The sequence below is a fragment of the Arachis ipaensis genome, chromosome B7, assembly GCF_059453495.1.
Source record: "Arachis ipaensis isolate K30076 ecotype BB chromosome B7, ASM5945349v1, whole genome shotgun sequence".
Lineage (NCBI taxonomy): Eukaryota > Viridiplantae > Streptophyta > Magnoliopsida > Fabales > Fabaceae > Arachis > Arachis ipaensis.
In genome coordinates, this window is record NC_142442.1 from 132,264,060 (window position 1) to 132,335,158 (window position 71,099).

General features: G+C 33.0%; 8 protein-coding genes and 2 non-coding genes across 12 annotated transcripts; 5 read left to right on the forward strand and 5 right to left on the reverse strand.

Annotated features, from left to right (window-relative positions):
• Positions 1–6,032: 6,032 nt before the first annotated feature.
• On the reverse strand, positions 6,033–8,831 carry UBC10 (ubiquitin-conjugating enzyme 10). Its single transcript, XM_016307903.3, has 5 exons — positions 8,584–8,831; positions 8,385–8,463; positions 7,303–7,430; positions 6,815–6,919; positions 6,033–6,391 (listed from the first exon to the last, which is right to left on the reverse strand). Exons 2-5 carry the CDS (start codon positions 8,452–8,454, stop codon positions 6,248–6,250), a joined length of 447 nt encoding a protein of 148 aa, XP_016163389.1. The 5' UTR covers positions 8,455–8,463; positions 8,584–8,831; the 3' UTR covers positions 6,033–6,247.
• A 319-nt stretch (positions 8,832–9,150) lies between these two features.
• Positions 9,151–12,456, forward strand: LOC107605949 (uncharacterized). Of its 2 annotated transcripts, XR_001612572.3 has the most exons (5): positions 10,014–10,331; positions 10,413–10,731; positions 11,624–11,682; positions 11,839–11,926; positions 12,069–12,456. XR_001612572.3 is itself a non-coding variant. In XM_016307904.3 (4 exons), the coding sequence occupies exons 1-4, from the start codon at positions 10,172–10,174 to the stop codon at positions 11,868–11,870; spliced, it is 570 nt and encodes a 189-aa protein (XP_016163390.1). In that variant the 5' UTR covers positions 9,151–10,171; the 3' UTR covers positions 11,871–12,080. The 2 variants fall into 2 exon arrangements, 1 of the variants encoding a protein (XP_016163390.1); XM_016307904.3 differs by having other exon boundaries at positions 9,151–10,331; positions 11,839–12,080.
• A 934-nt stretch (positions 12,457–13,390) lies between these two features.
• Positions 13,391–16,786, reverse strand: LOC107605950 (putative inactive receptor kinase At4g23740). 2 transcript variants are annotated; one of them, XM_016307905.3, is made up of 3 exons: positions 16,435–16,786; positions 14,721–15,995; positions 13,391–14,252 (listed from the first exon to the last, which is right to left on the reverse strand). In XM_016307905.3, exons 1-3 carry the CDS (start codon positions 16,439–16,441, stop codon positions 13,585–13,587), a joined length of 1,950 nt encoding a protein of 649 aa, XP_016163391.2. In that variant the 5' UTR covers positions 16,442–16,786; the 3' UTR covers positions 13,391–13,584. The 2 variants fall into 2 exon arrangements, with proteins under 2 accessions (XP_016163391.2, XP_016163392.2); XM_016307906.3 differs by having other exon boundaries at positions 16,551–16,731.
• A 3,425-nt stretch (positions 16,787–20,211) lies between these two features.
• Positions 20,212–24,312, forward strand: LOC107605951 (hAT transposon superfamily). Its single transcript, XM_016307907.3, has 4 exons — positions 20,212–20,595; positions 21,073–21,112; positions 21,498–23,141; positions 23,745–24,312. Coding segments are annotated over exons 2-4 (2,052 nt in total). The 5' UTR covers positions 20,212–20,595; positions 21,073–21,111; the 3' UTR covers positions 24,152–24,312.
• Positions 24,313–25,042: 730 nt separating this feature from the next.
• LOC107605954 (Ubiquitin-associated/translation elongation factor EF1B protein) lies at positions 25,043–27,437 on the forward strand. The gene is made up of 5 exons (XM_088492840.1): positions 25,043–25,436; positions 25,667–25,716; positions 26,119–26,292; positions 26,420–26,521; positions 27,056–27,437. Exons 1-5 carry the CDS (start codon positions 25,289–25,291, stop codon positions 27,188–27,190), a joined length of 609 nt encoding a protein of 202 aa, XP_088348966.1. The 5' UTR covers positions 25,043–25,288; the 3' UTR covers positions 27,191–27,437.
• Positions 27,438–27,827: 390 nt separating this feature from the next.
• On the reverse strand, positions 27,828–31,067 carry LOC107605955 (Galactosyltransferase family protein). Its single transcript, XM_016307909.3, has 12 exons — positions 30,741–31,067; positions 30,611–30,674; positions 30,477–30,526; positions 30,179–30,372; positions 29,973–30,036; positions 29,813–29,885; positions 29,539–29,662; positions 29,149–29,236; positions 29,004–29,054; positions 28,668–28,739; positions 28,468–28,580; positions 27,828–28,249 (listed from the first exon to the last, which is right to left on the reverse strand). The coding sequence occupies exons 1-12, from the start codon at positions 30,845–30,847 to the stop codon at positions 28,227–28,229; spliced, it is 1,023 nt and encodes a 340-aa protein (XP_016163395.1). The 5' UTR covers positions 30,848–31,067; the 3' UTR covers positions 27,828–28,226.
• Positions 31,060–31,140, forward strand: TRNAF-GAA (transfer RNA phenylalanine (anticodon GAA)). Its single transcript has one exon. It is a non-coding gene; the product is annotated as a tRNA-Phe (tRNA).
• Positions 31,141–40,580: 9,440 nt separating this feature from the next.
• Positions 40,581–41,744, reverse strand: LOC148554182 (uncharacterized). Its single transcript, XM_088495026.1, has one exon. It carries the CDS (start codon positions 41,742–41,744, stop codon positions 40,581–40,583), a length of 1,164 nt encoding a protein of 387 aa, XP_088351152.1.
• Positions 41,745–58,712: 16,968 nt separating this feature from the next.
• On the forward strand, positions 58,713–58,785 carry TRNAF-GAA (transfer RNA phenylalanine (anticodon GAA)). The gene has a single exon. It is a non-coding gene; the product is annotated as a tRNA-Phe (tRNA).
• A 7,214-nt stretch (positions 58,786–65,999) lies between these two features.
• On the reverse strand, positions 66,000–67,391 carry LOC107608282 (protein MKS1). The gene has a single exon (XM_016310118.3). It carries the CDS (start codon positions 67,147–67,149, stop codon positions 66,328–66,330), a length of 822 nt encoding a protein of 273 aa, XP_016165604.1. The 5' UTR covers positions 67,150–67,391; the 3' UTR covers positions 66,000–66,327.
• Between the last annotated feature and the right edge of the window lie 3,708 nt (positions 67,392–71,099).

Sequence of the window (71,099 nt, forward strand, 5' to 3'; positions counted from 1 at the left end):
TTTTAGACTAACAAAAAAAAAGTGTAAATTAAAAAAGTTTAAACTCATCTATTTCTTTTAATTTAAGTTCTCTAAAAACGTAATCTTAACTCTTTTTATTATTCATAAATCAAACTCAACTTGTTAGATTAGATATATTGCTACCGGATTAATTCAAAAGGGAAACAAAAAGAGAGAGAAGGTAGCAAAGAACCAAACAAAGAAAGAAATAAAAGACAAAGTGAAGTGAAAAAAAAAAAAACAGAATAATAAGGGGATTTGGTAGAGGAAAAAGCTGAAATCCAAAAATATGTCCTGCAAAAGCATAACCCACTCGTGCTTTCCTTCGCGGTTTATGGTTATCTGTTTAGGTAATTTATTAATTAATTAATTTCCATATATTCAGTTGCTGCTAATTACCTTTATTCCAGAAATTAATATAATGTAAGACACAAAAATATCCCCCGTTTTCTGTACGTATATACAGCAGCACATGTGATTTTTCCTTTACATGTCTCAACATCATAGTTGGTTCCCACTTCAATACTTGCTCTTAATTATAATTGTTCATTTTAGTTTTGATCACTCTTTAGTGCGCTGCATGAGAACCCAATTTCATTCATTCCTGATTTTCATTGTTTTGATCAATGATTTCAAATGATTAACTTATATAAAATCTACATTGTCTCATTTTTAATGTTAACTGTAACGGCGTCCTGATATTAATAATTTGGGATATACCAATGAAGTACAATGTATTATCCTGCTATATGTAAATATAATGAAGTATTATATTTATATCAACAACTCGATTCAATGTACAAAAGGAAAAACAAGAAGTACATTCATGTATTTATAATTTTGAGTTTTTCTTTTTATAGTGGTAGATCAACAATTAGTAGTAGAAGTCCCCACTACTTTATATAAGTACACCTAGAATAGTTATTAAAGAATAAAAAGAATTGAACCAAAGTTTAATAATATATTAAAACTTTATTTGATTTATAATCTTATTTATTATATCAAAATAATTAACTAATTCATTCAAATTAAGAACTTATATATTATACTTTTGTATTAACTATTCTTGATACTATATATTAACTAACTTAAGAATAGTAGTTTAAATTAAATGCAAGTTAAATAATAGAATGGCATAACCATGAAGGACATGCCCAGCTAAGGCATAATAGTGTATTTGACTAATTAGTGTGTCATATAATTATTTCTCCAAAAATATAAATAAATAAAAAAGATATATAAATAATTATATTTAAATTTTTTAAATAATTTTTTTTAGATTTGTGTAATTTTTGTATAATTTTTTATTTGTCTTATGCTATTTTTTTGTTCAATAAAAATTGAATTTTAAATTTTTTGAATATAAAATTTTAATATTATGTCATGATATATTTTATAAAAAAATTAAATTAATAAAAAATAATATAAATAATTATATTTTTAATAAAGTGGTGATTAATGAGTTCAAAATGACATGTAAAATTCCACTAGTTGGAGATAAATTAAACGGTGCCGTTGTAGTTTTGTCTTCAGAAGAGACAAGGGCACCACAAGTACATAGAACTGAGATTAGGTACTTGTGTTCTATAATTCAACCGCATTTTAAGGGTCCATGCTATATATTGCTCTACTCGGCTACTCCTATATATATATATATATATATATATATATATAAAGCCACTCGTGGGCACGAACCATATGCAAAGTTCATTTATAATTATTAGTGCTGTTTAAGAAGAAATTCATTTTATTACCTTTTCTTTGTTTTAAAAAAGGTAGATTATTATACAAGTGGAGGTTGGACAGGGCCGCTTGTGAGTATTAAAATGAGAGATTAAGTACCACGACAGAACTCATTAAATAAAACAGTATATATATACACAAATTATTGATTTGGTCAGCACAAATTATGTTATGTCATGCATTTAGGGTGGTCATGGAGCGAATTTTATCCTATTCGATTATGTTCTATTCTATAATAATTTATATAGAATTTGTCTTACTTTTATCTGTATATAGTAAAAAGTTGAATTATAATTTATTTTTGTGGGTATTCATTCTGTTTTTATCCGTTTTTATAATTATTAAAATCTAACAAATAAAATTAAATTTTAAAATTTATATAATTATTATTATATAAATTAAAATAAAAATTTAAATTTAATATAATATTATTAATTATTTTACTAATTATTTTACATATATCACATATATTAATTATTTTTAATATACACGTAGTATGGTTGAATCGAAAATTATGACATTATCATCATAGAGATAAAATTCTTTCTTCAAGAATTAAAAAAAATATCTAGTATACAAATTATAAAATTAAGTATTTGTTGGAAAATATTTTGGATTTAATTAATATATATTTAAAAATACATGTTAAAACTATTATTAGTAAAATATTTGAAATAATTTATTTTATGGGTAAATAACCTCTCTAAACCAAAGCAACTTTAAAATTATCTCAATTTTCCAAACTCAAAAATGTTATGTAGTTGTCTCTATTTATATTTCTATGTAAATCGAATTCAATGAATTTGAATTAGGGTTTTAGTAGTAAATTAAATCTATAAGATTCGAATTACTTGATGATCATATCTATTACTAAATCGAATGAAAACGATTTGATTTGGCTTCCTCCATAGTAAATCGAATTGGTTGAATTCGATTTACAATGGGTTGGCATATATTTGAATTTTACCCAAAATAAATCGAATTAAACGGTATTGAGTTAGAACCAATAATAAATCGAATTCAATAGTTTTGATTTACTAGCATTTATTGTCTTTAATAAATCGAATCAAATAGGATCGATTTACCTATATGTGCCTATAAATATAATTTGAATTCATTTCATTCGAATTCGAAACCAACATTCCCATCCCACCAAACTCCGCCACCCCTCCCAAATCTTGGAAAAAACTCGTAAAAAATTCAAATCTGTACATATGGAAGACAATCCGAATCGTTTGTATCGATTAGATGGAGTCGCTCATATTACAAGTACCATCCATAAAGAGGTTAGTGAACAAAATTTTTTATTTTGAACATAATTTAGTCATGCTAGTAATGTTAACATGCTTCTTGTAGTAGTTGTTTAAAGTCGTTAGTTAGGAATTAAAAAATTAATTTTTACAATATAATCGCTCGGTAGAAGTAGTAATATGTTAATTGGTTAGATTTTGAAAACTTGAAATGGTACTTAAAAAGGTTAGTTAGGATTGTACCCTAAGGAGAGTAAATCGAAACTTTTTTATTCGATAGTAGTGTGCATATAAATCGATACTCATTGATTCGATTTAGTACTCCTTAACCTTATTCGAATTCATTAATTTCGATTTACGTTTGAACCCGAAATAATGTAATTCAAATGCTTTAGATTCGATTTACTACTAATAAGTCTAATTCGAATTCAATAAATTCGATGTATATAGAATTATTGAACGAAGACATTTAAGTAACGTTTTTGTAGTAGGGAGATTCAAGTAATTTTAAAGTTACTTTGGTTTATAGAGATGAATTATCCTTATTTTAACAAGTAATAATAAATATATTAAAGAGTTAAAATTTATTTTAATAAAAATTAATTAATACTTTTTACATATATTTTTAGAACAACTATAACCAAACCTAATATATTTTGGTAGAAAAATATTTGTTGGAGAATTGGAGTTATGGAAGATGAGTTTAATGCAGCATACAACCCATATGCGTTTGATGGCAATTGCTGCTGATATGGCAGGAGTCATTTATTGTCGCCGATAAAGTTGACTTTGACCAGATTCTTGTTATTCTATTTTATAGTAAATTGCACTACACTATACTATAGATCACTTTAGGGTAGTCGTAGCCTTTGAAAGTAGCAGCATAACAGTTCCGTGATTTCATAAAAAATAGAATTTCATTCTAATTCATTGAGAATATTGCATATATATTTTATATTTTTTTTACCAAAGTTTTATTCAATTTTTAACATTTATTATATTTGAACCAATTGATTAATCAAGGAAAATCTGATGTCTTTGAAAAAAGACTACAAATTTTTGTGCATGAAGAAACTACTCCATATCTTTCTTGACTATTTAATTTCTGATACACTCAACATGAAGTAACATATATAATATTTTTATATGATATAATTAATACCCGTGTGAGGGAATTTGATGCATGATACTGATCTCAACATTAATTAAAAGAACTAAAACGAAGAAGCATTTAAGATTACACCAAACGTTCTGGGCAGAAGATGGTGCAGAATCCTTACGATAAAATTTGGCTGCTGCAATTATATTGCAGTTGCAGGGAACTCTCAGTTATCATCTTACTCATCTAAATTCTCACCTGCCACTTCCTATTCATAAATCATAAATAAAAGCATCTAATCTTCTGTTGTGTCCTTGTTTATACCCAAAATTTCTGACAAATGGATGGAGATTCTCGTTATCAATGCAATTCTAGCAAACATTTGAAGTTAGTTGGGCATTCATGATGGGCTTAAGCTTGCTTTGATTTTCTTGGGTCCCTTTTTTTTGGTCAGGGATTTTCTTGGGTCCGAATTGGGCAGTTGGTATTGTTGAGTTATTGTCTTTATCGGCCTTAGTCGGTTTAGTATACATTATATTAATGGGCTGCGAAGCCCTATTATTCGTTATTGTTGGAGTCAGATACTTTCAGACCATCAAAGCTGTTAAGCCCAAAAAAGTGACATTGGTACACTCTAAAAGGGTTCAAATTCACGTATATGAAACTCTTATTCTGAAAATTAATGTTCTTAATCGTCATTGCCAGGTTCGGATGTTACAGATATATCGAGAGGGTAACAGAATGGCAGAGGTCTTGGGATATTCTAATGCTTTGGAACTTCATGTTTTTCTTAGTGCTCCTTGTGGGATTAATTCTTTGATTAGTGGCGATTCAAGAGAAGTGTCTTTTCCCTGTCTTATAATGTTCTCTTGTTTGTGCGGACTGTCTTATTTTCGAGAACTTTTAGAGGAAGTATAGGAAGCCAATAGAATATGTGTACAATGTGTATAATGGAGGTTTAGAGATGTCCGATTCAGTATTAGAGATATCATTAATGTTACATTTTCTTATCAGTTTAAGCTTTTGGAATGAGTGGTTGTATGATTAATATAATGTATACTAAACCGACTAAGGCCGATAAAGACGAGTTTTTAATGGTGTGAACTAAAATGTTTGCTAAAGACGAGTTTTTAATCTAAAATATCGAAGGCTTAAGTAATAAAACTGAACCATAAAGCATATATTTAACATAAACCAAAAAATAAAAAATGTCGAAATAAACAATTTAATTTACTTCCCGAATCTCTGAAGTCTGAACAGCCAAATGAAGGTTCAAGCAGTTGAACCACGTATTTGGATCTTCTAAAGTTTGAATTTCACTTTAAAGAGTAAAGTGTGATCTTCTACCCTTAAATAGTTTCTCTTTCATATTTATTCTTGGTCCCACCTATGAAATTAATGATGAGAGATCACACTTTACTCTCTAAAGTGAAATTCAAACTTTAGAGGATCCAAATCCGTTAAACCACCTATACCTGAATGACGAATTATTGGTGGTATAAGTAGCCGAGCCAGGCTTGAGATTCAAAGACTATGCGGGGGACATGTAGCAGCATTTTGAACTAAGTAAAGACCATGAGACCTGAAGAGTCGAGATGAGGACATAATGGACACTTGACAGTATGCCACTGTTGCCCTGTTAATGTGTGTACTACGTTGGCATACAAAGAATGAACAAGATCTTTCCTTAAATACACAACAGCAGACAACGTTAGGATAACTTTAATTCTTCGAAAGGTATTTCATAAAGATTTTTTTTAATTTTAAATTTATGTTGTAACAAAAACTTTGAAATTTTAGTTATAAAATTATTCTAATTGTATTTTGAACTTGATGAATAATAATCTTTCAATTCTTAAAACCATCCACCAATTAACAAGTTGATTGATGAGCCGTAGAGAGAATAATTAAATATATGCGGATGCCAGTGTCAACAAATATGAAGAAGAGAGCACACATTGAATTGGGCCACGTTTCACTGTTCTAAAATTAACATTTGCGATACAAACAGCGGAATAAACGTTTTCCCCTCGTTCTTAAGTAGAGAGACCTTAATTTGGTTACGATTAAAGACAACAAATATTCATACAAAGGACGTTTAGGCCTTAAACACTGCAAGTAAAAAGGCTCTCCCTCACAACATACCATGGGGAACTTAGCCCATGGCATATTTCTGGGTCCAGCTTCTGGCGGTTGACTCGTACTTGTTCCTGTCTGTCTTGTACATGTGGGCAATTTCAGGGACCAAAGGATCATCAGGGTTTGGGTCAGTCAACAGGGAGCAAATTGAAAGCAACACCTAAGGGCATAGGTATAGAAAGTGAACAATATTTAGTAGCAGTTTAACATCTTCAATAAAGGAGCTATAGAATGGCTATACTTAAATACAATATACATGAGGCAATTGTATCAGCCATACTGTTATCTACTTCATAATCCCAAACTTCATACAAATTAGCAATTATATTTATAGCAGAAAGAAAATTAAGATTAAGATTTCAGTATTAATTCATAGCCAGTTAGAGAGTTTACATCATCTTGTCATGTTCTTGTTAGGACATTAAAAAGAAAAAACTATGATAAGTGATTGCATCTAGTAAAACACCAATTTTTTTAACAACTAAGTAACACATCATTAGTAGTAGTCCCAAAAGGCCTTAGTTTTTTCTGAAATAGAATTAAGAGGGCTGCTTTCATCATGTGAAATTATTAAGAAACATACCTTGGAAATGGTCAGTGCAGGGCTCCACTGCTCCTTCAATATGTCAAGACAAATGCTTCCGTTGCTATTAATATTTGGGTGAAATACCTTTGTCCTGAATGCAACCTGTACAATATTCGCAATCCATGAGCATGGACATCATGATTGAAATATATAATATATACTAGCTAGGAGTATTGACCTAAAAAACCTACAGAGCAAACTAAAAGATTTAATCATTAATGGTTTTTAATTTTTAAATGCCAAATTGATTTATGATATTGAACTTATCCAGCTGACTCCACCTAAAACGAAGAGGATCATGTGCTGTTCTATACCACATAGAAAATGTATAGACAAGTATTATTTTCCCCTTGCCAAAGTTATTCCTCAAGAAACTTGAGATCAACAATTAGCATTTCAGTAAATAAGTGTTTAAGAATAAATATAGAATCGAAAACATTGAAGAAATTTTACATAATTAATTAGAACTTGATTTAATTACAAACCTTTGGTGGCTTAAAGGGATAATCCGGAGGGAAATGAATAGTGACTAGGAAAACACCTCCAGCATATGGACTGTCTGGAGGACCCATGATTGTTGCTTGCCAGTGAAACATATCCTCAGCAACAGGACCTGACAAAAGAGGAAATCGTGGATAAGTACACATTAATTACAAATGCCAGAAACACAAGAACTAGATTGGCTTATCCCTAATCCTAACATTAAGAGTACAAGATTGTATCTACCGCACTATCAACTAGTAAGCTCATCTATGATAACCAACAACAAACTTTCAACAATTCACACCAACTACATACTAATAATTCAAAGATTATAATAGTTCAAATAGGTTTATCTATTGGGCAACATTGATCATGGTCACCCTTCTACCAGAAAATAAAAGACATCGACATTAGGACACAGAAAAGGCTTGATTGTAAGACACTTGAATAAAAAAAAAAAGAATCAAGGATTCAAATGAGAAAAAAAAAAACTCAAAAATACCAGCGATCATATAGTTTGTTAAATTTGATAGGTGATGAACCACACGCAGAAAAACAAGGCTGCAGAAATTGCAACATTAATCAGCCCCCAAGCGAACCAATTCCAAATTTCTTCATACATAGGGTAGTCACTAAAGCAAACACGTGAGCCAATATCGTTTCCATTTATACTACTTATCCAACGGTATATAGACAAAAAAATACACGTCAACACATGATTATATCCTATTTCGCTAAAACATAAAAGTGCTTTGACCGCAACTATGCTTTCTTCAACAATCCACGCCCACGTAGAATCCTCAATGACGAAATTACAAACACGCCCATCGTAATAACACCTAGAGACTTTTAATATATGGAAAAAATAGCTTAATCCATTCATTCGCCTTTAGCATCACAGAGTCAATCGTTTTAAAGACATCAACGGCTATAGTTTCCATAACGAATATATAAACATCATCGCATACAAACACGAATATAAAATTCAAACATAAACAAATCAAAACAAAACAAAAACGAGGTATGAAAATTAAAAAAAAAAAAACAAAAGAATAATTAAAAATGAAATAAAAAGCTAGAGTACCGGCGCTGCAAGAGGTAGGAGGATCCTTCTGCAGATCCTTGAGCTCCTTCAAGATCCGCTTGGAAGCCATGGCCAAAACCTAACAAAAAACACAGAATCAGCTCAGATCTGAACAGATCACATCAGATCGGGTCAGATTGAAAGCGCAGAACGCAGAAAAAACACAGATCGAAAGCAACAGATGGTGATATCCTCTTACCGATAAAGCAAGCACAGATCCTCCTTGCGCCTTGTTTGGATTTTTGAGGAACGAACACCAACAACAACGAGAGAGGGAAAGAAGGAGAGAGAAAGTGAAATAGGAGAAAAAAAATTGAAAGGGAAGAAAACAAAGAGGAGAAAGAAGCGTATGTGTATTTTGGAAGAAGGAAATGACTTTTTATAAATGTCTGGTGCGGCTTGGGAATCGATCCGCAACCTTTAACCCCGTCTCCGCTTTTTCTTTTTTTGATAATTATTGTTATTATTATATTATTTATTATTCGTTATCGTAAACAATATTGTTATTTGTTTAATTAATTTTAAAAAAATCTACTGCTAAATGCTATTATGTATTATTATTTATTTTATTGAAATTTTAGAGGGGTGTGTGGGACCTGGTTGGCGTTTTATGTACGAAATCCAATCCTTTTTTTCGCTGAGAGGTCAAAAAGTGGCACCCAAAATGAGCGGTCTTGAGCTTCGCCTCAGCTTCCCCTAACGCGGATTGGTTCATTGATTGGATCCCTCTGCCTCGCACGACGTCGTTTGGGTTTTCTACAACATTGTGCGTTGCGTGCGAGTGCGACCATTACATGTTAAAATTCCAAATGGTTCCTGAACTAATTTCATTAATGAAATTTCTCTGTTTTAGGTCGAGGATTCACTAATTGGTACAATTAGAATTTCAAAAACAAATTTAGTGTTCCAAGTTAATTTAGTACTTATTTTTATCTTTTTTATTTCCTACGTTCGGGCGCCTTTTTAATTTACCAGTTCCCGCCCTTGGTTTCTTCGCCTTATGACGTTGCAGCTGGTCTTTTCACCGCTTTGATTGTTCATTTGTTCCCGCTCTACGCTACTAAGCAGAACATAACGCAACCTTCTCTCTTTACTTGGCCATCTTTCATATCATGCATGTCTGTATCAACTATCAAGTTGCTTTCCTTTTTCACTAGTTGAACCACTTGAATGTTTTGCTTTTGTTTAATTGTTACTTGTTGTATTTTTAAAAAAAAAATTGTTAAGAGTTTAATTTTTTATGAATGCATATTAGTTGTTTTGCATTGTAATTAAATTAAGCTAAATATTTGTTTTTGTAAAATTCTTGAGTTAATGGTAATTGAGTAAAAAAATTATTCTTATGTGATAATATAATTAAATGTTGAAGTAAAGTTTAGCGTGCAAAGAAAATAAATTAGCCACTGGATCACAAAGTATTTTGAGTTAAATTGCATTTAAGTACATTAAATTTTAAAAGCATTGGAATGTTTATATGAATCAAATGAAGTAACTTCAAATATATTAAAGATATGATTTTTAATATATTAGCAAAATTCTAGAAGCAGTAATGATTTTAGTTTTTGGGACGTGAAAGTGAGAAAATGAGATGAAATTCAAAGCGTGCAATGATCAGCCGCCCAAAAGCGCGGGGTGGCTACGTATGAGCCAGCTGGACAACTCAGCCAGCCAGGTCACAGTTTCTTCCACGTGGGGTCCACCTCCACCTCCACCCGCATCGCATTCATCTCTGATCACTCTCCACTTTCGACGCCACCACTCCACGGACCCTCACACGCAACTTCACGATGCAGGACCTTCCCGAAAACGACGACATTCAAGATCAAGTTTCCGATTCGCTTCAACTTCAACCCGAACCGGACCCTCCAAAACCCACCAAGCTCTCAGAAGGAGACCACATCCACGTCGGTGCTCACCCTTTCATGATGGACGTCTTGCGCAAACAAGGTCCCTCTTCGTAATTTTCAATCTCACGGATTCGTTTCCCTAATCTACAAATCCTCAATGTAATTTCATATTTTTTGGCAGGGGATCAAGCGGTTCTGTTTGCCGATAAGGTTTTGAAGGTCACGGGATCGGGGAAGATGAAGAGCCGCATTCTTATAGCAACCGATTTCGCGATCTACATTTTCGATCTGGAGACCAATTCGCTGAAGCGGAGGATAGCTCTTGCGGCGGTTGATAAGATATGTATGAGTGAACTGATCGACCACTTCTTCGTCGTTGTAATCCCGACGGAGTATGATTTACTGCTTGTTAGCACTCGCAAGAGCGAAATCATCACTGCCTTTGTTGAAGCCACCATAAAAGCTTCTGATTATGAACTCGAAGTTGTTTCTTCCAATAAGTAAATTTCGAATTCGCTTTTTTGTTTTTATTATTGCATTGCGTATGGTGAATTTTATGTAACGTATTTCTAACCGTGATACTGGAAAATGTTTCCAATGTTGTGTAACGTATTGATGCCTTTCTTGTTTGGATTGCAACTTTGGGAGTGATTCTATGTTAGTCTCTGAGGACATTTAGAAGTTCAAGCAATTCTACATTTTGGAATTTTATGATCTGATAAAGATGAAAAGATCTTTTGTTTTCGCAATTTTTTTATATTTGTTTGTCTTTGTCATGGGTTACTTTGTTGAGCTGCATTGGCTTTTGATATGATGCTACTGATTGAAGTTTTACTTTACCTTACACCACGTATAACAAAGAGAAGGCCAGCAGGTCAATGTACTATTCCAACTGTTTCGTTGTTCTTCATCTTGGAATTATAAGATTTGGATGGTTATCTTGATGCTTACTGAAAAGGAAAACTCTTTCTGGTTGTAAATGAGAATGAGTTCTACTATTCTAGTAGTTTAGTTTTGCCATTTGACAGTCATCCCCGATTCATATATCCTAACTCCTCTGGCATTTCATTTTGTTTTCCATTTGGTTCATGCATTTCCCACAAATATATATCCAGAATGTCCATCCCATTATCCAAATTATGTTGCCCTAAACTCGTCCAGTTTTGCCTTAACGTGCATTCTCAGTACCTGGACTTAAGAAGTTGTTAGGGACGTATTAACTGAAACCATCTTACGAAATTTTACTAACAGCAAGTTCAAAATGGGTCTACTAATTTTCATTGAGTGTTCTGTTCTGTCTGAATTTCTGTTTTATTGTTGTAAAATCTGGTGACCATTATTATATTTAGCTTTTGTGAAACTTTCTGGTTTTAAATTGTAATTTCTTTGTAGGTTTGAGTATAATGCAGCAGCTGACTTGGTGAAGGAACTTGAATTTGAAGAAGTTGAAGGTATGTAGCAAAAGAAAATCTAATTCATTTTTTCGGTTTTTGTTTGGGGAGGGGAAGGGGGTGAACAATGATGTTGATTGCAGAGTTCTTCTATGTCTCTCCTTTTTATTTATTTATTTATTTATTTTTTCCTTCTTTTTTTCTTTGAAATTTCAGGGGGTGTGAAAACAAGAATTTTTAGGAAGTGAATTGTGGTTTGCATTTTCCTTAGGATGTCTGTAAACTTAGTAGGGCATACTTACAGGTAATTAGCTTTTCCTTTCATATGTTAATTCAACCACTCTTCTGATAGAAAAAAAATCTATATTCTGTAAGTTTTCACCTTGAAACCAGATTCAGCTGGATGTATGAAATATTGAAATGTGATTATATCAATTTTTTTACAGCTAAAAATGCAAGCATTAGCTGCTCACCCCGCTATATCTGTTCTGCTTTTTTCTTTTACATAGACGTTGGCATTTTGGTAGTCTAGTACTACCCACTATGTTGATGTTAAATTCACCTCAGTTTGTGATCTCCCCACCCCATAGCAGAGTTTTAGTTTTCATTGGCCTGATATCATCTGTGAAGTTGCAACTTGCAAACGCGGTTGATATATGCTGAAGTGAAATCTGAAGTGACTGGAAACAAAGCCTTTACAAACAGTATACACGGGGATGAAAGTAAAATTAATATTATTCGTTGTAGGATCCACTGTTGAGACATGTACCTATTCATGTTACTTTGAAAAATTCAGAATATATAACTAATAGCATAATTTTTGATACAGAATGAGCAGGCGCCTGAGTACCTTACCATTTAGTTTAAAAAATAAAAAATAAAAAATAAAACAAATAAAATAAAATAAAATTGTCAAGACTTATATTGGGTGCATCATACAGGATAATGGAGAGATTGAACAAGATGTAAATCATAGGATCCAAATAGGTTGGTCAAAATGGCGGAGTGCATCTGGTTTTATATGCGACAAAAAAGTGTCTTTAAAACTTAAAAGTAAATTATATTGCACCGTTATAAGACCGGCTATGCTTTATGGTACGGAGTGTTGGGCGGCTAAAGGGGAGCACGAACATAAGCTGAGTGTGACAGAGATAAAGATGTTGAGATGGATGAGTGGTCATACGCGATTGGATAAAATAAGGAATGAATATATAAGGGAGAGAGTTGGAGTAGCACCTATTGTAGAAAAGATGGTTGAATCGCGTCTCAGGTGGTTTGGACATGTGAGAAGAAGACCGATAGAACATCCAGTCAGGAGGGTGGATGAGATGGAAGATGGACAAAGGGCAAAAGGCAGAGGAAGACCTAAGAAGACCATCCATGAGGTGGTCAAACGAGATCTACATGTAAACGGTCTCTCTGTAGACATGATACATGACAGAGCAATGGCGAGCCGACCCCACTTAGTGGGACAAGGCTTTGTTGTTGTTATTTGTTGTAAAATTGCCAAGACTTATAATCAGTCCTTCTGGGTGATGGTCCAAATCAGAGAACAAGGTGATTCCTCAGCCCCAAGTAAAATGGGATAAATGATAAGTATTCTTTCACGTTCTCTTATTTGCGTGATTTAGAGTTTTTATCACCATATCTTCGCCACTGTAAAGCTTCCATTACGTTATTACTATTAACAATTTAACACACGAAAAGAAAAATACCCTGACTACACGATACAATATAGAATATAATAGCCACTACCAGCTAAATCCGATAGCTTAAATCAGCACTAATTAATAATTATCTTACTAAATTCATAGACCTGCTTGATCAAATTCCACTTCCCCGAGTTAAGAATCAAGTTGAAACTGAAACGTTGATTGAATTACATTGTAGAAGTAAACAATTAACTATTGACCAATACCTAAAAAAGAGAAAGGAGGGGGGGGGGGGGGTGGATGGAGAATCTCACTGTGGGACCGATGTAGAAGCCACCATCATGTCAACTGCATAAGTTGTTGGAGTAGAAACTTCTGATCTAGATCCAGTGGAAGGTGGATTTCCAGTGTTTACACGACGAATTTCCTCCATCATTCTCACCACCTCTGTCATGTTCGGTCTCTGATCCGGTATTCTTGAGGCACAAGCCATCCCTATTTGCAGCATCTCCACCATTTCTTCCTCTATATTCGGATACCTCAGAAGCTCCACATCAAACACCTCTGCAGTCCATTCTTCTCTGACCACAGAATTCACCCATCTAACCAAATGCATAACTTCCTCGCCTCCGGCAGCAGGTACTGGTGACTTCCCTGTCAGAAGCTCGAGTACTAGGACCCCGAAAGCATAGACATCAGATGCATGTGTTGATTTTCGGGTGTCAGTTACTTCTGGGGCACGGTATCCAGCAGCACGTGTTGCAGGTGCAGGCAATGGACTCATCAGGGTTGCCAAACCGGTGTCCGATACACAACCGTATCCTTGTGAGTTGAGGAAGATGTTTGAGGCTTTTATGTTTCCATGAACTAGTTTCCCTCCGTGTTGAGCATGGATGTGAGCAATGGCTCTTGCTGCGCCTATTGCGATTCTTAGACGGCTCTCCCAGTCTAAAGGGATTCTTCCTTCCCCTCTTTTTCCTGCATAATGTAGATGGAATATCATACTTGAGATTAGCCACTTCTCTAGGAAAATTACACGTTGGATCCAACTTTGCTATAGTGATAAAAAATATCATACTTGCCATTGAGTCACAGCAGTAATAAACTTACAATTAATTTGAGGATAAAATGTTCAGTTTTTCTTAATTACCTCAGACTTAGCTCAACAGAACAAAGCTCATGAAGTTGCACTAAACATCTAGTTTGTTAAGACAAAGGCATGGTTAAAAAGAAGACAATTCCTGTTAAAAGACACTCCCTCCATTTCCTATTATCTGTCACTGAAGAAACATTGAGGATGTACAAAAAATGTGACAATGACAGATAAAAAAGAATAGAGGGAATAGCTGAAAAGCAACAAACATAACCTGTTGGGAAGAATTATAGAAACTCATATCATTTAACTACAAGTTTTCAGATAAAGAGAGGAGAAAAGGTTCAGCATACCATGCAACAATGCAGAAACGCTGCCTTGTTGATAGAAATCATATACTATGAGTTTCTCCTCCTTTGAGTAGTAATATGCCCTTAATGCATCCACATTGTCATGCTTAATTCTCCCCACAATTTCCATTTGCTGTTCAAATTCTCTTTTTCCAGCTGTAACCTCTTTCAATCTCTTCACCACCACTGTGGTATTCTCATCTAGAGAAGCCTTATATGTCATGCCGAATGTCCCCTTTCCTAGAATCTCAGCAGAAGCTCTCAGTAGATCCTCTAAGTCAAATGCAAGACTGCAACCTTCAAAGAACACAATCTTGTTCTTGTCCTGAGACTCTTGGCTATCAGAAGATTGCTTCTTCAGAGGAACTTCTTTTTTCTTGGACTCAACGGGTAGCTCATTTTCGTTGCTTTTCTCATACATGCACGCAATCATGAAGGCTGCAACCACAGCAAATCCAAGCACACAAGCACCAATTATGATAGCCAACAGCGTTTGCTCGCTGATCCTGTTGTGTTTCTTCTTAGCTGGTTGATCATTGGGCGGTTGCAGGGGAATTGCAGGTGAAAGGGCATTTCCATAGGTAAGATTATTGTTACCAGCAAAGTCCCTAATTGGAAATCTAAGAAGGGATTTAGGAACAACACCACTAAGATTATTGTTTGCCAAATCAAGCTCTTTGAGACTAGGAATATTGAGATCAGGTATTTCACCAGAAAGTGAATTGTTGGCAAGGATTAATGATTCGAGATGAGTCATATTCGAAATTGAAAAAGGTATGGTACCATTGAAAAAGTTGTTAGATAAATTCAATATTGTAAGACTATTCCAAACTGAGAAATTCAATGGCAGAGGGCCAGAAATCTTGTTGGATTGGAGATAGAGGCTTGTTAAGTTCTTCAGCTCAGAGAAATCATTAGGGAAAGGACCAGTTATACCATTTGAATGAAGACTCAGAATCTGAAGCTCTGAAAGGTGACCAAGAGTGTTGTTTGGGATTTGACCACTTAATCCGGCCGCTGGCAACCGGAGTGCGATAACTCTGGACCGGCCGGCGTTGCATGTCACTCCTCTCCAGCTTGTGCATACAGAAGAATTCTCATTCCAGTTGAGATTATAAGGGTGGTTCATGTTGTGAAGGAAATCAAGCAAGGCTTGTTTATCTTCCACTGGCTCAGCTCCAACAATGAACAAAATTGATGCTGAGAAAATGAACAAGAGGCATAACTTCTTGTCCATTTTCTTGGTTTGAAGATCGTTCCTCAAAATGTTGGCAAAATCTACATGAAAAATGAAATGATAACAATAGAGTATTAGAGAATTCAAGAGTTGCAATTGATATCTATCCAAATGTGAATCACAGACAAAGAAGTATGATGCTTATTTGAGTGTAAGCTACGCATTTCAAATATATCATCTTTTTTTTGGCTATTTTATAAGTGTGTGACTTAAGAGGCTAATTAACACTATATATTATTATTAAGTTTCTTGTTAGTCAAATTAAGCTGCTCATGTTTGACATGGAATTAACATCACTAAAAAAGTTTTCTTTCTGTTCCCCTACCCTTTGGGACTCCCTAATGACTGCAGCAAAATAGATGAAAAAAAAAAAAAAAAACTTTGGAACTAAATAAATGTTTGATTAAACTGTTGACCAAGATTGTGACATAAATATGTAAGATAAAAAATATAAAAAAAAAGGGAAAAAATAATACTTACAACTCATCTCTAGATCCCAAAATTCATCAATAACAAGAAAAAGTGATGAATAAGATTTGTGGGGGTGGGGGGGTTATCAAGAAAACCATACTACATGATTATATACTGGTCCATACGGTTTCAGAAGCAGTTAAAGATTTGTGGAAATCCAAGGCAAATTGTATCATAGCAATGATGGTTGGTGTATTGGTAGTGATGGAAGATGAGCTGTATAAGCCTTGGAAGAACAGCAGCAGATCACATGCACAATTGAAGTAAGAGAAACTCAATTCAGTAATCATTAAGAAACCAGCACACAAATGATTATTATTTTATGCCGCATAAATAGGAGGGTGCATATGGAGGACCCATTACTCTAATTAAACAAATATAGAACCTTGTATATAGCTATATGTGTGTTTTTTTTTCTATAATAGAGAGAAAATAAACTTTTTTTGTCTCTGGCTATCTGTGTGAAAGACAAAATAATTCTTTATAATTTAAAAATATCTAATCAATTTATAATTATTTAAATAATTGGTCTAATTAATTTTTAATTAGTTAAATAATTGATCTAAATGATTCTTGTAAACAGTGACTTGTTGATATGTTAAGGATTACTTAGACTAATTACTTAAATGATTAGAAATCAAATATGAATTTTCAAATTGTGAATAACTATTTTATTTTTCGAATAAATGATCAGGTATCAAAAAGAGTATTTTTTCTATAATAAATATTCTATAAGTAATGTTTTTTTTATGTTTTCTAATTTCTTAAGCCTAATTTACACGTTATGTGACCATTGGGATGTTTAATTTATTAAATTCTAGGGAAAAAATTTTCAGTCAAAGAATTATCGTTCAATGAGAGGAAAAAGTTTTAATTAGTAATACTAATCAAAATGGTAGGTCAGACTGGTTAGTTTGCTATAGTATTCTTCTTCAGTTTGTTTTACCAAACTACCAGTAATTAGTGTGCTATAGTATACAAATTGAAAATATAATTGCGTTGACATTGGATGATATTGTTAATCCACCAAAAGAGAGGGATTATTTTAAATTTGTATTCTTCTTCAGTTAGGCACAGCAAGTTTCTGCCGGCTACAAAGCTTAAGTAAAGCCACTAAATCACGAAAACTGGATCATACAGCATGAAATAATAATAGGTAAAAACTCAGATGAAGTTCACTTCATGTGAAGTTGATACTTGAGAGTCGTTAGATGAAAATTTAGTCAAATTATTTAACGGCTATCAAGTATTAACTTCACGTGAAATCGACTGTACCTGAGTTTCCACCACTACAACAATAATAATAATAATCTATCTAACGAAATTAATTCTCAATAACTTCTAAAAGAAATAAAAGTTCGTTAAAGAACAAAGTGTTAATCTAAAATTTTTTAGGTCCAATTTAAATATTTTAATTAATAAAAAATTGTTTGTGCTTAATTTTGGAACTCTCGTAATAATGCATGGGATGGGACATGCAGACAAATTCTTCAACCTTAATAATTGGTTGGGAGAATTAGGAGAAAAATCGAGACATATATTCAGCGATTAATTCCCAACCAATAATAAGGGTTAATAAACATCCTCAAAATAATTGAATACAAATAGATGATACTCTAAAGCAGTTTAATACAAAAGGATTCTTATCAGTGTATGTTAAAGTCAATTTATCATGCCTAAATTGGTCAACGAGAGCTTCATTGGTTCATGAGAATGTGATTTGAGAGCAGTTGAAAGTTAAAATGGAAGGTTTACTACTAGCACGAATATATTATTATTGTTATTTTTATGACAATAATTTATATTCGACCATGCTTTTGTCCCACCAAATTGCATAAGCTCAAGTAATAAAATACAACTAATTAAAATATATTATCACTGTAACCACAAGAATGAATAGCGCTCTGATCTTTTCTATTCTTAAATAAAGGGTGTGGGCATGGGTGGATGTTAGTTCTTGGTGATAGAAAAGTGTGCTCCTTAAAAGTCAAATAACTTTGCATGAATTGTTCCCTTTGTTATCATATATTTACGAATATTAATATGTTTTAAATAATATATAATATCTAAATATAAAAAATAATAGTAATCGATAAAGGATTATTCTGGTGGAACTTTAGGCCTTGACAAATGCACGGGACTCAAAACAAGCCAAAAGAATAATGATTAGGAGTCTTTCATCTTTATATTATTTATTCTCTTAATTCTAAATGTGTAAAAATTTAAATATATATTCAATTTTTAAAAACATAAAAAATAAAAAAATTAAAACCTTTTTTTATTTAGTATTAAAAGAACAATTAAAAAGATCTAGTATCGTTTTTGTCCCCAACAGTTGGGGTAAGTCCTATTTGTGTCCCTAATGTTTAAATCGTCCTATTTGTATCCCTAACGTTTATAAAAGTGATTCAATGTTATCCTACTATCAATTATACTAACAAATCATATTATATTTTTAATTATTCTTACTTGAATGTATTCATTCTCAATTAGGTCTCACTTGGATGTGTTCGATTTTAATATAATACCCACTATTTGTTTATTCAATTATGTCCATAGAGAAGTGAATTATGTAAATGTTGTAGGAATTAGTTTCAACTTTTGATAAGCTATTTTTCGGAGTGGATCATCGATTCTATCCCAGACATTTGTATTCTAACTTTAAGAAGAGATTTTTAAAATTCAAACTAAAGCGTTCATGATGTGTAATTGACGGCAGGATAATATTGAATCACTTTTACAAATGTTAAGGATACAAATAGGACGATTTAAACGTTAAGAACACAAATAAAATTTACCCCAAACGTTAGGGACAAAAACAATACTTTACTCAATTTTCAATTGTTTTTCTAACTACTTATGAGAAGCTATCTAAAAATAATGTTGTGATGCAAGATGCAACACATGTACCTTAGGTAGTATTTGTTTTGAAGTTCTGGCTAGCAAATTGAGATACAGTATTATGTTTGTTGATTTAGAGATTGGTATTAAAATTTTTGTCTCTGTTATTCAAATTTTAGTATTTCAGTACCTCCAAAAATAGAAATACGGGGGACTAAAATTTTTAGAGACAGAAACTGAAATTTTAATAACATTTTATATCTAAAATACCTTTATTTCAATTAATTAATTCTAATTTTATTCTTTGTACAAATTAAATTATAATTTTATTTTTATTTCAATTTCTGTCTTTCACTTTACACCAAATAGAATACAAAAATTATTTCAATCTCCATCTCTTAGTTTCAATCTTAGTTTTAGTCTTTCAATTTCTACCTCTCTATCAAACGCTACTTTAATGGCAACATTGAGTTGCATGTCTCGTGCTCCCATTTGACTAAGACACCGGGAATGAGTTGGGCAAAATAGATGTCATACTAAGGGAGAAATTATGGAAGGTTTAGATTTGTCATAAGGGTTTTAATTTTTGCAACCTGTAAGAAGCATTTTCTTTTTATTTTTTGAATTTTATGTTGCATCATACTCACTTGTTCGTTTTAACTAAATCAATTTGTATTATTTTTATACATATTTAATAAATAAAAAAATAAATCAACAGACACGCCACGCCACTACCTACAGTCTTTAGTCGCTATGTTTTTTATAGCAATAATTACTATATTTTCGTATAGAAAAATCGAAAAGAATATCTATATTATATATTTACGTGTATTATCACATTAATGACACGATTAGATATACTACTAGTTGGTAATTAGAAACGACCATTTAAGATTTAAGGATGTCAACTAAATTTAAGACGACTTGTAATGAAATTCTCAGAATGTAATAACAGCCCTTCGTGGTTGGTGACATTAGAATCGTAAGTCCACGTGGATCCTTATGATTGGCTAGACCGTAAAGGCGCGCGAGATATCGGCAGAAAGAAACCCAACTGGGAGATCAGAGATGCATATCACGCAAACTAAAAATTGAAGAAATCGAAAAACGAGAAAATACAAGAGAAGATAAGAAGATGAGATACAGAAAGTCAGAGAGAGAGAAAGAGAGTAATAGAAAGCGCATTTACTTACAGGCACAGCACATCATACTTACATTACATAAACCCTAGCTCGAAAATATCGCGATAAATCGGACACAAATTATTGAAATCTGCGACCTCCGATTATCTCTCCGTCGAGAAAGACCAATCTCTTTCTCTCTCACTTCGTAAGCTCCTAATTTATCGCTAATCTCATATTCTTTTCCTGAACCATCTCATCAGCATCTCTTTTCCCTTTTAATTTGCTTTAAATGTTGAATTATTCTCTGTGTCTTTTCCACCTTAAATTTTATCTTCGCAAGTGTTAAAATTCGAGATTGGATTATTAGATTTTATAAGATTTAGTACATTTTTATAGGAAGAGTCAATGAAGATTTTTAATTAAGTTTGATTTGATTATTAATTACATTACATTGTTCCATCTGGTAACATGTTTGATTTAATGCTTTAAGATGGAAAGGAAGATTTACAATATGTTATGGAACTCTCTTGTGTATCTTTTGAGGAAGTTCACTAATGCACTGAGTTCATAATTCAATTTTGTTGTTGCTTTCCTTATTGAATGATCATGATCCATTATATGTGCTGTGTTTCTAATGAGATTCTTCTTTTGTTTTGTATTGTTTGGTCATCTTTTCATGTAGGGTTTTCATACATTGGTCCAGAAGAGCTACTGCATCCTAAGTAAGCTCAGTTTCTGATTTTCATTCTATCTATTTGTTGAAATGTAATGGATACTGATAGTATCATTAGTGAAGCTAGGATTATAGGAACAAGGTTATCAAACTCTCGAATTAATTGGTAAACTCGTAACAAGTTTACATGTTTAGATCCCCCCTATATCTACCTTATGAGTTTACATTCTGAATTCTACAATTCTGGTTAACCTTAGCTCCAATAATTTATATTTCAATTTATATTTTGTACTTTTGAAAAATTTTGACAACCCTACTCTTAGTTTCTTTGATGTTTGATGTAAATGAAGTACTTTAAGCAGAAAGGAAGAAAGAACATTTCGGCATATATAATGTATTGAATCTTTTTTTCCCCTCTTAAAATTACCTTGTAGTGGTTCGAGAAAAAGATGTATGTTGGGAATATGCAGATAAATTAGATGGAAACAAAGTAAGGTGCAAATTCTGCCAGAGAGTTCTTAATGGTGGTATTAGTAGGTTGAAGCATCATTTGTCTAGATTTCCAAGTAAAGGGGTAAATCCATGTAGCAAGGTCAGAGATGATGTTACAGATAGAGTAAGGGCTATAATAGCAACAAAGGAAGAAGTCAAAGAGACTTCAAGTGTGAAGAAGCAGAAACTAGCGCTAGCAGTAGCAGAGGTTAAGTCTCCCAGTAATATGTCCGCAAATAAAGCTCTTATATCTATGGATGCACCATCCTCTGCTGTGAAGATTTTCCCTACTAGCAATCCTTTGACGCCATCCTCTGCAAACAACCAAGAAAATGCAGAGAGAAGCATTGCCCTGTTCTTTTTTGAGAATAAGCTAGACTTCAGCGTTGCGCGATCTTCATCCTATCAATTGATGATTGATGCAATCGCGAAGTGTGGTCCTGGATTTACAGGTCCATCAGCTGAAGTCCTGAAAACAACTTGGTTGGAACGGATAAAATCAGAAGTGGGCTTACAGTCGAAAGATGTTGAGAAAGAGTGGGCGACCACAGGTTGTACCATTATTGCAGATACATGGACTGATTATAAGTCCAAGGCCATGATTAATTTCTTAGTCTCATCACCATCCAGGACATTTTTCCACAAAACTGTGGATGCCTCTGCATATTTCAAGAACACAAAATGGCTTGCCGATCTTTTTGATTCTGTAATTCAAGAGTTTGGCTCAGACAATGTTGTGCAGATTATCATGGATAGTAGTTTTAACTACACTGGCATTGCTAATCATATTGTGCAGAACTATGGAACTATATTTGTATCTCCTTGTGCTTCTCAGTGTTTGAATCTAATCTTGGAGGACTTCTCCAAGGTAGATTGGGTTACTAGATGTATTTTACAAGCACAAACCATATCAAAGTTAATATACAACAATGCCTCATTGCTTGATCTTATGAAGAAGTTCAGTGGAGGCCAGGAACTTATTAGGACTGGGATCACGAAATCTGTATCAACTTTCCTGTCTTTACAGTCTATGTTGAAGTTAAGAACAAGATTGAAGCTTATGTTCCACAGCCCTGAATATGCCTCAAACACTTCATATGCAAACAAGCCACAGACTCACTCTTGTATTGCAATTGCTGAAGATGGTGATTTCTGGAGGACAGTTGAAGAGTGTGTGGCTATCTCTGAGCCTTTTTTGAAAGTTTTGAGGGAAGTATCGGAAGGGAAACCAACTGTAGGTTCGATATATGAATTAATGACCAGGGCAAAGGAATCAATTAGAACATATTACATAATGGATGAGAACAAATGCAAGACATTCTTAGATATAGTAGACAAAAAGTGGCGTGACCAACTGCATTCTCCTCTACATGCAGCTGCAGCCTTTTTGAACCCCAGTATCCAATACAATCCTGAAATAAAGTTCCTTTCCTCGATAAAAGAAGACTTCTATAAGGTTCTGGAGAAATTACTTCCCGTGCCAGATATGAGGCGTGATATCACCAATCAAATCTACACTTTTACAAAGGCTCATGGGATGTTTGGTTGTAGCCTAGCAAAGGAGGCAAGAAGCACAGTTGCTCCATGTAAGTTTTTAAGTAGTGCCCATTGAACCATTTTGTTTCAAAGGGAGCCAATTTTGTTTCTTTTATTTTTTTTCTCCTTCTATCTGTTCTTTTTTAAGCTGCATAATTTTACCACCTGCAAATTTGATAGAGAGGAGGGTATAAGGGTTGATTAAGCATTAAACTTTGCATAAAGAAAACCATGTGTTTTAGGGGTTAAATTTGCCCCAAAATTCTTCCAATTCTAGCAGGTTTTCATCTTTTCATTTGGGAATACTAGCCTTGTTAAGTTTTGAAAAAAAAAAAACTGCAGTTTTTTGTGCTCATTGACAGTGAAAAGTTCTATGATTTGTCTAGGATTAATTGCCTGAAGTTTGTATATCTACAAAGCTACTAAGCCTAACTTGAAACAAAATATGGATTTTTCATACATGCCTAGTTTTATTCAGTGCTAGACCCTGTAATTGTTGGCTCTCAGGGTCTTAACTACTGTGATTTATATGCTGAAGCAGCATCAATGCTGAAGCAGCATCAATGCTGTGTTTCCCAGTCTGATGCTTTACCTTTTACGATGGATAAATCATAATTTCTTTTATCTGCAAATTCTTTGCTTATTCATTGTAGGGCTTTGGTGGGAACAATATGGCGACTCTGCCCCCGGGTTGCAACGGGTTGCCATTAGAATACTAAGCCAAGTCTGTAGTACCTTCTCTTTTCAGAGGCAGTGGAGCACGTTCCGGAAGATTCACTCGGAGAAGAGGAACAAGATTGATAGAGAAACATTGAATGACCTTGTTTACATAAACTACAATCTCAAGTTGGCAAGGCAGATGAAAGCAAAGTCTTCAGAAGTTGATCTGCTTCAAGTTGATGATATTGACATGACTTCTGAGTGGGTGGAGGAGAATGAAACTGCAAGTCCAACTCAGTGGTTGGATCGTTTCGGTTCAGCCTTGGATGGCAGTGATCTTAATACAAGACAGTTTGGTTCTTCCATATTTGGAGCAAATGACCCCATATTTGGGCTGTAGCATATTTTGTGGCCATGTAGGAATTGCAATGTATATGTATATTTCAAGTGATATGAATGTGAAGACATGGCTAATAGCTCGCCATTTCTCGCCATGTAGGATAAGTAATTAATGTATTGTTATTGTTATATTAAGATATAGAAGTCAAACTTGCTTCACCTGTGTTTTGTGAGTTGCAAAATGTAGAAATTATCAAGCCTTAGGCTGACAGGGTCAACTCTTAGCAAAAATAGAATTTTAGTTTTGATGCCACTTTCATTTTAATTTATTTATACAGCCTCGTTGGCCAGTGCTTAATTATACCTAGTGATTAGAAATTGTGTAAGCAATCTAAAAAGTTAGGAGATAACGAGAATAGTTTAAATTTAACGCGTATAATCGGTTAAATTGTGTTATTTTTTATTAAAATTAGATAGGATAAATTAATTTTTATCGAAAAACTAATAAATTAATTTTAAATCAGTCTAAATTAATATTTTTATAAAAAATGATTACAATATTTTTATTATAAAAAAATAAAATATCTCTATTATATATATATATAAATTTTAAGAATTCTAAATCTTAACTCTATGACGGCAGAGAAAAAAAGGAGTGAAAATTTAAAATTTTTAAAATTAATATATATAATAGAAATATTTTAATTATTTTCTATAATAGAGATATTGTAGTCATTTTTTATAAAAAATAATATTAATTTAGACTAATTCAAAATTTGATTCACTATTTATTTTGTCAAATTAATTTATCTGATTTAATTTTGATAAAAATTAATACAATTTAATTGATTATATGTATTAAATTTTAATTATTAAAAGATATCTTTAAAAAAATTTTTTTTGACATCTTAAATGGATTCCTTAAAAATTTGTGTATGCAATCTAAAAAGTTAGGAGATATCGAGTTAGATTATTCCTTATAGCTATTTTGAAATTACTGTTAATAACTTAAAGCAGAAGGCAAGGTTTGGTGCATACGTGGCACTGGAAGGCACACGCTTCTCCTAATATCGTTGCATATTCGCTATTTCTCTCCCCTTCTTCCATGAAATTGTTCATAAACACGCCAAATTCTGCTTCCTAGAATTGATTGCTGTACATATTGATATTGTTATTGTTTCATTCGGCACAAGTCCCGATGTACCGTCCGCCACCGTCGTCTTCGTCGACCTCCATGTACGGCCCGCAACCTCTGTACCCGAAGATCGGTCCCCACCCTCACGCCGCCGCCGGCCGCCCCTCGCCCTATCAGCAGAGTCCTGCTCCTCCTCCGTCCTCTTCTTCTGGTACGCCAATTCTTTCATCTGATGGGGAGTTTTATTTATTTGCTTTCAGAGGTTGTGTTGGAACTGATAAGCTAGATTTAGGGATTGGATTAGATTAGATTGAATTAGTAATTGATATTGTTTGTTTCTCACTGCTGTTGTTAATTTCTGAAAAACTAAAATTCGATTTGGCATCCTGAAATTGACGGAGTTGTGGCGTTTTTTTTTTTTTTTTTTTGAATTTGTGGCAGGATTGGGCATCAAGGTTACTATCAAGCCAGAATATAGGATCACACCGCCGGTAAGATTTCATTCTTTCTTTTTCCTCCCCCTGAATTTTGCATTAGTTGGGGTTCTATATATTCTTACCGTAATATTTCATTTGTTACTCCTTGTTATTATTCTGAAATTTGTAATGATGTGTATGCTTTTGTTGCATTGCTGAGGCTTAGAATGCTACTTTCATTTGCTTCAATTTGCCTTGTTGAACTATCTCTGTAGAGCCACTTGATTCTACCATAGCTTTTGCTGTATATCTTGATCACTTGTTATTATTCAGTTGTTGAGTGTTTCTTTGTGAGGTTGTTCTTCTCTATTTACCCTGTCTGTGAAAGTACTCAAGGTTTGCCTATTTGACATGGGTGAGTTGCGTCTTTTATGCTAGTCGAATACGATTCTGAGTGGTTTCTGAAAATTTTTGCAGCCTCATTTATCACCACATGTTGGAGATATTCCGCGTAGCAACTTCCAGTTTGACTTTGGATTGGAGAGAAAAATTATGGCTGAAGCACAGAAGGAAAACCCAAATTGGAGCAAATTTGGGACAGAAAATCTGCCTAAGGTTTCTGAATCAATATCGTCATCATCGTCACCAAGGGTATGTCATTGATTTAAGATATAGAAGTTTCAAAATATGCTATTTATTTAACCTGTGTGAGTTTCTTGTCTAGGATTCGTTACTGCCTTCAATTCACAGGGTGTGTAATGCAACATTTGTTTTACAGGTTTCTGTTGCAGATCCTGTTGTGAGCAAATATATTGCCATGGGTCTCAACCGAGAGGCCGTTCCCATAGCTGTTGCAAATTATGGGGATAATCCAACTAAGGTATATTCTCGATCCTGTTACCTTGTGCCCATAAATGTGTATGGTTCTCAGTTAGACAACATCTTTGTAATAGTTCTGTATGATTAAGTTTTGTTTCTGGATAATATTATATATCAAAAAACTCTCTCGTTGTGCTGACTCTACAGGATGAATAATTTTTTGAATTCTTGATTATGGACATAACGTGACTCACATGGTTCTTTTCTTCATACTAGGGTTTCTCCTCCAAATAATAACTGTTGAATTTGTTAGTCATCAAATTAAAACTTCACATATCACTTTTTCTATCTGATTGTTTTGTTGCCTGCGTTATTGTATGTTTATGGTTTTCAAATAGCAATTTCATTGTATTTTATGTTGGTTCCATGTTCCTTTTCCAGGCATTTTACTGTATTTCTTCTTCAAAATGGTGATCGAAATCTTTCTTATTTATAACTATTGCACTTTGTCAGCAGCCAGAAAATGCGCCAATCTTGATGCATACATTGTTTTGTTGACCTAATGTATTATTCATCATTCATTTGGGTTTTTTAGGTTCAGGGATTTGTCAATGCTTACACCCTTCTGCGTGAAATGGGATTTTCGTCCAACAGCGTTACTGAAGCTCTGATTATGCATGACAATGACACAGACAAGGCACTAGCACATTTCCTTAGTGGCTCATCATGAGACTGTGAAGTAGCTTTATCATCCCTTTTGTATAATGATAAAACGGCGGTCAAATATATATAGCAATGACATGGGTGGGCAATCTGTTATTCTCGATATGCTGCTCCTAAAGAGTTAGAGTTTAGGATATGTGAATTTATCAGTTTGAAGGGATTTGTGTTTTTCTTTTTTACTTAGGGATGATAAATTAGAGCCGATTATTTCTTATTTCCTATTCAGTTATTTTGATCCACCCGGAAAGATTAAACCTCGCAGGCGATAATCTCTGATTTCTTTTGGAAAGATTTTATTTTGGCTAAGACCAATGTTTTGGAATTTGGATTATTAAATCACTTCAAAACTTGGCGTTGATTATAGAACAATCGAGGTTCCCGTCTTATCGCCAAATCCCCAGAGATACGGACGGATTAGTCGAAATTTTCTGTACTATAAGATACTACATTACTACTATTAGTATGTTACAACTTTGGAGCTTACAGCTTCACAGATTCCACGGAATTAAAGTTAACACCTAACCTTATGGTCATTGGAAATCTTAAAGCATACCTTACCAAGTTTTTTGTTTTATTTTATTTTCATTTTCGGGTTAATAACGTAAATTATCCGAAGCTAAAAAAAGAGTAAGTTTTTGGACTTGGTTACAAGAAGCCTATATCTCATAAAGGAAAAACTGGAGTCAAATACCCTGCCATTGTCATTTACAACACAAGAAAAAATGATCGGCTATCATGCTGTCACTCCTATAGAATACAGTAGTTAAATACTTTCGGAAGTAAACTATCTTTCTCTGTCCATAATGAATTCAGAACCACAGAAACCGATAGGTGGGAATGTGCATATTTTAGGCCACCGTTGCCACTAGTTAATGAATGTTTTTCTCAATAAACTCCAAATCTAGAAGCAACCTCGCAACAAACATGTCTACCATAATCACTCAACTCACGGTAGAGATAAAATATCTCTGAAAATCGAACCTTTAAACAATTGGTGGCTCTGTATTACATTGGTAATCTTCACACAATGCACTGGAATCTCCTCAAACACCCGCACAGATAGCACCTGCATATAAAAAATCCACATCACTTTGAGGCAGAAATGACATTCGATACATATCAAAAACTTTTATATCAAGTAAATTCCATAATAATCACATAGATAACTGAAGTTGTCAAGTTGGGATATAAATCGCTTGGTCCATAGTATGGTGAAGACGTGAACTTGTATTTTAATGAGCACATTCACAAGCTAAACAAAAACACAGGAATTGTGACAGAAACCTGTTGACCAAGATGAGCAACAAAACTTTGATTCATCAACATGCTTCACATCAAGACCAATAAACCAGGATCCAGCACTAACATCGTCGTGGGCATAGGTGCGGAGAACAAATCTGTCAAGTCATAACAGAACAACATTTAGTTGCATACACAGTTGGAGAGGGTAGCTAAGAATAAACACAGTAAAAACTGGTACCAACCTGTTTATTGATACAAATTTAGCCAAGGCTCGTGATATGACATACATCTCTCCTGATGCATGACGAAAATATCTGTTTTAACAGTAGATAAATCATCAACTGAAGTGGAGAAAACAGAAAGCATGAGGAAAAACATTTGTGAAACACCATACAAATGCACCGAGATTTGTGCACCAAATACTAGAAAGTTAAATATTTGACTATCTTGGCTGTCCTTGTTGAAAATAACCAATTGATGTCAGGCAAAAAATAACCAATTGATATAAGTTTGCATTGGAGAAAAATTCAATCTATCCACTCATACAGTCATACAAATTAACCGGTTGTTTGACTTACGATTTCTTGTCGCCAAATTTCCACCATTCTGGTTCATACCATCTATGTTTCCTGACATAATTCATAGAGACTTGTATGAGAACCATGATCATATTTTTTTTATAAGCATGTGAAGTTTCAAATGTCATCCCCATTAGGGACTCACGGTTCAGAGAAAACTTCTCCTGATTTCATGCATCCCATGTAAACACGAGGTTTGTCCAAATGAGTTGCCAGTGTAGAACCCAAGGCATCTGTGAAAGAAAACAAATCATTGGCAAGGCATATAAATACATGTCCAATCACAAAATAGCATAGGAATAGAAAAGTTGATTGCATTCTGCAAAAAGGCACACAAGAAATATTATCATATAATTGGGGGATTAGTTAGGATACCTTTTGTACAAGGGTCCCGATACTCCTATAACTAACTTTGAGATTTGATCACAATTTGGAATTAATTTTGAAAGCTAATAACTCTTTTGCTGATAAGACACGTGAAAAATTCTCAAATTAGAAAAGAAGAGTCTTATAATCTAGTAAAGGAGAAACTAACCAATATTTACATAAACATCATCATTTACTTTAGCAAAAAACTCAGCATCCCATTTATCTGCAGCATAAGCAAAAAACAATTTAGCCTTATTTGGGAGCCCCTCGTTTGATTCCACGTGATCATCCTGTCAACATAAGAGTTGAAGGCAGTGAGCTAAACCAGCTTCTGCTTTGAAACCTCATTTTCCACTCACAGTAAGCCACAAAATACTTGCCAAATTCCAGTAAAGCAGAATGCTTAAAGAGAATAAAATCCTTAGACTAGTTAAACTTACAAGAATTAGGAAGTCATTAGTCAGCCTATTCTCACGATCAATATCCTTATCCTGATTGTTCCCACGATTTTCACTGCAAAATTGTTTATAAGCCATAAGAATCACAATTGGATCCAACATGCCCCCTCATTCCAGAAAAATTAAAAGTAAGAATTTAAACCTTCTCCCAATAACAAATCGTGCAACAATGCCCTTTCCATCCTCCAGTTTCTTCAAAGCTGCACCTGCAAAGAAAGAACTCTTAATGTTAAAACCACCTCTAATCCACAATCTCAGTGAGCAAACCGTGCAATATTAATCATGGCAGAGTAGTTTACAATGTCAGTGACTTCTGATTAAGTAAGAGAAAGAACAAAACATAATTACCACTTCCCATCCAGGCATTGCGAATGGCGTCCCTATTCTTCTGGCGGCCAAATGTTGTGAGTATACCTATCATGACCAAAGGCCTTCCCTCAGAGTAAGTCCCATTGGTCTCAAGCAATCGCTTCGAAACAAAACCCTCTTGCCTAGCCGCAGCAAGTTCCATCTCAAGGGAATCGAGCTTCTTGTGCTGTTCCCTAAACAATAATACGATGAAACAAGTACTGAACAAGTTCCAAGCACGAAATGATCCTCACTAACAAATATCCAAACAAGAATTAAGAGATCAAGTTGAGTGAACCTGCAGGTTATGATCTTCAAGGTATCTTCTACTGATATCGCAGATTGTCCCTATAACAGTTAGCAGAACGAAACCCTAAGCATGATTAGACTAAAATGAACAAAAATCAGATTGTTAGGAACTTGAAGAATTACCTGGCCAGTGATCCTGTCGAGCTGTTTGATGAGATAAACCCTGTTCTGCGAGTCCTGCCATAACCTGAAGAGGAATGGTTGAGAAATGCAAAGAGGAAGAGGAAGAGGAAAGAGAAGAGAGAAGAAGTACCTTCCGGCGACGTAGAAGGAAGCGAACGTGGCGAACATGGAGATGAGAAGTGCAGGGATGCGGAACGATGGATAAGCCATCGATGATCCCCTGCTGCTGCTCTGCATTCAATTCAATCTCAGATCCAATCTCTTTCTCTCTCTGCAGTTAGTTGCAGAGAAGGGAGACGAAGTAAATGACACTAAACGCAAGTCAAGCAACCAACCCAAAAACGCAGCTTTCGTCACCACAGTCTCTTCTCTTCTCATTCCTCGCCCAGCTCTACCAATTTCATTCGCCTAATAATTGTATACTATTTTAATATTATATAAAATATATTGCGGGGATAGCTCAGTTGGGAGAGCGTCAGACTGAAGATCTGAAGGTCGCGTGTTCGATCCACACAAATATTTTTCTGTCAATTTTTAATAGTTCATGAATATTTTTTAATAAATTTTTTAAATTATACTACAAAAAATATTTTATCCTATCCAAAACAATTTTAAAAAATGTTAGGAGTATTATAAAAATTTGTAATGTTCTAATAACTTAGGTAAATACATGCATATACTCAAATTTTAAATAAAATATTCTACATAGTCAATAATAATTTAGAAATGAAAGAAAATATTTTATTTCATACAAAATAATTAAAAAATATATTTTATTCTATATAAAATAATTTTAAAAAATAGCTTAAAAGATGTTATAAGTACTATAAAAGTTTGTAATATTCTAGTGATTTAGGTAAATAATGATAAAAATAAATTTTTTTAATTTCTAAATTATTAGTGACTATATAGAGTATTTCTTTAATGTCCTAAGTCATTAGGACATTACAAATTTTTATAGTACTTCTAAAATTTTTTAAGCCATTTTTTAAATTATTTTGCATTGAATAAAATATTTTTTTGTGGTATAATTTAAATAAATTTATTAAAAAATATTCATGAGCTATCAAGAATGGGCAGAAGAGTATTGTATAGAATTCAAATTGTTCACCATATAATTTGAATCCGAGTAATTCGAACTTCTCCATGCTTAATTCGAATCATGTAATATCTCACCATATAATTGTATGGAATTCGAATTGATAGCTCATTAATATTTTAAAGAAGTCTCGTAATTAAATTTTTTGTTAGCTTTTTTTTTAACGTATGAAATAAAATATATATTTTTTTTAATTTTTAAATTATTAATTTTTTAGTAAATTTTTAATAAATTTTTTTAATAAATTATTAATTTTTTAACAGCATAATTCGAATTATACCATGAATTATTGTGTGTGTAATTCGAACAAAGCTGGTTCGAATTAGTGTGTGCGTGTGTTTGTGTATAATTCGAACCCAACTGGTTCGAATTATGTAGAAATGGAGTTCGAATTTAGCTAGTTCGAACTACATATAAGCGTGTATTGGTAGATTCATGAAGCAGTTTTCGTTTTGGCTGATTCACGTAAATTATTTTCTCTCTTAACTTATTTCTATTTTTTGCCCTATATTATATTATTAATTATATATTTTGTTTAAAACATCTTTTTGTATCTAATAAAACTATTTAATTTACTGTCCAAATTTAACACGAACATATTTTATATATATAAAAATATATTTTATATTTTGATCCTACAAATTTATGTTTTATGAAGGAAATCTAAATTTATTTTATGAACGTATTTTAAAATAATAATATTAGATGTATATTAAAATCAGCTATTAATATATAATACATATTGTAATATAAAATACGCATAAAAAATAAGTTAAATAATACATGTAATTATACATAAATATATAGTAGTTAATTTAATTTTAGTGATTATTTTAGTATATACATAATATTTTTTTTTTCAAATTAGACAAACAAAGTACTAATAAAATCCAAAAATATAATATTTTTATATATAGAAACATTAAATACTCCAATTAATTTCTTTTCTTTTTTTGAAATTTTAGTGATTATTTTAGTATATACATAATATTTTTTTTTTCAAATTAGACAAACAAAGTACTAATAAAATTCAAAAATATAATATTTTTATATATAGAAACATTAAATACTCCAATTAATTTCTTTTCTTTTTTTGACAATGTGATTGTTGATCGAAAATATTTAATTTCGATGACATCATAGTCGAAGTATAATGAATCTTTTATTTCGAGAAATGGAGGTTGAATCGAGAAGGGTTTTGTCGTAAAATAAAGGATAGAAGCCAGTCGATGTATTTAGTCTAGGAATAAGATCATTTTTGGAGTCGATTGTTGACCGTTACCTACGTTGTACAAAAAGAGCGGAAACGGTTATGCAAAAGATAGCGCACGCGGGAGTTACTTTTGAATCTAATTGGTCAAGGACTTCAATAAATAAATGAAAGATCGATGAAGAAAAGGTTGGAACTTTACTTCAGAAAAATACTCAAGCACACTCATATTCCCTGCGACTTACTGAGTTTGCGTTTGAGTCATTTTTTTCTGTAGGGTTCCTTCCATGTCTTTACTTTTCATTTACATTCCTTGTACTCTTTATTTTCTTTGCAAATTTATCTTTCAAGCACAGTTACTTTTCTTATTTTCCTTTAAAAGTTCAGCACTTTACTTTTTCGATTTCAAAGTTCTTCGATCCTGTCGAAGACAATTTACAGCTTTTATTTAAAATGAATGCAATTCATTTTAAATTCAGTTGATTTATTTTCAGAGTTTACTTTGTTTATCTTTCAGATTTTCTTTTATTTTGCTCGATAGAAAGATCTTTTGATGCACTTTAAAAAATGGTACCTACAGAGGAGTAGGTTTCGTTCCCAAATCACTAGATATCGAACCACTTTCGATTGGCTAAAAATCGATAAAAACAAATTAGCACGCCCAGTGGGACCGTTTAAATATTAAGTGTGTCAAAAGTATTTTGAAATTATTTAGTGCATGCAACTGAGAAGTAGCAAGATTATTCAAATGGCAGAGAAAATTTCTAATGCTAATGTTGAATCATTTGCAACTGAAAATGTTGCTGTAGTCACCCAAACACCCGTGGAAGTGATAACATGTGCCGAAAGTAGTACAGTGGTGGAGAATGTGACTGTTACTAATTCTCCAGTGGGGAACATCGCATGAAATCAACATCCACGGGTTCACTATAAGAAAATAAGCTTTCTGCCACGCTTTAAAAGCGTGCCGAAAAGTGCATAAAAGTGTGCTGATAGCTTTTCGCCACGCTTTTTGAGCTATCGGCATGCTTTTGAAAGCGTCACATCCACCAACGTGCCAGTTGCTCTATCGCCACGCTTTTATGGATCTATCGGCACGCTTTTTTTGTTAGTACGCTTTCATCTCTTGTCACGCTTAAAAAGCGTGGCCATAGGTCTTAACCTATAGGTACATTTAAAAAGCGTATCGAAAAGTGCACATATCGCCACGTTTTTAAAACGTCCCAGAAGGTATGCTTTGGGTACTCTTTAAAAGCGTGCCAATAGGGGAAGCTATGGCTACACTTTTTAAACGTGCCAATAGGGTAAACATATGGCTATGCTCCAAAAGTGTGGCTATTTATCAATACAAAAAGATATAGCTACGCTTAGAAAACGTGCCAATAGATGAGGATATGGGTACGCTTTTAAAGCGTGCCGGTTGCCAAGTTATGGCCACGCTTATTAAGCGTGCTTGTTGAGCCCAAAATTAAGATATAGCCACCCTTTTTAAGTGTACCCATAAGTTTGGTCAGAATTTTTTTTTCATTAATCTTCCTAATATTTCGTGCAAAATTCATATATAATTTTAAAATCATAGACCATAATAAAATTATATATATTGAACTAATCCAACAAATATAAACTTTTCCGTAAAAAAAGACATACATATAAAACTTGTCACCACAAAGGTAGGCTTTGATGACAGTACCAAAAAGTAAAGTCATAACAAGTAAATAAGAATTGCAATTCCAACAAGTGTCACATATCTACTTCTTTTATATACTTAGTTACAAAATATCAAATTTTATGAGTAGTGTGATCATCCATTATGAGCTCCATTGTTTTTATCACTGTCCTACAGAATTTTAAATAATCTTGTGTTAGTACATGTTATAAAAGCAACTTCAATTAAGTCCAACAAATCCAATTCCAAATCCAAATTGATTAAACATGAAAATGGCAAGGCAACTTTAATTAGGTCCCGCAATATTGCATATTCAGCCATTAGAACAAAAACACATATCAAACACAAAAGAAATAGTCCCTATACAAGGTCACAACCATATATGCTTCCCTTGGCACTTTTTTATCTAGCACCATTGATAACATACCTATATCCTAATTCAACAGATACTTTATTTGAATAGAAACTAAGAAAAATAGAAGGTCAGCTCCTGCAATAAATTGAATTGAACACGTATACTTATTTCATTCTATTTATCTACGAAAATTGAAAGAAAAACTCATGCAAAGCAGTAAATTAAGCAATCAACAATACATATTCAGCTTAAAAGTAGAAATAAGGCAGAAAACTTGCCAAGGCCAACAAATAGATGAGAAGATAAAGCATAGAAAATCACATCAACAAATAGATGAGAGATAAAGCATAGAAACTTGCCAAGGCCATCAATGAGTAACATCCATATTAGCATATTGTTAGCCATGCATGTCATCCTCTTAAAAAAAATGAAGATTGTAGAACTAGAGCATATGTCGCTCTAAAGATCAGGCTGAAGCTCGAGTAAATATTAGTGTTAGTTTCTTAAGTCCAGGAAAAGTGAAATTGTAATATATAGTAATTGCCCAGCCACAAGACAATATACGAAGAAGCTTTAAAATCACAGTTGGTAGCCTCAACATCACTTTTTTCTATTTCCAATTTCTAATGATCAGATCAAACTATTAACACAAGCTTCAACTAGACAAAAAGCGGTGGTCTTTCTTCAATATACATACAATATCACATGATCACGTGGAAGTTATCGACTTATGGATGGTGTAGTCTTTATAATAACCCAAGTGTTGTTGTAGTTATTCAAATCAGCTACCTTTAACAGCCTGGTGCAGGACACAACATTTTTATAATCATCTACTCATAGCTAAACATAAAATATAATAATTAGGGAGTAATTAGCTATTTGGTAAACCTCCCTTAGTTACTTTTGGCCATGTCAATGAGAAGATAAAGTATAGAAAAAATTATAGTTAAGCAATCAACAGTACATATTCAGCCAACAATACATTACAAGAAAATTTAACAACCAATAATACGAGGTTATGACATAAATCAACAGTACATATTCAGCCAGCAACATAAATTCAACATGAAAAACAAAATTCTATAATCTAAATCAAGGGAATGACAATAATACGAGGTTAGGACAGTTACTTACATCATCGGTTGGTGGAATGTGAGTTGCTTCGGAGGAGTGGGGAGTATTTCTTAGTCTACTACTTGAGGCATCCAAAGGAGAATTTTGGGCTGCTTGCACTAAGGGTGCTACCTCTTCATCACTCATTCCAGGATTGAGTTGGTGCAACATCATCTTTAATAGACCACAAACATCATTCATCTTCTTTTCTAATGGTAAGACCTTATCATTGTATTCAACCTTCACTTGGCGAATCTCCTCATCCTTTCTAAGAGAGCTTCTTGTAACTGAAGTCCCATAACAACGAACTCGACCTGGTTGGTCCTTTCCTAGCACTGCTACAAATGCATCCTCATGATTTTCCCTGCCTCTATGCAGCTTTAAAGTTCATTCTACCAAAAGTAACAAAAAAAAATACAAAGTCACATTAACTTAATATATATACAAATCTATCTAGCATTTATATTGTACAAATCCAAATACAAATACAAAACAAGTCACAATTGTTGTTTGTGTTTCAGCATCAATTTCTTTTCCATTTTTACTTGTGCGAGTTGCTGTGAAAATTTCAGCCCTTGATGGCTCTTCATTGTTCTCTTTAGAGTCATGCTAGAGTATGAAGAGAAAAATTTACATGAAGCATACTAACTCGACAATATAACATGAATATAAAGGAGAAATCACACAAAAATAGGTTATGTTACTAGCTGCTTGCGCACTATTGCAAAATTTGTGGATCCCATTCGGTAAGGACATGTTTGCTTTGACCTATTTTCAGTATTCTTAACAGACATAGCCTAAATATAAACATGAAAAAGAGATATTATTATTCTTAACGGACACATTTTCTTTCTCTTTGAAAATCACATCAACTTTTTTGAAATACCAAGTCTAATAACAAAAAAAAATTAAGGATAGCTAGAAGAAATAGAAGACATAACATTACCTTGATAGCGGGAAGACTCCAATACCGAATTAGCTTGTGAAACTGAAATTCAGGAATCTCTAATGGTCGGTTCTTTATCATTTCTTTCTTTGTGTTGTACTTTAAGAAATGTTCTTTTTTAATTTCACCCTTGTATTTTTTCCATGCACGACAAAATCCCCACATGACCCACGGCTTTGAACTTATTGGAAGAATGAACTTTTGCTATGTAACACAATACATTAGAATGCCAAAGGTTACCCCACACAACAAAACAAACAAATAAATAAATAAACTGTACATAAAAGCATATTTACATACGTTGGCGTACACCCACATGTCCTCCTTGATATTATCAGGCACGCCATGCCAACTAGTGTATAGCAAAATCACAAAACGGAGATTTCTAACTGTTAAACTCAAAAATTGGCCTAGGTTAGCTACGACCTCCTTGGTTGGACCAATAGGCTACCCTTGTAAAAACTCCACCTCATGTCGATCATTAAAATCAGTGGTATGAAGTTTTTTTGCATAAGGTCTTGCCACGAGTTTTCTTTTTAGTGCCTAAGTCCAATTAGAATAACAGAATTTTAACTCTACCTAATTGAAAAGTAATATAAGCTATAATTAGACAACAAGGGAGATAAGAAAAAGTACCTTCATTACTAGCTTGTCCTCCACTACCCTCAATATTTGCAGTATCTTGCTCCTCTTCCTCATTTTCCTCATCTTCCTCGTCTTTGAAATTAATCACATGCACCTTAAAATACATGTCAATACTCATTCCTTTTTTGTTTGACTCTATGCTCAGCTCACTTGTATCTTCTCCTTCCTCATTAGAACTTGCATCATCTTGATCCATTGTATCACCTTCAATAGTTTTTTTATTCCCAGTTTTCGAGTTCTTTTCAGATTGAAACATTGTCTCATTCCCATTTTGGGGGTTCTTTTCAACAGCCTTTGAATTATTCCCATTATGTTCACATCCTTGAAAAAGTGAGTTTGGTTGAACCTTCTTTTTCTTCTTCGGAGCCTCAATTTGCTCTTCAAATGCATCTTCCACTATTGTGATGAGTTGTTTTCTTGTTGGATCTTTTGGACTTTGAGCTTGCAACCTAGCTTTCTTATTGTCAGCCATGATCTTCTCTCTCTTAATAATATATTGTTGTAGCAATTCAGCACTTGACTTAACTTGAATAACCTCAAAAAAATTTTTTTTTGGACTTTTCTGTTTCATGTTCTTTTGACCTAAGGTAATTATTCTTTTTCTTTTAGTGATCTCCCCTTTCTCTATTCTGCACACATAAGAAATAAGAAGAAAAAATGTAATTCTATTAATTAAATAAACATAATCATTTAGAATACTACCAAAAAAATGCAAAAATAAACACATATCAAGATGAATCGGAATCAACATCCTCCATGTACTCATCATATTCACTTTTCCTCGTCTTCCTCACAATGTTGCTTGGCAAACATGTTTGGAGCCATATCTATGATGGTAGCTCGTAGATTATTCCTCACTAGATCAACTTTGTCATTATCATTTGGAAGACTTGGAATCATTTCAGGTTCACATGGCTCCCTTGCATATATTGTGGGGGAATCGGACTCAAGGTCATCACTTATTCTAAATAAATTTCTTGGAATTGTTTTCATAACATAGTGTTTGTCACTCACATATGGGTCTTGCACATAAAAGCATTGGTTTACTTGAGATGCTAACACAAATGCTTTTTTTTTGTAGCATTTTTTACTGAAATACACATATGAGAGACCAAAGTGGTCTTTAGAAACTATATATCAACTATTCTACCATAGTAGGTTACTTTTGCTTCAATTGGGTTCTTATCTTTCACACTAGCAAAACTAGGAGTCAATGCTTCTAATGTGACACCACTATTTTGGGTTTTACGTCTCACATCACGGTGCCTTGTATGGAACCTATACCCATTGATAACAAAACTTGAAAATCTTTTCGCAAGTCTATTTGGACCTCTAGCCAACCATTTTGCCCAACCAGGCACATCTTTTTTCATGGCACGAAATTTAAACCATTCTAAGAATTGTTGACTATGGTCTTTGGCTTTCTCCTACTTTGTTCTGCGTGGATTGTTATCATTAACTTGACTCTCATGCTCTCTGAAGATATCAAATATTCTTATTTGTTAGTAAGGTACGATGTTGTAATTGCAAACTAATAGATGATAATAAAGCAAACAAAATGCCTCATGTAGAGTTCGATCTTGTCACAGTTGTTCAGGATGTATGCATGTCCTTGTGTTTCTGATTTTTCATCTAAGATGAACACATTTTCCATTTTTCCACCGAAGGGACATCCTTTGTTTGGAAACAAACTGGGAGTTCGCATCTCAACAGAAACACACTCATCATTGTTTCGAGGGATTCTATTGAATCTTGTCTGAACATCCTCATGTAAATATCTTGAGCAAAAGTTTATACACTCATTAGCCAAATATCCTTCAGCAATGGACCCCTCTGGACGACTTCTGTTACGAACATACGATTTTAGTGTGCACATATACTATTCAACATGGTACATCCAACGATATTGAACTGGACCACCTAACCTCACTTCATTTGCCACATGAATAGGCAAGTGCACCATTATGTCAAAAAAGCTTGGAGGAAAAATTCTCTCGATTTGGCATAATGTCTCAGCAATCTCTGCTTCTAAGTTTGCCACCTCAGCTAGGCTAATTACCTTCTGACATATCCGGCGAAAAAATGAGCATAATCAAACTAGAGCGATGACAACATGGTCAGGAAGTATGCTCTTGATTGGTACTTACAATAAGTAATGTAACATGAAATGAGCATCATGGGTCTTGTAATCGAAAATCTTCTTTTCTGTTTGTTGCACACATCGAGAGATGTTGGAAGCACTTCCGTCTGGTAATTTTGCTCCTTTCATCACACCACAAAAGATTGTTTTCTCTGCTGGAGTCATTGAGAAGCATACCTTTGCTAACTTAGTGTTTTTTCCATCCTTCGTATCTTTCGGCTGAAGGTTTTTCCTAATACCCATGTCTTTAAGGTCAAAACAAGCAACTGCATGATCTTTTGTCTTTCTGGAAATATCCAATAGAATTCCTATTATGCTATCAACTATGTTCTTCTCTATGTGCATGACATCAAGGTTATGTCTAAACATGTACTTCCAAATTCCAATATGGTAATTCGAAAAATATTGACCGCTTTTTCCAGTTTGATAGCCCATCCTTTGATCTCTTTTGCTTCTTCCCGAAAGAGTTATCTATCTCTTGCAATATGTCAAATACAGTTGTTTCCTCTAACAACTGGGGTGGAGACCTAAGTTCAGTTTTTCCATTGAAAGATCTTTTGTTATGCCTTCACAGGTGATTCATCGGTAAAAATTTTTGATGATCCATATAAACAGTCTTGTGACTATATTTCAAATAGATAGAAGAAGTCTCATTATTACAACATGGACAATCCAATTTTTCCTTTGTACTCCAGTCAGATAACATAGCATACGCAGGAAAGTCATTAATTGTCCATAAAAGACATGCTCTCATGTTGAATATTTTATTTTTTGAAGAGTCATATGTTTCTACACCTCACTCCCACAGTTCTTTTAATTCTTCAATAAGCGGTTGAAGAAAGACATCAATGTCATTTTCCGGTGATTGTGGTCCAGGAATTAATAAAGAGAGCATAAAATAATCAGGCTTCATACTCATCCAAGGGGGTAGATTGTACACCATCAAAACAACAGGCCATGTACTATGTGTACTGCTCAAAGTTCGAAACGGATTGAACCCGCCGCTTACTAAGCCTAGTCTCACATTATGAGGCTCCTTCGCAAAATCTTCATGTCGGCTGTCAAATGCTTTCCATGATTCACCATCAGCAGGATGCCTTAATGAGCCATCTTTAACACACTCCTTGTGATGCCAAGACATAGCTTCAACCGTCCTTGTACACATGAAAAGTCTTTGAAGTCTGGGAATCAAAGGAAAATGCCTTAGAGTTTTCGCAGCAACTTTACGAGACTTTCTTGATGAGGTTACATCATCCTCTTCCACAACAGGATTCTCAACATAACGGGATGATCCACAGACATGGGACGATACGTCATTCTCATGCCCGTTTTGATACAACATGTAGTCATTAGGACATGCATCGATCTTTTGGTAGTCAAGACCCAGATTCTTTATCATATTCTTGGTTTTATCAAAAGAAGTAGGGATATTCAAATATGACATTCCTTCTTTTAATAATTCTAAGAGAGAAGTGAACGACACGTTACTCCAACCATGCAAGCATTTTAACAGGTAAAGACAGATAGTAAAAGATAATCTTATGAATTCTTTACACCCGGGGTATAGTTCTTGGCTTGTCTCATCCACCAATTTATAAAATTTCTTTGCACATTCGTTGGGTCCTTTATTTTGTCTATCAAATTGTGTAGTATCTCTGAATCTATCACGTAACAGCTCATCAATGTTATCATTACAGTTATATTCACCGTTTGTGTCACTGTCAACATCCATAGCAACAAGTGATTCTCCATAATTAAACCACCGCCTATAACCTTCTACAAATCCGTGGCATATTAAATGGTTATACACGTCATCTCTCTTTAACCAAAGTCTATTACAACACTTTTTACATGGGCATTGAATTTCTTTCTCTTGAGGAATTTCCGCTGATGAAAAAGCAAAATGTAAAAACTTTTCTACACCGAGTTGATATTCTTTCAAATGACAGGGCGTATTCATCCAATCCTTGAAGACATCCATCGAAAACCTATGTATTTCAAATAGATAGCTAAGTTCCTATTCTAAAGTCCTTAATTAATGTTAGTCTCACTAACTGCAAATCTAGCTTTCTATGTAACTAATAAGAGACAATATTTTTCCAACCTGCAAAATACTTTGAAGATAACTAACAAAAAAATCAAAGAAAATTGAGTTTTAGCAATTCTTAAAGAAAACCTTGAAGTGACTGCCTTGGAAAAGCACTTAAGTAGTATACATAACATGAATAACAAATTAATGGATGTTGTTTTGAAGTTTAGCAAATTGATAACAAAAATTATTAATGATAAAAGCAATTGAAGGATCCAACTAACAATGGGTTAATGATAACTAACGAGTGTAATTTATACGAGGTTAGGACATAGAGAACCAATATCACATGACCTCCAATGATAGAGGTTCTATTACAAAACAAATAAGTTATAACAAATTAACATTCATTAGCGTAGTTGCCTTTATAGAAGCTGTCAGAATTTTTAAAATTAAACTAAAATAAAGATAGTCAACTAGCACCGCAGAAACTAAATCCGTACCCTAGCAGCAACAGCAGTACCACAGCAGAAGCAAACCAAGAGAGGTGGCAGCGACAACAGCAGCGAAAAGACAACTATTAAAAGCCTGTAATAAAAAAATAGACTTAAATCAATACTAATAAGATTTAATAGCAACTAAGCAAACACAAGATTCAGTTCAAGCAAACAAACACAGAGTATCTATGATGATTATTTGTAGCGAGAAAAGGAGGAATAAAAAAAAGTTATTAAAAAATTTTAAGTAGTTCAAAATAAACCACTAAGATACATTATTGTTGTTATGGACACATTTAAATTTCAATTAAATTAAATCACAATTCTTCACTGACAAGTGGGGTTGAGTATAGTAGGTCTATAATTTAAATTTAATTCTTGAATTCTCAACTAATTCCAGAACATTGAATAATGACTTAATTACCTTTTTGTGTATAATAAAATAAATTTGTGAATCACTCAATTTCAATATGACTGCATTAGTGCATTACATACAAATAAATGTAGTAGTAATTGCATTTAACTGAGTTGCTATGGCTAACACAGAGATTAGACCCTACATAGTACATAGTACTTACTCTACAGAGTAAAATACAAATAAGGATAAGGTATTCAATTCTTTGTAATTTGCAAACCAGCAAACTATAGTACTAATATATAGAGTCCTCAATATTCAAAGAGGCAAATGCACTCAAGTGAAGATAAATTTTAATACAATTCAGCGTAGTGTTGATAAAGCAAACTAAAAATAAAGTGTATGTGTTTGAATAAGTTAAATTTTGTTGCAGTCTCAATCTAAAAGAAGTAAGAACTCATAGCTTAGAGCAGAAAATGAGAAGCTTAGAGCAGATAACATGAGGTTGGATCCTCATTCATCGAACTCTACCCTTCTTTTAGATCGAGGTTGTAACTTAAATATGCCTGAAAAAAAATCTACACACTGTAAGAATACTAGAACAAACACAATTGACATGATATTAAAAATTAAATCTAATACGGGTAAAACTTTTTTGAAAAGGAATGAAATAAAATATCAGAAAGATATGATCCTTCTCGGTGGTACATGCAAAAGCAGTAGTAACCCTAATTAATAGTTATTAACCAAAATCAAACCTAAGTTGACTCGTTAATTACACTAGTTAACCAAAGAGAACGAATCAAAAAATAAAACAGAAACGGACAAATTAAAGGGGTTAAACTCGACTTTATACGTATGGTGCACGAAATCACAATCACACTTTTGCAATTCTGCACAACTAACCAGTAAGTGCACTGGGTCGTCCAAGTAAAACCTTACGTGAGTAAGGGTCGATCCCACGGAGATTGTCGGCTTGAAGTAAGCTATGGTTATCTTGTAACTCTTAGTCAGGATATCAATAATTCTCAGATTTAATTGGAATGAGTGAAAGAACATGGATTAAATAATACTTGTTATGCAGTAATGGAGAACAGGTTGAGGTTTCAGAGATGCTCTGTCTTCTGAATCTCTGCTTTCCTACTGTCTTCTTCTTCACGCACGCTAGTCTCCTTCCATAGCAAGCTGTATGTTGGTGGATCACCGTTGTCAATGGCTACCATCCGTCCTCTCAGTAAAAATGGTCTAAATGCGCTGTCACCGCACGGCTAATCATCTGTCAGTTCCCACTCATGCTGGAATAGGATCCATTGATCCTTTTGCGTCTGTCACTACGCCCAGCACTCGCGAGTTTGAAGCTCGTCACAGTCATCCCTTCCCAGATCCTACTCGGAATACCACAGACAAGGTTTATACTTTCTGGATCTCAGAAATGGCTGCCAATAATTCTAGCCTATCTATACCACGAAGACTCTGATCTGAATCAGGAGGCTAAGAGATATGCACTCAGTCTAAGGTAGAACGGAGGTGGTTGTCAGGCACGCGTTCATAGATTGAGAATGATGATGAGTGTCATGGATCATCACATTCACCAAGTTGAAGTGCGAGTGAATATCTTAGAATAGAAACAAGCGTAATTGAATGAAAAACAGTGGTAATTGCATTAATTCATCAAAACACAGCAGAGCTCCTCACCCCCAACCATGGGGTTTAGAGACTCATGCTGTAGAAGATACAAGTTTGAATGTAAATTGTCATGAGATACAAAATGAATCTCTAAAAGTTGTTTTTATAATGAACTAGTGACCTAGGGTTACAGAAAATGAGTAAGCTAGAATAGTTAGTGTAGAAATTCACTTTTGGGGCCCACTTGGTCTGTGCTTGGGCTGAGCATTGAAGCTTTCACATGTAGAGACTTTTTTTGGAGTTAAACGATAGCTTTTGTGCTAGTTTGGGTGTTTAACTCCAGCTTTTATGCCAGTTCTGGCGTTTAATGCCAGAATAGGGTAGAAAGTTGGCATTTAAATGCCAGTTTGCGTCATCAAAACTCGGGCAAAGTATGGACTATTATATATTGCTGGAAAGCCCAGGATGTCTACTTTCCAACGCAATTAATAGCGCACCAATTGGGCTTCTGTAGCTCCAGAAAATCCACTTCGAGTGCAGGGAGGTCAGAATCCAACAGCATCTGCAGTTCTTTTTCAGCCTTTGAATCAGATTTTTGCTCAGGTCCCTCAACTTCAGCCAGAAAATACCTGAAATCACAGAAAAATACACAAACTCATAGTAGAGTCCAGAAATATAATTTTTGAATAAAAACTAGTAAAAACATAATAAAAACTAACTAAAATATACTAAAAACATACTAAAAACAATGCCGAAAAGCGTATAAATTATCCGCTCATCAACGTAGCAGAATTTCAATTCTAACATAGCAAATTTGTTTAATCCCATCATTTTGATTAGCATCAAATTTGTTTAACCCCATCATTTCCAACACAGCAAACACGATAGCATTAATAAAGAAAATAACAGTGCCTAATTTAAGAAAGAAAGTAGAAACACTGAAGGGTGATGTCAAATTTTGCTTTGATAAGCTTACATATATTGCAAGAATTTTTACTTAGAATTTTTTCACTTTATTATTCACATTAGACATAACATAATATTCACATCCAAATTGAAGTTAGCAACACTTAACCCTTAAGGGCTATATTTCTTTTAGATTAAAAATAAAAAAAATTATAAAGAACAACAAAAACAAGCAACAGATTTGAAGGATTCTGGATCATCTTGTAGTTGAGGCAGTTTGAAGACCTCTCTTATTTTGTCCAGGTGGAAGTAAATAATCCTCCCTCTGACCATAGTTCGGAAGGTATGAAAAGCGGTTCCAGTTATTCTCTGCTTATCTGTCAGCCACAGATTTGAGTAGAATTCCTGAACCATGTTTCTTCCCACCTTTGTCTCAGGATTGGCTAGGATTTTCCATCCTCTGTTTCGAATTTGCTCTTGGATCTCCGGATATTCGTATTCTTTCAGATCGAATTTAACTTTCGGGATCACTGATCTCAGACCCATTATTTTGTGGTAATGGTCTGCATGTTCTTTGGTTAAGAACCTCTCTTGATTCCAAAGACTCTTTGGAGTATTCTCTTTCTTGCCTCTTGAATTGGTTTGTTTTTCCTTATGAGACATGATTTTAATGAGTCTTAGCCTGGTTATCACGGAAAAATACACCAAACTTAGAGGTTTGCTTGCCCTCAAGCAAAAGAAAGGAAAGGAGAGAGATAAGAGGAGAGGCAAATTCGAATGGTGGAAAGATGGGGATGGCCGAATGTGTATTTATAAGTGGAGGGGAGGGATTTCGAAAATTTGAAAAAGATATGATTGGTGAAAGAAAAAAAATAGAATCATGATATGAAAAAGATGATATTTTTAAATGGAGAAGATATAAAGGAGTTAAATCTGAAATTTTGTTGATGCATCTAAAAATTAAAAGATGATATGATGAGTTGGAAAAGATTTGGAAAGAAATTGAGAAGATAAGTGAGTTTTTGAAGAAGATTTGGAAAGGATTTGAAAGAAAATTGAAAAGGAATTTAGAAAATTATTGAATTTTTGAAAATTGAAGGTGAATAATGAAAATTTATAACATGTTTATGCAGAAAATTATGAATCAAAACATGAAAGTTTGAAAAATTTTGAAGTGGAAAACAAAATCCTCTCCCCCTGCCTTTCTGGCGTTAAACGCCCAGAATGGTATCCATTCTGGGCGTTTAACGCCCATTTATTGGCCATTATGGGCGTTTAACACCCAGCCAGGTACCCTGGCTGGCGTTAAACGCCAAAAACCTTTTGTCACTGGGCATTTTTCTGAACGCCGAGGATGCTGTAAGTATGGCGTTAAACGCCCAAAATGGTATATTTACTGGCGTTAAACGCCCAGAATGGTATCCATTCTGGCGTTTAATGCCCAAAATACCCCTTACTGGCGTTTTCTTGCCAGTGAGCTCTTTTTCTCTGCTTTTTGCACTGAATCCTTCTGTAACTCTGTGAATTCCTACAATTTGATGATTAATCTTGAATATAATTTATTTCTATAAATATTAATTAAAAAGCAAATAACTTGCTAATGGCTGGGTTGCCTCCCAGCAAAAGCTTCTTTATCGTCTTTAGTTGGACCTTGACTGAGCTTTATTCTAGTCTCAATTTTGAGCATTCTTGCTCAAAATTGCTTTCAAGATAATGTTTGATTCTCTGTCCATTAACAATGAACTTTTTGTCAGAGCCAATGTCCTGAAGCTCAACATATCCATATGGTGACACACTTGTAATCACATATGGTCCCCTCTAACGGGATTTTAATTTTCCTGGGAATAATCTGAGCCTAGAGTTAAACAGCAGAACCTTCTATCCTGGTTCAAAGACTCTAGATGACAGTTTCTTGTCATGCTACCTTTTTGCTTTTTCCTTATAAATTTTTGCATTTTCAAAAGCATTGAGTCTGAATTCCTCTAGCTCATTCAGCTGGAGCAATCTTTTCTCTCCAGCTAACTTAGCATCCAGGTCTAGGAATCTGGTTGCCCAATAGGCCTTATGTTCCAGTTCCATGGGCAGATGACAGGCCTTGCCATACACAAGCTGGTATGGAGAGGTTCCTATAGGAGTCTTGAATGCTGTTCTGTATGCCCACAGAGCATCATCCAAGCTTTTTGCCCAATCCTTCTACGGGCAATTACAGTCCGTTCCAGGATTCTTTTTAGTTCTCTACTAGAGACTTCAGCCTGCCCATTTATCTGTGGATGATATGGAGTTGCTACTTTGTGGCTAATTCCATATCGGACCATAGCAGAGTAAAGCTGTTTATTGCAGAAATGAATGTCCCCGTCACTGATTAGTACTCTGGGGACACCAAATCTGCTGAAGATATGTTTCTGGAGGAACTTCAGCATTGTCTTAGTATCATTAGTGGGTGTGGCAATTGCTTCTACCCATTTAGATACGTAGTCTACTGCCACCAGAATGTAAGTGTTTGAGTATGATGGTGGGAAAGGATCCATGAAGTCAATACCCCATACATCAAACAACTCAATCTCTAAGATCCCTTGTTGAGGCATGGCATAACCATGAGGCAAGTTGCCAGCTCTTTGGCAACTGTCACAGTTACGCACAAATTCTCGGGCATTTCTATAGAGAGTTGGCCAATAGAAGCCACATTGGAGGACCTTAGTGGCTATTCGTTCACCTCTGAAATGTCCTCCATATTGTGATCCATAGCAATGCCATAGGATCTTCTATGCCTCTTCTCTAGGTATGCATCTGCAAATCATTCCGTCTGTACATCTCTTAAAGAGATATGGTTCATCCCATAAGTAGTACTTTGCATAAGAAATTAGTTTTTTCGTTTGCTGCCTACTGTACTCCTTGGGTATGAACCTCACAGCTTTATAATTTGCAATGTCTGTAAACCATGGTGCTTCCTGAATGGCGAAGAGTTGCTCATCCGGAAAGGTCTCAGAGATCTCAGTAGGAGGGAAGGACGCCCCTGCTACTGGTTCTATCCGGGACAGGTGATCAGCTACCTGGTTCTCTGTCCCTTTTTTGTCTCTTATTTCTATATCAAACTCTTGCAGAAGCAACACCCATCTTATGAGCCTGGGTTTTGAATCCTGCTTTGTGAGTAGATATTTAAGAGCAGCATGGTCAGTATACACAATCACTTTTGAACCTACTAAATAGGATCTAAACTTGTCAATGGCATAAACCACTGCAAGCAACTCCTTTTCTGTAGTTGTGTAATTCTTCTGTGCATTATTTAAAACACGGCTAGCATAGTAAATGACGTGCAGAAGCTTGTTATGCCTCTGTCCCAACACTACACCAATGGCATGGTCACTGGCATCACACATTAGTTCGAATGATAATGTCCAGTCTGGTGCAGAGATGACTGGTGTTGTGACCAGCTTAGCTTTCAGGGTTTCAAACGCCTGCAGACACTATGTGTCAAAGACAAATGGTGTATCAGCAACTAGCAGATTACTCAGAGGTTTTGTGATTTTTGAAAAATCCTTTATAAACCTCCTGTAGAATCCTGTATATCCCAGAAAGCTTCTGATTGCCTTTACATTGGCAGGTGGTGGTAATTTTTCAATTACCTCTACCTTAGCTTGATCCACCTCTATTCCTTTGTTCGAAATTTTATGCCCAAGGACAATTCCTTCAGTCACCATGAAGTGACATTTTCCCAGTTTAAAACCAGGTTAGTTTCTTGGCACCTTTTCAGAACAAGTGCTAGATGGTCAAGACAGGAGCTGAATGAGTCTCCAAATACTGAGAAGTTATCCATGAAGACTTCCAGAAATTTCTCTACCATATCAAAGAAGATAGAGAGCATGCACCTCTGAAAGGTTGCAGGTGCGTTGCACAGACCAAAAGGCATCCTTCTGTAGGCAAATACTTCAGATGGACAAGTGAATGCTGTTTTCTCTTGGTCCTGAGGATCCACTGCAATTTGCTTGTAACCTGAATAGCCATCCAAAAAGCAGTAGTATTCATGACCTGCTAGTCTCTCTAGCATTTGGTCTATGAATGGTAAAGGAAAATGATCCTTTCTGGTGGCTGTATTGAGTCTTCTGTAGTAAATACACATACGCCACCATGTAACTGTTCTTGTAGGAACCAGTTCATTCTTTTCGTTATGAACCACTGTCATGCCTCCCTTCTTTGGAAAAACTTGGACAGGGCTCACCCAGGGACTATCAGAAATAGGATAAATAATCCCAGCCTCTAGTAACTTAGTGACCTCTTTCTATACCACCTCCTTCATGGCTGGATTCAGCCGCCTTTGTGGTTGGACCACTGGCTTAGCATCATCCTCTAATAGGATCTTGTGCATGCATCTGGCTGGGCTGATTCCCTTAAGGTCACTTATGGACCACCCAAGAGCTGTATTGTGTGTCCGTAGCACCTGAAGTAGTGCTTTCTCTTCCTGTGGCTCTAAGACAGAGCTTATGATCACCGAAAAAGTGTCACCTTCTCCTAGAAATGCATATTTCAGGGATGGTGGTAGTGGTTTGAGCTCGGGTTTAGGAGGTTTCTCCTCTTCCTGAGGAACTTTTAGAGGCTCTTTTATTTCCTCTGATTCCTCCAGATCAGGCTGAACATCTTTAAATATGTCCTCTAGCTCTGATTCGAGATTCTCAGTCATATTGATCTCTTCTACCAAAGAGTCAATAATATAAGCACTCATGTAGTCATTTGATGTGTCTGGATACTGCATAGCTTTAACAGCATTTAACTTGAACTCATCCTCATTGACTCTCAGGGTCACTTCCCTTTTTTGTACATCAATAAGAGTTCGTCCAGTTGCTAGGAAAGGTCTTCCTAGAATGAGAGTTGCACTCTTGTGCTCCTCCATTTCTAGCACTACAAAGTCAGTGGGAAAGGCAAATGGCCCAACCTTGACAATCATGTCCTCAATTATGCCTGATGGATATTTAATGGAGTCATCAGCAAGTTAAAGACATATCCGAATTGGTTTGACTTCTTCAGTCAAGCCAAGCTTTCTGATAGTGGATACAGGTATTAGGTTGATACTTGCTCCAAGGTCACATAGAGCTGTCTTGGTACAAGCACCCTCTAATGTGCATGGTATCATAAAGCTTCCTGGATCTTTAAGCTTCTCTGGTAAGCTTTCCAGAATGATTGCACTACATTCTTCAGTGAGAAAAACTTTTTTAGTTTCTCTCCAATCCTTCTTATGACTTAAGATCTCTTTCATGAACTTAGCATAAGAGGGTATTTGCTCAAGTGCCTCTGCAAACGGGATCTTTATTTCAAGAGTCCTGAGATAGTCTGTAAAGCGGGAAAATTATTTATCCTGTTCCGCTTGGCGGAGTTTCTGAGGATAAGGCATCTTGGCTTTATATTCTTCAACCTTAGTTGCTGCAGGTTTATTTCCTACAGAGGTGGTTGGAGAAGCCTTCTTAGAGGGGTTACTGTCAGTACTTGCAGGTGTCTGATCCCTCATTGGCGTTTAAACGCCAGGATTGGGTGCTGGATGGGCGTTTAACGTCAACTTCCCACCCTTTTCTGGCGTTTGAACGCCAGAACTGGACATGGAATGGGCATTTAACACCAGTTTTCCACCCTTTTCTGGTGTTTGAACGCCAGAACTAGGCATCCACTGGGCATTTAACGCCATTTTTTCACCCCTTTCTGGTGTTTGAACGCCAGAATTATTCCTCTCTAGTCTCTTACTGTCCTCAGAGGGATTTTGGAAAGTGGTTTGGTCATCCTCTGTCAGTTGCTCCTTTCTTGGCTTTCTGCTACCTTGAGTTGAATTATTCAATGTCTTCCCACTCCTTAATTGAACAGTTTGGTATTCTTCTGTTATCTATTTAGATAGCTGCTGTTTTGTCTGATTCAATTGTGCTTCCATATTCTTGTTAGCAGTTTTAGTGTCTTGGAGCATCTCTTTAAATTCTGCTAATTGTTTTGTCGTAAGGAGTAATTGCTGATTAAGTTCAACAATTTGTTCTTGAGGATTAGGATCAGTAGTTACTGCCCTAGCCTCTTCTTTTATGGAGGACTCACTACTTATATACAGATGCTGATTTCTAGCAACTATATCGATAAGCTCTTGAGCCTCTTCAATAGTCTTTCTCATGTGTATAGATCCACCAGTTGAGTGGTCTAGAGATATCTGAGCTTTTTCTGTAAGCCCATAGTAAAATATGTCTAATTGTACCCACTCTGAAAACATTTCAGAGGGACATTTCCTTAGCATCCCTCTGTACCTCTCCCAGGTGTTATAAAGGGATTCATCATCCTCTTGTTTGAAGCCTTGGATGTCCAGCCTTAGCTGTGTCATCCTTTTTGGAGGGAAATATTGATTCAGAAATTTGTCTGATAACTGTTTCCATGTTCTTATGCTTGCTATAGGTTGGTTATTTAACCACCTCTTAGCTTGATCTTTTACAGCAAATAAAAATAGTAATAATCTGTAGACATCCTGATCTACTTCCTTGTCACGTACTGTGTCAGCAATTTGCAAGAACTGTGCCAGAAACTCAGTAGGTTCTTCCTGTGGAAGACCGGAATACTGGCAATTTTGCTGCACCATGACAATGAGCTGAGGATTTAGCTCAAAACTGCTTGCTTTGATGGGAGGTATACAGATGATGCTCCCATATGCAGCAGTAATGGGGTTAGCATATGACCCCAGAGTCCTTCTTAACTGTTCATTCCCATTTAGGTCCATGGTGGATAAAAAGAGAATTGATATGAATTACAAATAAAATATATTTTTGTTTTTATTTTATTTAAGTAGAAACAAACTGAATAATTAAAAATAAATAAAAATAATAAGATAAAATAAAATAATTATAAATTTCGAAAACTAAGAAAAAAATAAATTTGAAAACTAAAATAATTACTTAATTAAGAAGATTTGAAAAATTTTGGATATGATTTTTGAAAAAGATTTTGAATTTTGAAATTTCAAAACTAAGATAAGATAGAATAAAAAGTTTTAAATTAGAAATCTGAATTTTTAAAGGAAAATTCAAAAATTGATTAAAATAAAGAGAGAAGATATTTTTAGATTTAATGAGGAAAGAGAAAAACAGTAAAAATGACACCAAACTTAAATTTTTAGATCAAAACAAAGGAAACAAACGGAAAAACTTTGAATATCATGATGAACGCTAAGAACAACTTTTGAAATTTTTTTTTTAGAAAACAGAAACACAAAGGACACCAAACTTAAAAATTTTTATATTCTGAGCATTAATAATTCGAAAAATGAAATCATGCAATTGACACAAAACTTAAAATATGAAACTAAACTCAAACAGAAAAACTCAATTATTAGTTTATAAAAATTTTCGAAAAATTTAAGAAAAAGAAAATAAGGATTTTTTAAAAAAATTCACCCTAAAACAATAATAGAAAACGCAATTTTAGTGACTCTAAACTAAAAAGATAAAATTTTCCTAATCTAAGCAACAAAATAAACCGTCAGTTGTCCAAACTCGAACAATCCCCGGCAACGGCGCCAAAAATTTGGTACACGAAATCACAATCACACTTTTGCAATTCCACACAACTAACTAGCAAGTGCACTGGGTCGTCCAAGTAATACCTTACGTGAGTAAGGGTCGATCCCACGGAGATTGTCGGCTTGAAGCAAGCTATGGTTATCTTGTAACTCTTAGTCGGATATCAATAATTCTCAGATTTAATTGGAATGAGTGAAAGAACATGGATTAAATAATACTTGTTATGCAGTAATGGAGAACAGGTTGAGGTTTTAGAGATGCTCTGTCTTCTGAATCTCTGCTTTCCTACTGTCTTCTTCTTCACGCACGCTAGTCTCCTTCCATGGCAAGCTGTATGTTGGTGGATCACCGTTGTCAATGGCTACCATCCGTCCTCTCAGTGAAAATGGTCCAAATGCGCTGTCACCGCACGGCTAATCATCTGTCGGTTCCTACTCATGCTAGAATAGGATCCATTGATCCTTTTGCGTCTGTCACTACACCCAACACTCGCAAGTTTGAAGCTCGTCACAGTCATCCCTTCCCAGATCCTACTCAGAATACCACAGACAAGGTTTATACTTTCTGGATCTCAGGAATGGCTGCCAATAATTCTAGCCTATACCACGAAGACTCTGATCTGAATCAGGAGGCTAAGAGATATGCACTCAGTCTAAGGTAGAACGGATGTGGTTGTCAGGCACGCGTTCATATGTTGAGAATGGTGATGAGTGTCACGGATCATCACATTCACCAAGTTGAAGTGCGAGTGAATATCTTAGAATAGAAACAAGCGTGATTGAATGGAAAACAGTGGTAATTATATTAATTCATCAAAACATAGCAAAGCTCCTCACCCCCATGCTATAGAAGATACAAGTTCGAATGTAAATTGTCATAAGGTACAAAATGAATCTCTAAAAGTGGTTTTTATAATGAACTAGTGACCTAGGGTTACAGAAAATGAGTAAGCTAGGATAGTTAGTGTAGAAATTCACTTCTGGGGCCCACTTGGTGTGTGCTTGGGCTGAGCATTGAAGCTTTCACATGTAGAGACTTTTCTTGGAGTTAAATGCCAGCTTTTGTGCCAGTTTGGGCGTTTAACTCCAGCTTTTATGGCAGTTCTGGCGTTTAACGCCAGAATAGGGTAGAAAGTTAGCGTTTAAACACTAGTTTGCGTCATCAAAACTCGGGCAAAGTATGGACTATTATATTTTGATAGAAAGCCCAGGATGTCTACTTTCCAACGCAATTAATAGCGCGCCAATTGGGCTTCTGTAGCTCCAGAAAATCCACTTCGAGTGCAGGGAGGTCAGAATCCAACAGCATCTGCAGTCCTTTTTCAACCTCTGAATCAGATTTTTGCTCAGGTCCCTCAACTTCAGCCAGAAAATACCTAAAATCACAGAAAAACACACAAACTCATAGTAGAGTCCAAAAATGTAATTTTTGAATAAAAACTAGTAAAAACATAATAAAAACTAATTAAAATATACTAAAAACATACTAAAAACAATGCCAAAAAGCGTATAAATTATCCGCTCATTAACGTAGCAGAATTTCAATTCTCACATAGAAAATTTGTTTAACCCCATCATTTCTAACACAACAAACACGATAGCATTAATAAAGAAAATAGCAGTGCCTAATTTAAGAAAGAAAGTAGAAACACTGAAGGGTGATGTCAAATTTTGCTTTCATAAGCTTACATATATTGCAAGAATTTTTACTTAGAATTTTTTCACTTTATTATTCACATTAGAATTAACATAATATTCACATCCAAATTGAAGTTAGCAACATTTAAGCCTTAAGGGCTATATTTCTTTTAGATTAAAAATAAAAAAATTATAAAGAACAACAAAAACAAGCAACAATAGTGACATAATTCCTTCAAGTAATTGACATTCTCCTAAAAATCAAACCAGAAAAGACGAACTTACTCCCAAAGGTAAGTACGTATTTCGAGCTGTCAAAGAGATCTCTCAATTTGCTTTTGCTTGAATTATCTCGGCTAGAAACCCCATGAGAGCCACATTGACCTAAATTTGTTAATGAAACATCATTAGAAGCTATAACAAAAATGAAGATGGAAGTTAATTAAAATAGAATTAAACTTATAAGTCCCTACATTATATATAATTTACTGTGACAAGTGATTTATGAAAGGTAAATTAAAAAAAAATATTAAAATAGTATAAAATAGCATAAAAATGAATAAATGATAGGTATTTTGCTATTTTCTAATATTGCACATTAGTTAAAATAGTAGAAAACAACAGAAATCATCCAATAAAAGGTATGTTGTTTGAATACTAGAGTTCTACATACTATTGTTAACACTACTATATCTGGTTATTATATGGTGCCTATTAGTAACAGTAGTGGTTTGATTTGTCATTTCAATATCTCTAGGGGGTTGAATTTCAATCCCTAATATTGGGATTTTATTTGAAGATAGAGAGGAATTTTGAGAAGTAGAAGGAGAAGTGATAAGAATATGATTAGAATTGTTTTCAATATATTGAGGTTGATCAAAAACAAGTTCTTCAAAAGTACTAGCAGGATGATTATGAATGATTGTGAACAATTGATCATATTTAGTAAGAGGAGAGAGAATCTGAGACAAAAATTAAGCATGTTAGTGGCAGAAGTAGAAGAATTAGGATGAAATGCAGTAGAACTGATCAGCAAATATAGATGAGTTTCTCATCAAAAATTATTTTTCTTGCAATTATAATTTTACCATTTCTACCAAGACATTTGAAATTTTTTGACTTAGGAGCATACCCCCAAAAGGACACATAAATCTGATCTATAATCCAATTTATGTTTGTTGAAGGGTCTGAGATGTGAAAAACGTGCACATCCAAAGACCCTCAACATATAATAGTTAGGGATGCATTTTTGAAGCATTTTAAAAGGTGATTTTAATTTTAAAACTCTTTTTGGAAGTCTCTTAATAAGGAAGTATGCACTAAGGAAGGCATCTTCCCATAATTATCGTGGAAGATTAGGAGTGGCAAGAAGAGTCAGACCTATCTCAGTGAAATGCATGTGCTTTCTCTCCGCAACTCTTTGCTGTTGGGTCTAAGATCATGATAATATATGTAAGATGCCATGATTTTGAAGAAAATATTGAAAGACATAAGATAATAATTCTTTAGCATTATCTATCTGCACAACTTTAACGGAATTTCCAGTTTGGTTTTTCATAAGTAACTTGTTGTAAAATTTGCAAAACTTGAGCTTTTGAATTAAGTAAGTATAAACAAGTGTATCTTGTGTAAACATCTACAATTCTCATATAGTAATTCTGATCTGGAAACAATTGGGACAGGAATCCATACATCAATGTAAATTAATTCAAGAGGAGCAGTAAAAACAATATTAGACAAAGTGAAAGGTAAGGTATGCATTTTGCCTTTTGCACAAGCTTCTTACACAACAGAATCAAACTCAGTTTTATTTGAATAGATTACAGTGTCGAGGAATAATCTCAAAAATAATAAGTGATGGATGTCCTAATCTTCTATGCCAAGTTCTAAATTAGATTTATACATAGCAAGAAAAGATTCAAATACTTTGGATTCATTAATCTGTCTAGGTATATACATGTTCTCAAAAACATATAGATCTTGTTTAAGTATCCCTTGAAGGAGCACCTCCTTAGACACCTGAGATTTGACATAACAATGAAACGTATAAAATTCAAAAAATACATTATTATATAAACAAAATTTGAAAACACTGATTAAGTTCTTTTCGAGAGTAAGAACATGTAATAAGTTTTTCGAAATAAAAATCATGTTAGTAGTAAAACAGCAATATGTTACTATCACTATCACAAGAACTACCCACTAATCAATTAAATAAAACAGCAGAAAACATTCAATAATCATCCAATTTTCTTGATTACAAATTAAAATAGTAGCACAGCAAGAGCTAATCACTAATCAATAAAACAATAGAAAACATTCAATAATCATCCAATAATCACCTATTTTACAAATTAAACCAGCAGCACAACAAGAGCTAATCACTAATCAATTCAATAAAAAGTTAACAGCAGAAAACATTCAATAATCATCCAATTTTCTTGATTGACTCTAAAAGGAGCATTTTAAAAAAATGAAGATGGAGCACAACTTAGCACTAACTTTCGAGCAGCACGGTGAGCAGAACCGCGATACCTGGCGAGCAGAACCGCGAGACAGAGGCGAGCAGAACCACAAGACAAAGGCGAGAGGGACGACAAGCAAAACAGCAAGAAGAATGGCATTTAAGGATGAACTTGGTTGCGATCTTGAGCGCCAAGGGTGGCGACGGTGAGATAGATGGCGGCGTGATGGAGGTTAGGGTTTTTTGAACCTTTCAAGGAAAATCCATTCAAAGCAGCGTCGAGGAAGACAACAACTGCTCGACGAAGATTACGGTGACGACAAGCTCGAGGAAGACCACGGTGATGGCGACAGCAAGTTCAAGACAACGACTGCTCGACGAAGATGACGATTACGGCAATGAAGGCTGGGTGCGACGAAGGCGATGAAGGCTGGGTGAGATGAAGGGCATTGATGAAGATGACGATGATGACGATGAAGGCTGCTAGGTGCGATGAAGCTGAACGATGAAGCTGAACGATGAATGCCGAAAGAAGCTGCTAGGTTTGAGAGTGAAGATGAAGTGACGGCGCTGTATGTTTAGGGTTTGAAAGTGAATTTTAGGGTTAAAAGGGAATTTGAAAATTAGTGTGTTGTTATTATCATTTTTAGGGTTAAAATTTGAAAACTTAAAAAAAAAAGTTAAGTGTGGAAAAAAAGTGGGAAACTAAATTTTAGGGGAGGGAACTCTATCGGCACGTCTTTTTACGGTGCCAAAATAACAGTATAGCCACGTTTTTAAAGCGTGCTGATTTTTCTCTATGGCCACACTTTTTAAGCGTGACAAAAAAAAGTGTGGCCAAATTTCAAATCAGTGGTCACCCTTGTAAAAGCGTGCCGATTTTCCTCTATGGCCACGCTTTTCAAGCGTGGCAATAAAAACGCGTGGCCAAATTTCAAATAATTGGCCACCCTCGTAAAAGCGTGCCGATTTCCTTCTTAAAAAAGCGTGGCCAAATCACAAATCAGTGGCCACCCTCGCAAAAGCGTGGCCATTAACCACTTTTGGGCACGCTTTAAAAGCGTGGCAAGAAAAAAGTGTGCCGACAGGCCTTTTTTCTTGTAGTGGTTGCTATAACGCAACCGCCAGTAACTGCTAGTTGGCCTCCATATGGCCTTCCTTCAAGTTACACCCCACCTGGTTATGTTTTCCAAGATTTAGAAATTCATCGAGTTTTGGTGTTAACCCAGAGCTTCCAGTGTATTCTGAGTTTTCTCGAGATTATCAGATGGGTTCTACATCGAATGCTTCTAATTCAATGGCGGCTTTTCGACAACAGGTCGACGAAAGTCATCATGATTTAGTTAATTTATTAACTAAACAGATGACTACGATTCTGAACCCTATGATGGCTAATCATAAATTGAAATTCGAGCGCCTTGCTAGGCAAGTGGAAAGAGTTGCTTAAATTGTTAATTATGATAAAGGAGATCAAAATCGGCAAATGAATCAAGGGGATGGGAGGCCCAAAAATGTAGAAAATGATATGCATTTTAGGGGAGATAATCCTCGAATTGTTTATCAAGACCAAAATGCAGATGATGTGTTGGTTCGAATGAGGATTAATCAGTGTGGTGAAAGATATCAAGTAACCAGAATTGTTGAAGATATGCTTAGTAAGATTGGATTCAATGTAGATTTTATAAATCAACTATATTTTATTTCTACTATGTCCGTTGCTGTACAAGCGACAGAGGTACCTAAAGGGGTAAAAAACGCAGCTTTCGTCACCACAGTCTCTTCTGTTCTCTTTCCTTGTCTAGCTCTACCAATTTCATTCATCATTGGAATTTTATTATCACGGTATAATAATTGTATATCTTTCTAATATGACCAAAAACACGTTGCGGGGATAGCTCAGTTGGGAGAGCGTCAGACTGAAGATCTGAAGGTCGCGTGTTCGATCCACGCTCACCGCAATTTTTTTAATCTCTTCAATAATTTTTATGTAAATTTAATTTCTACATAAAATTGATGGGTGAAAACTATTAGACCATAATATTTTACTAAATAAAATTATTTATATTATATTACTAATTATATATTTTGTTTAGAACATCTTTTTGAATCTAATAAAATTATTTAATTTACTTAATCTCTTCAATAATTTTTATGTAATTTTTACGTAAAATTGATGGGTGAAAACTATTAGACCATAATATTTTACTAAATAAAATTATTTATATTATATTACTAATTATATATTTTGTTTAGAACATCTTTCTGAATCTAATAAAATTATTTAATTTACTATCTAAATTTAACACGAATATATTTTATATATAAAAATCTATTTTATATTTTTATCTTATAAACATATATGTTTTATGAAGAAAATCTAAATTTATGTCATGAATATATTTTAAAATAATAATATTAGATATATATTAAAATCAATCATTAATATATAATACATATTATAATACAAAATATACATAAAAAATGAGTTATATATAATTTATATAATTATACATAAATAAATAATAGTTAATTTTAGTGATTTATCATTTTAGTGTATACATACTATTTTTTTTAAATTAGACAAACAAAGTATTAATAAAATCCAAAAATATAATATTTTTATACAGTGGCAGAGCCACATAGTAGAAAAGAGGCAATGGCTTCCTAATTTTAATTTTTTACATGTAAATTATATGTAAATTTTAGTTTAGTCCTCTTAAAATTTTATTTAAGTCTTATTTTATTGTGTAAATATTTTTGGTTCACTCTAATATTTTATCTAACTCCGCCCCTGTTTTTATATATAGAAATATTAAATACTTCAAATCAATTTTTTTCTTTTTTTTAAACAATGTGATATTAAGGAATACAATAAAACTCTATATCCAAATCATAACCCTAACTAAATCCAACCAAGTATTTTAAATTCACGTGTACCTGTTTCTTCTTCTTCCGTTATCGTCATCATCACCAACAACACCACCACCTCATCCTCCTTCCTTTTTCTTCTTCTTCTTCCTTTTTCATCATCATCATCATCATCATCATCATCATCATCATCATCATCATCATCATCATCTTCTTCTTCTTATATATATCGTCGTTATTATTATCGTTGTTATTGTTATTGTTAAATTTTTGTCATTTTGATGATGTTTTCTGATCCAAAATTGATTTTGGATGTGTTTTTGTTCACGATTTAGTCTTGTTTGTGTGCTTATTTTCGAATTGAGTTTATGTGTCGCAATTATTATGTAATTTCGGTTCATTTTTGAGTTAATTATGTCGCAATTGTTATGTAATTTCGGTTCATTTCTGAGTTAATTGTATTGCAATCCATTATGTCATTTTGGTTCATTTCTGAGTGAATTAAGGTGCATTTGGACTCGTTCTGCACAATTCAAAATTCTTTCTCCTCTTCTTCCTCATCTTCTGCTGCTACTTCTTCTTTTTTTCATCTTTTTCTTCTTCATCTTCACCTTCTTTTTTCATTTTCTTATAGTTCTTCTTGTTTCACACTCTTAATAGGAATAAAACCAAGAAAAAGAGAAGAAAATATCAAACAAAAAAGAAGAAATATATTAATGACGTTTTTGTTCATGATTCAGTCTTGTTTGTGTGCTTATTTTTTAACTGAGTTTATGTGTCGCAATCATTATGTAATTTCGGTTCATTTCTGAGTTAATTGTGTCAAAACCCAATATGTAATTTCGGTTCGTTTCTAAGTTAATTGTGTCGCAATCATTATATAATTTCGGTTCATTTCTGAGTTAATTGTGTCACAACCCAATATGTAATTTCGGTTCGTTTCTGAGTTAATTGTGTCGCAATCATTATATAATTTCGGCTCATTTCTGAGTGAATTAAAGTGCATTTGGACTTGTTGTCCTGCACAATTCAAAATTCTTTCTCCTCGTCCTCTTCATCTTCTATTGCTTCTTTTTCTTTTTCATCTTTTCCTTCTTATTTCATTTTTTCAAAATTCTTCATGATTTACTCTACTCTTGAGAGGAATAAAATCAAGAAAAAAATATCAAATAAAAAAGAAGAAAAAATATATTAATGACATTGTCTAATCCAAAATTGATTTTAGATGTATTTTTGTTCATGATTCAGTCTTATTTGTGTGCTTGTTTTCGAATTGAGTTTATGTGTCGTAATCATTATGTAATTTTGGTTCATTTCTGAGTTAATTGTATCGTAATTGTTATGTAATTTCGGTTCATTTCTAAGTTAATTGTGTCACAATACATTATGTAATTTCGGTTCATTTTTGAGTGAATTAAGGTGCATTTGGACGCGTTGTCCTTATCAATTCAAAACTCTTTCTTCTCACCTTCTACTGCAATAACAGCAGCAACAAAGAATAACAATGAAGAAAAAACATGCGAAGAAGGAAGATGAAGGGGAGGAGGAGGAGGAACGCGAAGAAGAAGAAAACGACGACGACAGTAACGTAAAGTTCCGTAAGTGAATGTAAATGACTTAGTTAAAAGAATGATGTATGCACGTGTAATTACATTCTTTTTAACGAGAATAATTTTTGTTGATATTAAATCTACTTGATTAAACTTAAATGACAAATTGCTTAAATGTGCTGCATATCTGTAAAGAATATTGTTAGGGTATACCCCTTTATTCATTAACACACTCTTCTATTGTAATCCATTGTTTTTATCATTCTAGAAGAGAAGAACATTTGGCAAAGGTCATCCCAATCCCATATTAGGTTTTCATATATTAAAGTGTACAAAGTTTTGGGGACTCATCAATCAGCTGATTAAAACCAGCCAGCAACTTTTGTAGTTGATGCCAACCAAAATCCCACATGTGCTCTCAATATATATAGTATTAATTATTATAATATTTCTTCTTTCAAAGCCACTTGTCACTATTATTATTATATTAATTATAATGCCAATTTCATCGATGATGGCTCATCTTTACTTACATGCTTTCTATTTTTATCTCTAACTGCTCCCATATATTTTGTTGCCAATTAATTATAAAATATTCACAAGTAAACAAATTTCGGTTGAGTTTTGTGTTAGTCTTTTGACTTTGCAGCTCCAAATCTACATCGGTGAAAGAAGGAAGGAGACATGCTTTTTTGTCGTTTGCAGCTTCGAGATGAAGTGTGTTACTTTGATTTCTAAATATTGGAGGAGTAATGTTATTTGTACTAATCTTTAATTTAACTAAACATTTATTTTGAATGATATATCTTTTAATAAGAAAAAAGTTATAAAAAAAGGTTATTTAGGGTTGCAAAAAATCTGCCAAAAAAGGATTGCAAAAAATCTGTAAAAAAAAAAAAGTTATTTAGGGTTGTGCACTAAAACAAAACTTAGTATGTTTGACGGGTATTGGTATAAAAAAAGTAATTATTTTATAAGAGTATATTTGACAACAACCAATAATTTCATCAAAAAAATATTCAAATGTATTTTAATGAGTATTACTTGTCATAAAAAAAATTTATATTATTATTGATGACTAATAGTTATCAAAAAAGTATTCAAATATATTTTTAACTCTCATTTAATTGTCCAAAAAATTATTAACAATATTTTTATTGATATTTAATTATTATTGATTGTAAAAAATAAATGTTAATAAAAGTATTGTCAATTTGACAATTAAATGACTATCAACAATATTTTTAAATCGTTTTTTAATAATATTAAATATTTTTCTACAACTAATGACAATTAAGAAATTTTTTTATTTTTTATCCAATCCAACATGTTAACGACTAATCTATTGTCGATCAGAGTTCAATTTAAAAGCAGGTCAATGATTAAATCTAACGCAGAATTGGAATTTCATTTAAGGATTTGTCACAGTCGAATGAGTTGCTATATGCATAAAGCGTGATTCGAATCTCCACACTTACTTAAGCAGACCAGTGAGTCAACCACTTGACTAACCCAGTTTAATTATGACGGTTAAAATATCTTATTAAAACAATTACTTTTAGTGGTTATTGAAATTGTTTGATTTTCTGATATAGCAAGAATACCTTAATCTTTACCTCGTTTTAACTCTTAAGACATGCGGGAAAAAAAGGGTCAACCACCGGGTGTGAACGTGTGTACTTTTGGTTATAATTAACCATTCTAAAGTTTGTTTGATTTCACTTCTTAGAGTAATTAAGACTAGGAAATTAAAACAAAAAAAAACTATGATGTTTTAAACTTTATAAAACCCTAAACCAACTACGTGCTGCACTTTGTTACTTGATAGTATTTTAACATCATAAGCCTAGTGCTTTATAAATATTATTTATACATTAAAATTAATTATTAAAATTAATCATTATATATTTATGTATAAATATATATTATTTAATTTATTTTTAATATATATTTTATATTAATAACTAATTTTAATATACATTTAATATAAGGGAGCTATTTAGATAAAGACGCTAAAACGTCTTTTTTTAAAGATGTTTTTCAGTAATTAAAATTTAACATATATAATCGATTGAATCATGTTATTTTTGTCAAAATTATGCTAGACAAATTGATTTAACCGAAAAAATAGTGAATCAATAAATCTTGAACTGGTCTAAATTAATATTATTTTTTTATAAAAAATGACTACAATACTCTTATTATATATATATTTAAAAATTCTAAATCCTAACCCTACAATAGAAAAATAAAGGACTAAAATTTAGATTTTTAAAATTAATATATATATAATAGAAGTATTTTAGTCATTTTCTATAATAGAGTATTATAGACATTTTCTATAAAAAATAATATTAATTTAGACCAATTCAAGATTTGATTCATCATTTTTCGGTCAGATCAATTTGTCTAACCTAATTTTGACAAAAATAATACAATTTAATTGATTATATATGTTAAATTTTAATTATTAAAAAATATCTTTATAAAATGACGTTTCCAACATCTTTATCTGAATGACTCCCTTACCATAATCTTCGAATTTATATATAACACTAGTAAGAACTAGCTACAACGGCTTGACTTCGAAATCGAAAGACCCAATAAATGTATAAGAAGAATTCTCAATTTAAAAAAAAAAAGGCATAAATTTTAACTTCTTTCATATTTAATGTGGTGCATTATTAGAGGATTGATTGATGATGAAAAAGTTGCGTGGTCATGTCGTATATTATTAGGGGATGCTCCAGCTATAGAATTGAAGGCCAGTGTCTTTGGCAGGGACACCTCTAGCTATTGCCATTCAAGACGAGTCAAGGGACAATGTAATTAAAGAAATTGCCATTTTTAGAAAACATATTAAATGAAAGTCCAATAAATCCCAATTGTAATTGTATTTTCTTTTGTTTCTTATCATATTTTTTAGAAAAAATATAGATAGATAATGAAAATACTAAACAATGTAAACAATGAATATATCGGATGTTTAATTCACTAAGTGTGTGGATGATTATCTTAATATTAAGATTTAGTTGGGTAATTTGAGGTGTAGTATATTTTTATTTTATTGGACCAATTTTAAAGCTTATTGTTCATATTGTTTACAAAAGTCATTGTCTACCTAATAAAATCTTATTTTTTAACTCGATAAATTAAAAATTAATTTATTGTGAATTTAAATTTTTATTTTAAAAATTAACGTTGGATAATAAATTACTATACGAATAAAATAAAATTTAAGTTCACATACTTATTTAAAAAGACGAGGGATCCATTCATATTGTGTTTCATTATATATAAATTATTTTGTATGCAATATCTTTTTAGGATTTTACGGTCGAAATTAATGATATACAAGAAATCACTCATGATGATAAGATCGATTATAAGAAAATCTAGTATAAGGGGATGCTAATATATTAAATTGCAATGATTGCTTTTGAATGTAAATGAATATGATTAGCAATCTTTCATACAAAATATCATATTTAAACATAATGGTTATCCATCGAAATGAATATTTTGTTTTATTAATCTGTATATGTAGAACTATATTATCCAATGCATAGATGTCCCGGGAACATGACAAAACGTGAAGAAATAGGCATTATGTTTTAGACAATTTATTAATTCCATTTCGTATACATTTCAAGCAAAATTTTTGGTAAACCATTCAAGTAACTTGTCTTTGTTACTAAAATGACTGATTATTTTAAAATAATTAAAATATTCTAATATTACAATATTAAACAAGTATTGAATTTAAAATTTCTATTAAATCATAATAATTTTATGATTTAAATTATATTATATATTTAATTTATTCTTTTAATTTTATATAAAATTTTGATTTTCTGTATTTTGACTTATATGCTTACATATTAAAAAATCAAGTCAAATATTTTTCTTTTTTTTTTCTCTTTTTAAATTATTAAGTCAAATGGTGCTTGTTTTAAGCAATGTAATCAATTATGAAGAGGAAAACCCCATCTTAGCTTCACCCCACAAAAAAAAAAAGTCAAAATTATTTTATTTTGTATTTTTAATTACCGTTTATTATAGTTAGAATAATTGAATAATATTAAATATGACAAATATGTAATTGTAATTATTAGTTTATTACACATATAAAATTATAGATATTAAATTAAATAAAATAATTTTAAATAATTATCTTTCTAACATCAACCAAAAAAAAAAAAAAAAATCCTGCTTATATATTCTTTGTTGCTGAGTTTTAATAGCTACTTGGCTATTGAATGTTATTTATATATGCAGCGCCAATCTCCCTCACTTTTCAAACCCCTTAAATTGCATACCATATATTAATTTATGTACCTAACATTACGCCGGCCATGTATAATTTTGTGTATGTATATATATACGCTAAACATATTGCAGTATGTGCTGAAAATATGAGTTTTCATTTATAGATTTAAAAAAAAAAAGAGACGTAGAAGGTGGTTTCAATGATTAAAAATTTGCAGACTTGAATTAAGTATATGTGATTCCGATCCGAACATACTTAAGAAAAAACAATTGGGTTGAATATATATAAATAAATCTCTGAATAATGTAGTAGTGCCAATGTCTCTGTGTATATATATATATATATATATATATATATATATCTCATCATCAGTAGGTAACAAAATTCAATAAGCAATAGAGTATTAGAGTATAAGACAAAAAACAAATGTTGTCAACGGTAGTGCAGGTCATAAGAAATTCGAACCTAGCTAAAAATATAAATGGCCCACAAAATTAAATGCTAAATGATAAAAATCCAACAAAGAAAGTTCCCAAAGAATAAAAAAAAATATTTCTTCTAAAGTCTAATTAACTACACCACCAACAAACTCAGCAAACGGCAATTAATAAATCTGCAGGCCCTATGATCTATATTTCTTTTATCCTCGTGTATATAATCACTGAAACAAAAGTATTTCATTATTAAAAAAATAGTTAAAATTTATTTTATCTCTTTTTAACATTTCTGTAATGAAAATTTGTGAAGAATGATAATGTGGCAATGGAATTAAATGGATGAATAAATGGTATGTATGAAGTAAGATCTAATAATCAATCTAGGAAGTAGTTGAATAAATCTATAGTTGGAGTTTGTGGTGAAACAAAGTTTGAAGGACTAGGCATGACGAAAGTGGCACTGTTGTGAAGCATAGGGCTCAAATCATGAAAGAAGCTAACCATGTTTGGATCCGAAGAAGAAGATGGTGGTATCATCGGTGAAAAAAAACTTGAAGGAATGGGAGAAAGCGAAGCTGGTCCCGGCGATAATATCCCTTGAAACATGTTTGTTCTCTCCGCCGCCACCATCATCATCTCTAAACCTTCCACCACGTCGTTATTTGATGTTATTTGGTCGCTGCCGCCATTGATTATTGCCTGGTTTTGATGCATCATCATTTTGTTCTTCCCCAATGGAGACGACCTAGCTTTCTCTGTGGCGGCGTAACGAGCCGCCGGAGACACTGTTTCGACGGGGACGACGTTGAAAGGGTCGTTGTTTTGCACTAGTGCCACGTCAGATGTCGGAAAGGCCGAGGAGGATGACGTGGAGAAAGAAGGATAAGTATTATTGAAGGACATGGACATGGACGAGGACGAAGACGAAGACGAAGAGCCAGTAAGGCGCTGAACTAGGCTCATGAAATCACCGGGTGTGGTGTGGATAATCTTGGGGGAGACGGTGTAGATTATAATGGGTTGGCGCGGAGGCGGTTGGTGGTGTGAGGGTGGTTGTTGTGGTGGCGGCGGCGCAAGCGGTGGTTTCTTGATCTTGTGAGAATCTTTGTTTATTCTCAAAGGAGTAGGTCTTGGTCCTTGAAGTTCTCTTCTTGGTGATCTTCCAGTTGGATTATTATTCATGTCTGGGAATTCCATGTTTTTGATGTTGTTGGAGATTAAGAGAGGAATTATAATTAACTTGATGATCAAGGAGAATGAGCTAGGTAGGGTGGAGACAAGTGTATGAGCATATATAATAATAATAATTAGTATTTTCTAAAATTTACGATGGTTTATATTATATATATATATAAAGTAGCTAAGAAAGTAGATAGATCCGGTCAATGATGAATTAGGGGATTAATTATTTAATGTGAGGAGGGAAAGATAATTTAACTTGGCTTGTTCCAAGGTAAATAATTTATAGAAAAGAGAGTATTTTTATAGCGACGATGGCCGGTTTCGTGATGTTATGGTTGTCTGAACGCGTCTGTATAAGGTTGGAAAGGGTCATATGTTTATGTATGTAGTGTGCCATGTCATAATAAGTGCATATGTATGTGATGATGATGGCTTAGGGTGGAATAAGCTAATTAAGTAATTAAGCTTATTAGTGATGAGTTCTATGTGATGCTAGTGGATAAAGTGTATGTGTTGACAAGTTTGACACTTTTTATTAGGATAACAACATTCAAGATATGTATATGTGGCTAATATTATATTAGAGTACACCCTCATTGAATATATATATATACGATGAATATGGATGAGTTCTCGTTTGGTTATATAAATGTTGTGTGTTTTATACATTCACTTGATTATATTTATTAATAATGTCTAGAAGATAAAAAATAAAATCAAGCAAAATAGTTTAAATTTGTGTTATTCTACCCCCACTCTCAATTTTTAACCTTTCATTCCCACTCCTTCCACCACCATACACACTCGCTTTCTCTTTGCATCATTCCAGGCCAGTCTGTTCGAACAACAAATCAATTCAACACCTTCAAACTTCAACTCTCTCTTTATTTTTCCTCTTTTATATGGAATCATAAACTAAAGAGTTCTAATTTTCGCTATAGGGTTATTTTTATCATTTTAATTTGATCAAATAAATAATCATTTTAATCTAAGTGAAATATTATTATTTTTTACTAATAATAATAATAATAATAATAATAATAATAATAATAATAATAATAATAATAATAATAATAGAAAATGCTAAATATCAATTAAAAATAATAAGTTATTTTATGATAAATTTTAAATTTTAAATTTGGATAAAAATCTTAACTGAATTTGTTTTTAAATTAAGATATGATTTGATTCAATTTAAAATAAGAAAATATAAGATTTGAAAAATTATGATTAATATCATGCTACAGAGACGGACATACATGGGGCGAGTGGAGGCTTCGGCCCCAGTTTTTTTTTTTTAAAAATTAATAGTAATAAGTTATTAAGTATGATTTATTTTTTTTAAAAATTTATTAGTATTTAGTCTAATATAAATAAAAGTCTAATCCAACCTAAATATTAATAATTTTTAATATCTAAAAAGTAAGTAATAATATTAAAAAATCTGAAAAAGATATTATTCTTAATATTTTTAATTAAATAAAATTTTCAAATCCTATAAAGTGGATTTTTTTTTCTTTTTGTAACTATTCTTCTTGATTCATTTGGTATTAATTCTTTCTGTTTCAACTGCTATAACTGAGAGATATTTTTAAGTTATGAATATTATAAATAATAATTCAGAAACAAAATGAAAGATGAATTTCTTGTTAATTATCTTTTAATTATATTGAAAAAAAATTGTTGAAAATTTTGACATAGATTCTATTATCAATGAATTTTATGATACAAAGAATTGACCACTTCATTAGTAAAAAATACATACATATTTTTTGTATTTTAAAATATATTCTTTATCGATATATTTTTTGTAATACATCTTATATTATATAATTTTTGTATAATATTTTAATATTATATATATTATTGGCCCCCGTGATAATATTTTTAGATTCGTCCCTATACATATATGTATGTATATATAGCAATAGTAAAAGAAAGAGATACAATTTTTTGTTCTCATCTCTATACATAAATATAAATAAAGCAACGTTATATGTTCAATAAAATTTATTATTTTTTATTGATATTTGGCCAACTCTAAATATCAATGACTTTATTCTAATTTCTAAATTCCTATAAGAGATTGGCTAAATTCTTGTATAATATTAATAAAAGATATTAGCTCCCTAATATTTCTAATATGATATAAGCCTAATTTTTAGAAGAAAAAAAATCAAATGCAAAGAATTGCAAAAAGACCATTTTAATAAGAGTTTATTGATATCAATATAGATACACATTAGACCTTTATATATTTGAGGGAGAAAAATATTTTTAGTAATAACTACGTCATTAAGTATATATATATATATATATATATATATATATATATATCTTCGTTATTTGAATAAAATTTGTATCATAAAATAGATTATCATAGATTATTTTATTACTTCTACTATGTGTTTTTAATAGTAGTAATAATCTTACATATACACACACAAAAAAAAAAATTATTATATATATATATATATATATATATATATATATATATTATTTTATTTAATTTGTATGTATATTATGTATTTAAATGCATATTTTATATTTGAGTGGTTAATTTTTTATGAGGAAGTATATATAGGGAGTCAATAGAGTATCTGTACAATATATATAATAGGAGTTTAAGGATGTTCGATTCAGTAGGATATCAGATGTTTATTATCTCTGGTACTCGAATGGTTATTTTGAATAGTATGAGTGTATTGTGTTTGAAAAATTAGTAGTATTTTACTCTGGATATTCATTTTTTAACTCATATTGGACCAAATAAATAACCCATTATACACATTATACAAATAATCCATTAGCTCCCTAGCGGGATTATTTTTTATACATGTAGTAGATTGTTTCTTTTAATAGTTATAAAAATTAGAGAGAGTAATTACTTTGGTAATGGATGAAGGAAGGAGTGGGTTTAGGGTCAAGGGTTGAGTGAGTCGTAGATAGACATGGAGTGAAGTCCAGTTGAATTTCTTCATCTTCCATTCCCTTTGTGGATTGTGTCTAAATGAAGTCTTAGTTTAAGTCTTAGTCATCTTTGTCTTCGTATAAGGGTATAGTCATGAACCTTCTATTATTGCTGACTGCTGCCTAGTATATGTTAATATTGTAAGTGTGAGCAGTGCATAAAGTTAGTCTCACATCAAAGAAAATAAAAAGCGTAAGAAATTTATAAGATAAGAGATTCATTAATGTACTACCTTCAAATTTTGAGTTGAATGTGATATTTTTTTATTTTATGTTATCTCACTTAATTTCTCTCGAGGTTGGCGAAACAGTACATACACTACTTATTATTGTTAAACTTGACCGTTCAATCATGAAGAAATTATCATCATCTGACTTTTCTTCACAGCCAATAATAACTTGTAAACAGTATACTCTTGTACTAATAATGCACTTTTATGTTTTATTTATTCATCAAAACTAAATATATTGCTTACTTATAATTCAGATTTTATTATAAAATCAATGTTATAATTCTATTCTCGTACTTTAACTTTTTATAGCTCATTTGAAATTGACCAACGGTTATATTTCGGTAATATTTATAAAAAGGTAACATTTTTAGAAAAAAAAAGTATATTTTTTAACCCAATATTAATTTTACACAAAATTACATCAAATATTTACTTTAATATTGGAGTGCTTCTTGCAAGTATTAACGGTTCTTATTATTCTTTAATCAAGATATAACTCATCCAACTAGAAGAATTCGAGATAATTTTAAGGTAATAAGTTGTATAAAAAGATTAATTAGCGAACAAAAACGTAACAAAATATTTTATCTTCTCAATCAAATTTAGCTTTTTTTTATACCAAGTTAAATATGTGTATAGATTGGCTTTTAAAAGAAAATTTCCTTTTTCCTACCAATTTTTAAGGGGTTTAAAATTTTTACAATAAAAGTAACAGAAATTTTAATAAACTAAAGTTTTTTTTTTTTTTTGTAACTCAAATAA

Excerpts from the sequence above, each read along its gene's own strand:
- UBC10 (XM_016307903.3), bottom strand. The coding sequence starts at position 8,454 with ATGGCTTCCAAGCGGATCTTGAAGGAGCTCAAGGATCTGCAGAAGGAT. Across the intron at positions 7,431-8,384 it reads TCCTACCTCTTGCAGCGCCG|GTCCTGTTGCTGAGGATATG; the intron begins GTACTCTAGCTT and ends CTCTTTTGTCAG. Across the intron at positions 6,920-7,302 it reads ATCCCTTTAAGCCACCAAAG|GTTGCATTCAGGACAAAGGT; the intron begins GTTTGTAATTAA and ends AATATTGTACAG.
- LOC107605949 (XM_016307904.3), top strand. The coding sequence starts at position 10,172 with ATGCAGGACCTTCCCGAAAACGACGACATTCAAGATCAAGTTTCCGAT. Across the intron at positions 10,332-10,412 it reads GGACGTCTTGCGCAAACAAG|GGGATCAAGCGGTTCTGTTT; the intron begins GTCCCTCTTCGT and ends ATTTTTTGGCAG. Across the intron at positions 10,732-11,623 it reads GAAGTTGTTTCTTCCAATAA|GTTTGAGTATAATGCAGCAG; the intron begins GTAAATTTCGAA and ends ATTTCTTTGTAG.
- LOC107605950 (XM_016307905.3), bottom strand. Across the intron at positions 14,253-14,720 it reads CGTTTCTGCATTGTTGCATG|GAAAAAGAGGGGAAGGAAGA; the intron begins GTATGCTGAACC and ends TACATTATGCAG.
- LOC107605951 (XM_016307907.3), top strand. Across the intron at positions 23,142-23,744 it reads AAGAAGCACAGTTGCTCCAT|GGCTTTGGTGGGAACAATAT; the intron begins GTAAGTTTTTAA and ends TATTCATTGTAG.
- LOC107605954 (XM_088492840.1), top strand. The coding sequence starts at position 25,289 with ATGTACCGTCCGCCACCGTCGTCTTCGTCGACCTCCATGTACGGCCCG. Across the intron at positions 25,437-25,666 it reads TCCTCCGTCCTCTTCTTCTG|GATTGGGCATCAAGGTTACT; the intron begins GTACGCCAATTC and ends AATTTGTGGCAG. Across the intron at positions 25,717-26,118 it reads AATATAGGATCACACCGCCG|CCTCATTTATCACCACATGT; the intron begins GTAAGATTTCAT and ends AAATTTTTGCAG.
- LOC107605955 (XM_016307909.3), bottom strand. The coding sequence starts at position 30,847 with ATGCAGAGCAGCAGCAGGGGATCATCGATGGCTTATCCATCGTTCCGC. Across the intron at positions 29,663-29,812 it reads CTAATGACTTCCTAATTCTT|GATGATCACGTGGAATCAAA; the intron begins GTAAGTTTAACT and ends TTATGTTGACAG. Across the intron at positions 29,237-29,538 it reads TGATGTTTATGTAAATATTG|ATGCCTTGGGTTCTACACTG; the intron begins GTTAGTTTCTCC and ends TTTCTTTCACAG.
- LOC148554182 (XM_088495026.1), bottom strand. The coding sequence starts at position 41,744 with ATGAATACGCCCTGTCATTTGAAAGAATATCAACTCGGTGTAGAAAAG.
- LOC107608282 (XM_016310118.3), bottom strand. The coding sequence starts at position 67,149 with ATGGAATTCCCAGACATGAATAATAATCCAACTGGAAGATCACCAAGA.